The sequence below is a fragment of the Echiichthys vipera genome, assembly GCF_963691815.1.
Source record: "Echiichthys vipera genome assembly, chromosome: 3".
NCBI classification, from domain to species: Eukaryota; Metazoa; Chordata; class Actinopteri; order Perciformes; family Trachinidae; genus Echiichthys; species Echiichthys vipera.
In genome coordinates, this window is record NC_139828.1 from 6,138,562 (window position 1) to 6,210,650 (window position 72,089).

Here is a 72,089-nt window from a genome sequence, read left to right on the forward strand (position 1 = left end):
AGAAGAAGGTTACACACACACGCCGAAATACACACACACACACACACGCACAAACAGGATCTATATACATGCAATTAATGGAGAGATGTCAGAGCGAGGGGGCTGCCAATGGATCAGCGCCCCGAGCATCGAGCAGTTGGGGGTTCGGTGCCTTGCTCAACAGCACCTCGGCAGTGCCCATGAACACGAGACTATTGCTGTGTGTGAAGAGTTTGAGTGTGAAACTACCATTAGAACTGCCGATTTGAGCGGTTTTACTTCAGCAGAATGGCGACCGCGTTGATTCCTCATTACGTTGCATTAGTACGTCCAAATCGACAGCAGGTGTCAGTCACATGATGACAGGGACATCACATCTAGATTAAGGAGGGGAATCAAGAACTGGCTCCAGTTGAGAAGATGTAACTAACTGGAATCAGAACCGGACTCATATGCCTCAGAGCTGATTCATTCCTTTCATCACTGCGGGCGTGTTTCTCTGATAGTCGCACGCTTCAACACAGTGACGTTAAACTCATGTTCTACGCTGCTGGAAACCTGCATGAAGAAGGAGTCATGTTGGAGAGGTAGGAACGGTCCAAAGCGTGGCAGTGTAATAACTTTAGCACCATGTAGAGAGGCTTAGAAGATTTTCTTCTTTGGAAAAAAAACTGAAAACCAAAATAAAAAAGCAAGCCGTACATATATGAAGAGCTCTTCTCCAAAACGAAATAAAAGCCAAACTTTAAAATAATGAGTGTCATGCCACTTTGCTGTATACAGAACCTGTTCACTGCTTCATCAGTGTTTCTGCCAAATCTCTATATTTCCTTGTTTAAAATGGTCTCAAGATGCAGTTCCTTTCCAAACCGCGACCAGCGCCAAACCTATTTTTAGCCTAAATGCGATATGTCCTTTCGACCAATCAGAATACAGTGAGCGTTCTATGCGATCCAACATGGCGGCGCTCTGAAGCGGGAGAGTTTTTTGTGTCGTCCGTCCGTTCAACATGTTCAGACTGAGCCATAAAAAACATTTTGACAAGATACATTGAATATTAACCAAATGTGTGGGTCTAGGTAAAAAATGTCATTTTCCTGAAAACTATTAAAATGGATTTATAGCGTTTTGGAAAAGAGCTCCTCAAATATTCTGTCATTTCATCTGCACTGCGTTTATACTCGGGGATAAAAACAGAAGCGTTGACGCTGAAGTCCTGTGTAGGCTGAAAATGGATCAGGAATCAATAATCAGTATCAATAAAATCTTATCAGGTCTTATCCATCTAGGCTAGATGCTACACATGTCTGAAACTGGACTGCAGTTAGCGTTAGCGTTCAGATGAAGGTTGCTCTTTTTGGGAGCTGATTCACAGCAGCTGAACTCTCACGGTAAGATCGGACGAGAATCACGAGGCTCACGTGGTTCCGTGTAACAAAACCTTTCTTGAGTTAGAAGATTGAACTCCCATCGGGACAGTGCTGCTTCACGAATGTCATCGCTCGCCTGCAGGGACTCACTGGATCTAATCCACACCTGTAAAATAGAGCAGAGCAACCACAACTCTTCCTGTAAGTCAGGTGCCTTCTTGTTGTGACCACGTAATGAAGTTTCCTTTAGCAGAACAGGATGAAAGATGGTTTTCTCAGCTGCTCACTGTATTATTTTTTTGTACCACATTACCTGTAAAGTGTCATTTTAAGCTGTAACGGGAGGTTTAAGACCGCAGATGGACCACATAATCTGTGTGTTAAGTTTGGAAATGACTAAACCGTGCTAATCCAAAGATATATGGGGAATCATTTAAATCAAATAAGAAACAGGTGGAGGAACCAAGGTTTTATTAAGACAAAATGTGCTTTTAAATGACAGAAAAAGAGAAAGAAATGTTGGGGATTACATAAAATTGTATGCTTACTGTCATATTTTCTTATGGACACTTTATAAGACATTTATCACCACCTCATGTGAATTTCCTTTTTAAATTAAATTTTCTTTTGCTACCATTTTGCTGAAGAGTGACAGGAAAAGGAGAAGAGCGAGGGGAGGACGTTGGATTTGAACCCTGGCTGCTGCTGAGGACTGAGCCTATATGGGGCGTGCACTCTATGGGTGCATTAGATGCACCCCCGCTACATGTGATTCATAGCAGTTCAAAACAAGTGGCACGCCCTCTGAGCAATCTGTCTTTCTCTCTCCCCCAACAGGTAAAGACAGATTTCTTCCCATCATTAAGTCTTTAAATTAAGCTTTTTGTCACTACTGTTGCTCATGGGGCCCATGCCACCCCAGGCCACCCGCTTGAAGCACCCCTGCATTACAAGTCGCCCTTCATTTGAAGTCTTACTCAACCAAACCATGGTCGTATTATCACCAATAATCTAAAGTAATGCTAATTATGAAGAGAAATTAACTATTCTATTATTATATATTATATTATTTGCTTATTGTGGGGTGGGTTGGTGGTTAGCACTGTCCCCTCACAGCACTTAAGTAAATGTGCTTAGTTACTCTCCACCACTGGTTTGCATTAAACACAGCAGGAAACATGGAGCAGCACTTTCCTATCAGGATATTTCACAGCGGGAGCTTTCTACAGCATGTATACATTATGCCAAAACATCTAATACTGACTGCTGGTCAAAGCTATTAGAGAAAAAGAAAGATATGTTGTAAATATGTTTGGTCAAATTGTCTCTTTCAGCTTTGTTTGTATATACTTGGTCTATGTTTGCATATACTTTGTTCAGTACATAGTATATATTGGGTATTTCGTATGCATACATATATTTAATGTATATATTTTATGCTACTTTTGTGGATATCATTATATGGTGGAGGAAATTGGCATTTATTTGATATCTCTATGTCGGAAAGGTGTTTATTTTATGTGCAAGGGACATGAGATTCACGAGTGGAAAAGGTTGAGAGTGGCGTGTGTGTGTGTGCGTGTGTGTGTGTCTGTGTGTGTCTGTGTGTGTCTGTGTGTCTGTGTTTTCTTTTTTCATTGTTTCAACACCTTGATTTCATCATGTTAGGGTTTAGAGGGTGGGGACAGATGGATGGATGCCCGTTGTCATCTGTTTTCTGGAGGGACATGGAAAACTTCGTCTACAACAAAACTAAACAATCCATTACAATTGGACCCAAAGATATTATCTCGATATTTGGACATGATGACAAATCAGTTTGCTTCATAATAAACATGATCATGATCCTAACAGGAAAGATCCACATCCACAAGAAGACATTTCCCACGTCCCTTCCTAACTTTAGGATCTTCACAGAAGAGTTTAATTCATTCATTCATTCATTCATCTTCAACCCCTTGTCCCTGTCGGGGTCGCAGGGGGGCTGGAGCCGATCCCAGCTGATATCGGGCGTTAGGCGGGGTCCACCCTGGACAGGACGCCAGTCTATCACAGGACACATAGAGACGAACAGAGACAGACAACCATTCACACCTACGGGTGATTTTAGAGTCACCAATGAACCGAACACCTGCACGTCTTTGGACTGTGGGAGGAAACCGGAGAACCCGGAGATAACCCACGCAGACAAGGGGAGAACATGCAAACTCCACACAGAAACGAACCTGGAACCTTCTCGCTGTGAGGCGACAGTGCTAACCACTACACCACCGTGTAGCCCCTCAGAAGAGTTTAATGTTTACATAAAAACCTTGTCAGTGATGCTCAACAAAAAAAGTGAATTTACACTATTACACCTGACCCCAGAGTAAGAACAAGAACAATACCTGGTTGTATTTACATATATTTGTATGTACTTTATTTCTTAATGCCATGCCTCTTTATCTGTCGCTGTCTGTTCCTGATTGTTTGAACACTTTTTCAATTGGGAAATAAAGATTTCCTTTGAAAAAAACAACAATAAAAACACAAATTAGGTGGATTTGGAGGGAATAAGTAAATGTAAGGGGGGGAGAGGTGGAGCAGGTATCAGAATAAGTGATATTTCACTGTGCCCTTGTTACTCTCATGGATTTAATTAAATGTTTAACACATTTTCTGTTCTTTGTGTCTGTCTGGATGTAAATATCCCTCCTCTCCACCGTGTAGATGATGAAAACATAAGTAAAGTAGTTAAACCTCTGCAGCTCTTAAACTTCTCTGCTGCTTCAAGGAGCACCTGTCGTCCCGGCATGCTTTGCGTGTCCAATATGGAAGAACTGGTGGTGGAGGTCCGTGGCTCCAACGGGGCTTATTACAAGGTAAAAACCCGGCTTATCAACTCAGCATCTAACCCGATAGCCCCGTTATAATATCTTTAGCTGTAGTCTCACGTAACCGAAGCGACAGTTTTGCTCTGAACCCACTAACGGCTCGCTATTAGCTTGTAGTTAGCATTGCTAGCCTAGCGTTAGCTTAGCTCGACTAGCATCGCTCGCTGGTCTTTTCGTCAACTGTCACATTTTTAGCGACGTTTCTTCATTACCCGGGAGTGGTCGAAGCTTATAACTCATCTTATAGTATTGGGATATGTGTAACTGGTGGCTTTGTATTCATTTTTTTACTTGTAGCTTCCCCGAGCTAAAAGTGTTAAGCTAACGCGGTACGTCACTGTTGACGTCAGAAGAAGTACCAGTGTGATGGTTGTTCTGTCAGGGATGTGGAGCATGTCTCATGTCTCATGTGTCTGGGTTATGGGATGTTTTTGGAGGCACCATGGCTGGTTTTGTTTGTTTTGTTATGGGAGGATTATTTTTTTTAATGCACCTACTCAACTGTCTGTCTATTATTTGATACTTCATCACGCCAAAGCTATTTTTTGTGTGTGTATGTGTGAACCAGCTGTTCCTTGTCAATCCCGACCAGCTGGCATGCGAGGGACACTGATACCGTGGACTTAGCAGCTATTTCTAGACTCTGCTATCTGCAACAGCCCGGTTTCCTTTTCTCCACATCTCTTACACTGCGTGCTTCCTATTCACTTCAATTCATTTCTGTTTATAGTGCCAAATCATAACAAAAGTAGGTCCAGACACTCTACATACTGCATAGAGTAGGTCCAGACCACCCTTTATGACTTATGTATGATTTACAGAGACCCAACAAACCCTCCACTATCTATAATAATAATAATAATAATATCTATATACTGTATGTATCCAGCAATGGTATGCAAGGTGGCAACAAAAACCAACAAAGGCCATCTGTCTTGACCTGTTGAGAGGTAGGTCGGTAGAGAGGTAGAGAGAGGTAGAGAGAGAGAGAGAGAGGTAGAGAGAGAGAGAGAGACTGTAATAATATCTGTGGCAGTGTGAATATGACTAACAAGTTATGGCAGTTAATATACTACAATAATATGAATAGTAGTAGTAATGGGCGTTAAGGTGTTAGAAATATGAATCATGATAATTATGGTGGTGGTGGTGAATAATTCGTCTTTCCTTTCGTTTCACTTTTTGGCTTCACCTCCATTCCTCACATGACTCTTACGTTATTATTTGCTTTTTATGACTTTGCTTTTCTTCGTATACCCAGCCCAGCCCTGGTTTCATGACTCATCTTATCCACTTCCCTACTTGCAAGATTCCCCAGCTGGATCTTTAATTTTACATTCAAACAACCAGATACGCAGTCATTGCCATAATTATTGTTATTATTATTATTATTATTATTATTATTATTATCATTATTAGTAGTTATAGGATTTACAGCTAGTGTTGGAGTGTATTTAAGATACACAAAGGACAGTAGAAGACAATTCATACATTCAACTAAGGAAACAGCTATTTAAAAAAAAAGAAAGAATTGGTTTATTTGTAGAATATTTGTTTTTTTTGTAAAAAATGATACAAAATTAGGATCGGGCGATTATTTAATAAGATCATCTCTGTCAATAAGATCGTATCATGATTAAATCATATCTAAAGATATCTTGATACACAATTGCGTTGCCTAAATTGATATTAACAAGCCTAACTAAATCAACATTTTCAAAAAATCTGAAATATTTTGAGTTTATGTTTTGCACTGAAATTCTTAAGAAAATGAGAAAATGTATATTTTTAATTTGTTACTGATTGAATTCAGACAGGAGTATAAAAACATAGGCTTTACCATATGTTTATTTCATATAGACCATTTATTTATAGAAGTATCAGATCACATGCTATACATGATATTATTATATGAAATTTCCTATAACAGGATAGATTTTGTCCTTATCATCCAGCGCTATAAATAAATAGTATACCATGAACATTACAATTTGAGAAGCTGGTACAGGATGATATCAGACATATTTTCTTGAAAAATTACCAATATTTGCTAACAAAAATAGTAACTAGTCGTTTGTACAGTATCTATCTAGTATCGATTGCACATGCACTGGAAATACTGATAATGTCATTCTGACAAATCAACATAATGTCTTTTAAAGCTTAATTTAACAATTAAAAAAAATCCCTTTCTCCCTGTGGTGTCAAGTCCTGCAGATGCTACGGGTGCTCATATTTTAGGATATCTGCTGCTGAGACTCATGCTAAAGACCAAGAACAATAGGGATGAATTGATTTTTGGGTTTGAAAACTTGCCTGTAACTTAAATAGGTGGCACTTCATTTCAGTCAGCTGTCGTGTGTAAGCGTATGTGTTTACCCCTGTGTCTGTGTGTCTGTCCTGCAGGGCGTTGTCAAAGATATCCACGATGACTCTCTCACCATTGCCTTTGAGAACAAGTGAGTCTCTCTTTCTTTTGTATTCCAGCTGTTTTTGTGTAGTGGTTAGCACTGTCGCCTCACAGCGAGAGGGTTCCCAGTTTGAATCCCGGCTGGGGCCCTTCTGTGTGGAGTTTGCATGTTGTCCCCGTGTCTGCGTGGGTTTTCTCCGGGTTCTCCGGTTTCCTCCCACAGTCCAAAGATATGCCCGTGTTAGGTTCATTGATGACTCTAAAATCGCCCGTAGGTGTGAATGGGTGTCTGTCTCTGTTCGTCTCTATGTGCCCTGCGATGTCGACTGGGATAGGCTCCAGCCCCCCGCGACCCCGACAGGGACAAGCGGTTGAAGATGAATGAATGAATGAATGAATGAATGAATGAATGAATGATTATCAAGTTTAAAAAATTAAGACAACTGCACGATCACATTTTAACAAGGTAAGAAATAACCATGTTCTATCAGTTGGCAGCCAGAACGCCAGGTGCCCTTCAATGATGTCAGGATGCCCCCGCCCGCTGACGGCAAGAAGGACATTGGAGAGGGCGAGGAGGTGGAGGTGAGGTGGAGACACAAATAGTCCTTCTTTTTTTCTAGTCTTGTTTCCTTCCTTAACCATTCATGTTAGTGTCTCACTCTGTCTTGTTCTACATTTCCCCTCAGATCCTCTCCAGAGCCAATGACCAGGAACCTAGTGGTTGGTGGCTGGCTAAAGTCCGCATGATGAAGGGAGCTGTGAGTATTGTTCCTAATTAAGACAGAGGGCTATAGTAGATGTATAGTCACATGCAAATTAATGCTAGTGTTGAGTGAAACATTGAACTGCTATGTTATTAAGAAGAAGAAGAAGAATTACTTTATTTATCCCGCAAGGGGAAATTACATTTTTTCACTCTGTTATTATATTATTCATGTTACATACACAGGCCCGAAATACACAGATATGTACAAACAGGACCTATAAACATGCAATTAATGGAGAAATGTCAGAGCGAGGGGGCTGCCAAATGGATCGGTGCCCCGAGCAGTTGGGGGTTCGGTGCCTTGCTCAACAGCACCTCTCCAGCCACCAGTCCACATTCCATTCATGGTCCACACAGGGACTCGAACTGGCGATCCTACGGTTCCCAGGTCACCTATGGACTGAGCTACTGCCGCCCGATTATTGCCACAATTGCTATTTACAGTATATGCTACACTGAGTTAATGTTGGTGTTTGTAGGTTGTTCTTTTTACACACTGTCTGTTTTTTCAGTTCTATGTGATAGAATACGCAGCCTGCGACGCCACCTACAATGAAATAGTGACGTTTGAGCGCCTGCGTCCTGTCAACCCTAACAAGGCCATCACAAAGAACTCCTTTCACAAGTGCACTGTGCCTGTTCCTCAGGATCTACAGGAAGCGTACGTGCAGCAGCTTTACACTAACAGTATTAGGGAGAGACCGTTCTTAAATCCACTTTGCTCTCTCTTATTAATGTTAATGTTTCATATATTACAGGTGCCAGAATGAGAACGCCCATAAGGAGTTTAAGAAAGCCGTGGGAGCCTGTCGCATCTCATACTGCTCTGAAACCAGCCAACTACTGATTGTGGTAACTCACTCGCTGTAATCCTGTTGTGGCATTTGGATAATTCTACACTACTACGTGATATTGTCCGCCGCTTGTTTGTACAGTGGATGATTCACCTATTCCTGTCTGTCTAGTCGTCATCAATGAAGGTGCAGCACAACATGTGTTAATTATTTCTTTGATTTCCTGCATGTGTAGTCTACCAACGAGACGACAGTGAAGCGCGTGTCTTTGCTGAGTGACATGCACCTGCGCAGCATCAGGACCAAGCTGCTGCTAATGTCACGCAACCACGAGGCCACAAAACACCTGGAGGTGAGTTGGTAACAAGAATGCAGCGGTTCAGTCATTGTGGTGATCTGGGGGTGACAGCTTAGTACCCTTGGAGAGGGGACACTCGGTAACCATAACCATGCCATTTGAAAGTTAGATTGTTGCCATGGTGACATGAGGGGCAGTTAGTAGTTTTTATAGGAGCTGTTACCAGAATCAGAAATACTTTAATAATCCCAGGGAAGATTATTTATTTAATTATTTATTTATGGTGTAGGTCAGAGGAAAAAGTACTGTTAAAGGAGACAGTAAAGGTAGTAAAGAATATTCTGATGGTCTGAATTGACTTTGTTGTGGATAGTTTACAGAAATACTAACATAACAATAACATCTAACTTTCAATTAGTTTTTGGATATTTAATAACTTTTAAGATTTGTCAGTTTTGTCTTAAAAATGAAGTTCCGGGATGGTGAATGAATTAAAACCAAATGATTAACATTTAAAGGATGAGCTAATGAAACAAATCAAACTTTGCTCTGTCTGTCTGTGTTTGTGCAGAGCTCCAGGCAGCTGGTGTCCTCCTTCCAGGAAGAGTTTATGGTGAGAACGGATCTGATGGGCCTGGCCATCGGCAGCCATGGCAGCAACATCCAGCAAGCACGGAAGGTCCCAGGTGTCTCTGCCATTGACCTTGATGAGGAGACTGGCACTTTCAGGATCTATGGAGAGGTAGGATGTTTTGTCTTCCAACAACAAATGCTAAGAAAGACAGTTTGGACATATATTTGAACTTGTGTGTATACTGTAACAAATATGTGGAAGTGTGTACATGTTGCATTCTGACCACAGTCAGGATAAGATTTGACCACTATCTTGTTATGATTAAGTGACTATTTGGTATGTAGAACATACAGATGCTTACTTTTGCCTGTGCATGTGTGTCAGTTGGACGAATAAAGTAACCCTGTGTTTGGTATTTCAGACAGCGGAGGCAGTGAAGAAGGCCAGGAACTACCTGGAGTTTCTGGAGGACTCTGTACAGGTGCCCAGAGCCCTTGTTGGTATGTAGACGCACATTTTTACTGCTTGAGCTGGAAATCCCCCAAATTCAGAGAGCTTTTTTACTCCACTATGAAGTGCTTTCAGTTTCATTAGTTCATAATCTCTTTGACTTGCAACTGTGTTTCATCATTACTTGTCGTCCTCCCATCTTACCTCTGCTCCGTGTCCGTAGGCAAAGTGATCGGTAAGAACGGAAAAGTCATCCAGGAGATTGTGGACAAGTCGGGTGTGGTGAGGGTCAGGATAGAAGGAGACAACGACAACAAGCAGCCCCGACAGGAAGTAAGCCTGCTACTGCCACATCGTTTCTGCTACTGATAAATACTGATCAGTGTCAGCAGATTTGTTTTATCTTTATAAAATAATGGAGACAATTTCTTTCCACTTGGTTCAGTCAGTCCCATACTAACATGTGCCTTGTGTGTTTTTTGTGTTTTGTCGACACAGGGAATGGTCCCATTCACCTTTGTCGGTACTAAGGAGAGTATCGGCAATGTTCAGGTCTTGCTGGAGTACCACATCTCCTACCTAAATGTAAGGATATTCATGCATGTGCGTGTGTTTTTGAATAGGGGAGAAGTGCTGGTTTTCCCTCGAGGCCACAGCTTCAATTTACAGCCATTTCAGGCTGCCTCTTAATGCATCGCCTGGTCAACCAGTTTCATTCAGTGGGCAGCATGTAGTAGCACAATGGACACACAAGGCCTAAATGGCATTTACTTGGCCACCAGCATGTCTATAGTGCTTCATTATGCGAAAATCTCTAAACAGTAACATTGCTTTAATATTGTGCCGTGCAGGTACACAAATAAAGTGATACCTTTTTAATTGTGCACTGTCAATGCAAAAATGAACAGAGCGTCACAGTGCATGTCATTGTAAGTTCTACCTTTTATACAAAGCCAAAATAAATGTGTTGTTGGAGCTTTGGATAGACGCCATGACAATTGACAAGCGGACTCCTTGGTTGTTAAACACATTGGTGCACGAGAGATGTAGCTGTTTTTTCAAGATAATTTCTTGTTTCACACATTCATTACATATTTAACAGGATTCGCTGTAGACAGTGTGTTGACGTGATGTGATAGTCGAATGCTCGTTTGCTGTTAGGACACAGAAGATGTGTTCTAACGGCCAAACTCCACGGGCTGCGTAGGCGGTGTGACACAGCTCTCGTGGGATGCCTGCAGCATGTGTCCATTATATCCAACTGACACAGCTAAATGGGCCAACGACGCTGTGTACACCAGCACTAGTTCTCCGCTCTAGGCTCAGCTAGCTCTAGCTCGTCTATTTTCCTCCCTCTGTGCGGCTACGCAACCCTCCAACAGGTAAAAACGACATAGAACTGAGTGAAAAATGAGGAAAGTCATTTTAAAAATGATAAAGATGCATACCTGGCAGAAGCCCTTTTTTAATGGATGACTTCTTTTTGGCCGTTATTTAATCAATGCATTCAAAATCGGTCATTTTGACTCACAAGATGACAGTGATTGATTGGTCCCATTGTAGGTTTGGTGAGGAAAAAAAAAATCAGCGAAAACAACACATCCTTTTGAATTTATTCTATTATGAGGCTAACTTCTTAGTCGGTCACAGTTAGTTGGGGATGTGTGAGTTTAAAGCCACCGCACAAGCTGAGGAGTGCACGAAGCTGAAGTTTGTTTAAAGTTTGATAGTCACTAGCTAGACATTGAAATGAAGACATATAGTTTATTACCACCTTGCGTGAATACTATTATATTATTTCTACATTTTTAGTCTTCAGTGTTATTATTGAGTGCCAAAAATGTATGAAATGCTTCATAGATTGCTGTTCTGTGGTGTGGATTTCCCTGTGTATAAGCTTTGCACTTTGTATGTATGCATGTGTGTGTCCTGTGCATGTTTTGTGCTGTGTTGGTGCCTTGTGTGTGTGTGTGTGTGTGTGTGTGTTTTGCACGGTGTGTGTGTAGGGCATGATGGAGCTTCTTGCGGAAGGCCGGCAGCTAGACGAAGAGCTGAGGCAGATTGTGGATTATACACAGGGAAGCAGCCTAGCAAGATTCAGAATATACAACAAAAGGCTCACTGGATGTGATGTAGATGTGTGTATGATGATTATGCATGTGTATCCAGTGTTTACGCTTCAAAAGAACAAATACATCAGCGATTTGAAACAAAAGAAATACAGTCGCACATCACAGTTTCCTTCTTTTCCCTTTGTCTCCTTTTCTTCCTCTTTATTCTTACCATTTCACCCTATCTTATTCTCCCCTAGGAGGTTGAGCAGCTTCGTATGGAAAGGATGCAGATTGATGAGCAATTACGTCAGATCACCCAGGGTCACCGTCCAGGTGACAGAGGAGAGCGAGGGGAAAGAGGAGGGGGAGGAGGAGGCGGTGGTGGAGGCGGCCATAATACAGATGGCAGTGCCAATGCCTCTTCGTCTGCTGTACATGGCAGTCGCTCCTACAATGGTCGAGGGCGTGGGCGCAGAGGCCACGGCTACAGCACTGGATATGGTAGGCACTGTACAAATCAAACAAAGATCCTGTTGTGCCACTGTATTTTAACGTCCGTCCTAACCTTTCTGTGTGGCCGTCTCTCCTGCTTTTGCTTTTTATTTCCAGGCACCAACTCCGAACAGTCCAACGCCTCTGAGACAGATTCAGAGCGCAGGGATGAGCTGAGTGACTGGTCCCTTGCTGGAGAGGACCAGGACAGGTGAGTTTCTTTTTTTTTTATTTGTGGGGGCCTTGTTATTGCTACAGACATGCACATACTCATTTTAAATTGTTTTTGACTGAAATTGCTTTAAGGATAACAATGACCTGGACAAATGAGAACATTCACAGGCATTTTAAATTGATCTTCCCCAGGAGGGATTAATGAAGTACACTACTGTACAAAGGTTTTAGATTACTGAGGTGAGGTTGTGTAAGACAGGTTCACGTCACAGGTCATACACCATGGCAAGACTGAGCATAGCAACAAGACACAAGGTAGTTATACTGCATCAGCAAGGTCTCTCCAAACACCGATGTTAAAGCAGACTGGGGTTTCAAGATGTGCTGTTTAAGCTCTTTTGAAGAACAGCAAAGAAACCGGCAACATTGTGGGTCATAGACGCACTGATCGGCCAAGGAAACTTAGTGAAGCAGATGAAAGACACATCAAGCTTATTTCCCTTCAGAATGGGAAAATGTCCAGCAGTGCCATCAGCTCAGAACTGGCAGAAACCAATGGGACCCAGGTCCACCCATCTACTGTCCTGATGAGTCTGGACAGAAGTGGTCTTCATGGAAGTGTTGTGGCCAAAAAGCCAAACCTCTGACATGGAAACAAGGCCAAGCGACTCAACTATGCACAAAAACATAGGAACTGGGGTACAGAAAAATAGCAGCAGGGTCTCTGGACTGATGAGTCGAAATTTGAAATATTTGGCTGTAGCAGAAGGCTACAGGTTTTTTGCCGAAGGGCTGGAGAGCGGTATAATAATGAGGGTCTGCAGGCAACAGTGAAGCATGGTGGAGGTTCATGCAAGTTTGGGGCTGCAGTTTTGTAAATGGAGTCGGAGATTTGGTCAGGATTAATGGTGTCCTCAATGCTGAGAAACACAGGCAGATACTTATCCATCATGCAGTACCATCAGGGAGGCGTATGATTGGCCCCAAATTTATTTTGCAGCAGGACGACGACCCCAAACATACAGCCAATGTCATTCAGAACTATCTTCAGTGTAAAGAAGAACAATAAGTCCTGGAGGGGATGGTATAGCCCCCCACAGAGCCCTACTCTCAACATCATCCAGTCTGTCTGGGATTACATTACAAGCCTACATCCACACAAGATCTGTGGTTAGTTCTCCAAGATGTTTGAACAACCTTCCAGCCGAGTTCCTTCAAAAACTGTTTGCAAGTGTACCGAGAAGAATCGATGCTGTTTTGAAGGCAGAGGGGTGGTCACACCAAATACTGATTTGATTTTGATTTCTCTTCAGTCATTGCATGTTGATAATTGATGAAAATAAACTATTAACACTTCCATTTTTGAAAGCATTCATAGTTTACAGCATTTTTTCACGCCTGCCTTAAACTTTTGCACAGAAGTTTATATATTATTACACAGATTGAGTGATTTATCGACCGGCTGACTGACTTGCAGGGAGAGGGAGAGAGGCTCACGACCACAAAGAGATGGCCGCAGGAGGCCCGGACCCGGCAGAGGCCGAGGAGGGCCCGGCGGACGGGGTAGAGGAGGAAGAGGAGGATACAGCAACAGTTCTGGTAAAATGAATTCCCAGAGGATATAAAGAGGGGGACACCAAGAAAACCTTTCTCTTGTAAAAGTCTTGTCATGGATTCACCCTATTTTCTGTTAATCTCACCTTGCAGCAGGACCCCGCGACCACGAGGATAAAGATGCCTACGGAGCCGCGGAAACAAACACAGAGACAGACCAGACGGCTGATACAGACGCCAGCGAGTCGAACATGCTCGCGAACCGCCGCAGAAGATCTCGACGGCGCAGGACAGACGAGGAAACCACGGTGATAGATGGCATGAGCGAGTCGGACAACGCCTCAATGAGCGAAAATGGAATAGGTAGGGAAGTCATATCATTTACTTGTTTGACGACATCTTCATGCACACACAACCCTCAGACAGTACATACATGTTAAACATTGTGGTCAGAGGACATTAGTCACAAGACACTTCAGCAGAATATCTTAGTAAGAACGTCTGTCATACATTTCTTAGAGCTGAGTGCTGTTTTTAGCTGTCGGAGATGCGAAAGAATGTACAGCAGTGCATCATTTCCCAGATTTAGTCTTAAAGGACCCTGTGCAGGTCAAAGACAGGCCTCTGGTTAAAAGGCAATTTAAGCCCCAAATCCCTCTCTCTGTGATGGCCTCACACCCTTAGATGACTCCGAAGTTAAACCTCAGCGTCGTAACCGTAGTCGCCGCCGCCGCATCCGCCTGCCTGAGGAGAGGCAGCCAGGTAACCATGGCAACTGCCAGTGTTTCCTACCCTGAACAGTGCTCCTAATGGATTGGCTAAACGGTTGCACCCGAGGCCTGTTTTGGTTTTTTTTTGCGTGTGAAACCAACAACATACTAAACCACAGAGTTGTTGAGACCATTTAGATCGCTTTCATTACATGGTAACTGAGTGTTGCATGCTTTTGGTAACTGATTGGATGTGGTTGGTTAACTGACTGGCCTACACTGACCACACTGGTTTGCTGTGCAAATTGAAACTATGCATCTTTATGAGTGCAGTACTCGTTTACTAACAACTAGGATACAGCTTGTTTGTTTTCACGTTGTCAGGCTCTCATTGGCAGTCCTGCTGTGTTTGTGTTGTGTCTTCATAAGCCTGACCTCTAATTTACTTCTCCGTGATGTTGGGATGATATTATGTATATGTTGCCTCATGTTAGGCTAGTGTATTCTTCAAAAATAAGTTTAGAGAGTCTAAAAGTGCTGAAAAGCTTGTTTCAGACTGCTAAAACATGCTGGCTTTCTGCAGCAGTTGACCGACAACGTGGCAAATTCCTCATTTGCAATTTCCGCTGCGGTCAATGTTTACTACTAAAACCACAAGGTTGTGAAGTGTGAAATCATTATTGTGATTTATTTCTGAATGTGTGGGGCTGATATGCTCCGTTTCACAGCCCTGAGAGACGATGTTGGCTATTCAATAGGAGACGGTGTCATGACCAGTGGTTGTCTTATCTGTGCAGTGACAGTGGCTGACTACATATCCCGGGCTGACTCTCAGAGCAGACAGATGCCGACCACCAAGGACACCAAGAAAAACAAGGATGTGGTTAGTACCTAAACCGTTACCTTTCATAAAGCCTCTTTAACCTGGATTCTGAATGTAGATGCTGCTGCATGAAATGTGTTTTTTCTCTGGCTAATTGGTAGTGAATTTGTTTTAATACATTTGAAGTGCATTATTTGTCCTTCCCACATTTATGCCCAGGGTCAGGTGGACCCCATCGCTGAGGACAGCCCACCGTCTGCCCCAGCAACCACCAATGGCTCAAACAAGGAGGCTGCTGACAGCGAGGGCAGCAAGACCAGCCCAGCTCCCACCGAAGTCTCCTACCAGGGGGACGCCAACGTGCAACCTGTTGTTAACGGACTCTCCTAGTCAGACCTGAGCAAAGGAAACGGTTTCAAATATTTGAAATTCTTCGGCTGTACCAGATTTAATCCCCCCGTCTCTAGAGCAGCCTTTAAAGTGAAACATTTAAACACAAGCACTTGTTTTTTTTTTTACTTAACAAGTATTTGAAACCCGTTCCACTGTGCAAGTTTTACCCACGTGTTCTGTCCAACTATTCATTTTACTACAGTTTAGTTTTTTTTACAATAGTTCTTCCTGTATGAGCTTGCCAAAGATAGTCAAACACACAAACTCACAGACATCTACTCAACTGTACTTTCCAGTCCACTCTTCGTTGAGAGGTCAGACTGAATGCAGTATTTCTAAAATGCAGACAGGGATTTTTTTAAATCAGTAAAACATAATATCAAAGCGGGATTTCGGAACCGACAACAAGTCTGCCCTTTACCAGGGGGACTCAGAACGATGCATCCACAACCTTTTTTCAGGATGTTTTGTGCATCTGACGTAGTTTGTAAATTAAATATTCTGCATGAGCACTACCACGGTGCAGATAGGTTCGCTGGAAACCCAAGTATGTTCGACATACACGTGATCATCTGTTGTGCCTTGAGAGTAGATTCAACATTTTGTTGCCTGGCTCTGCACACCGTCTGAAATCGTTTCACCTATTTCCGTGTAATTCTTTCACCCTCGCCTGCCACAGTGGAACCAGATGAGCTGCCTCCTGGTGCTACATGTATCCCTTACGGCACTGTGGGCAGGTGGAGGCAAACACTGAGAGACCCTGGGAGGATTTCAGAGGCATATCTCTTTTAAAATCAGGTGTGTCTATATGTATCTGTTAAGGAGTTTGACATTAGCTGCTTTCTGTTTTTTCAATATGCAACCACTTTGGTCATACGAGAACTGTCATTACAGCGCGTCTGGAAAAAGAAGCAAACCGTAGGAGAGTTGTTTTCTTTGCACTGAAACAAAACCCTTTTCTTTCAAAAAGTTGATTGTAGTTGAGTCTGGAAACTGGCCTGTTATTGTTAAGTGCTGGAGACAGATGTAGCCGTCAGCGCTGGGTTTCCCGGAAGCATCTCATTGATAACCACCGGGCACTTTTATCAAATATACGACGAGAGGGACGAGTAACGTTTCCTCCCAGAAACGGACCTGAAACATGTTTTACCACATCCTGGAGGTAAAAACCCCCTCTCTCACATGCCCGCTATTGCAAAGGTCCTGTTTTGAGATGTTTCTGGAAAGCCAAGGCCGAGGTGACGATGATGTCATTTTCATGGTTCTTCCACAGACCGGCCGACTGGTAACTCGTCACGACTGTTCCATTAAGGATGGAGATTCATTTGGTTTATTTATTTAAAAATGTACAGTATTTAAAAAAAAAAAAAAAAAAGCAGCAAAAACAAGAGAATCTCTTCTTTTTCTCGACACTAAAATACGCGTTACCTTTCGTTTTCTTTCGAGACAAATGACAATTTGGACTACTGAGAGTTGTGACATCCCGAGTGTTTTTATTGGGTCGACTACAGTACGTTTTGTTTTTTTTAAAAGGATCATTCTGGTTGGTTGATGTGCAATATGTTTTGTATGCAGTTAGTTCTTAAATAAACTTGATCTTCCATGTAGATCTAAAACTCAACCGTGTCGGCCCTCTTGTGAAGACAAATTGTACAAATACAATGCAAAATGTGCTGTTTTTTTTAACCGTAACAGGTAATGTTGTTAGTTTGTTACATTAGTATACAGAAGCATTTTAAGTTTAACCTCTTTTTAGTCATTTTACAGTTAACCCATATACGTATTACATTCAAAAAGCTAAAAATGAAGAAAGGAAATTATTGGCACCAGCGACTGATAATTGGTCTTTCTGTCCATTACTTTAGCAGTCCGAGATAATCAGATGTAGCAGGTATGTAGTACATATGAATAAGCCCTGTCTCCTCACAACAAGAGGGTTCCTGGTTCGAATCCCGGCTGGGGCCCTTCTGTGTGGAGTTTGCATGTTCTCCCCGTGTCTGCGTGGGTTTCCTTCCACAGACAAAAGACATGCATGTGTTAAGTTCATTGATGACTCTAAAATTGCCAGTAGGTGTGAATGGTTGTCTGTCTCTGTGTCCTGAGATAAACTGGCGTCCTGTCCAGGGTGGACCCCGCCTCACGCCCGATGTCAGCTGGGATCGGCTCCAGCCCCCCCCATGACCCCGACAGGGACAAGCGGCTGAAGATGAATGAATGAATGTATGTGGAACATTCCCTGAAAAGCGCACAGTAAGGAAGTAAATCTCAAATACAGCGTAAATATGAGGGAGACTTCCATTGATAATTTGTACAGCGTGATTTTATTTGTGAATCAGTTAGAAAAGTCTGGTAATCGCTCAAGTCAGTCAGTGCAGCAGCGTGGGTAAGGGCAGCGTGCTTGACCTGCACGTCATCGCCGGCGTCTTTTATTTCTTTGTCTGGCCGTCCATGAGATCCTTCGCTTCGTTTATCTTTGCTGCGAGGTAGGGAGATCCACCTATGACACGCACGCACGCACGCACACACACCGGGTCCATGGTTACATTTCCGGAAAGTAAACTATGAATGTTCCATTTTTGTCATCATGCTGCATGAATGACTCCTCTAATGCTTCGTAAAACCCGTTCAAGAGTCTTGTTTACAGCATCTCTGATATCTATAGTATGTAGAAGTGTTTCTAAAACTGCCTTAAATTCTTATCTCATTCATTATCTTGGTCTTATACGTGCTGATTTACATAAAACCATATGTAAAAGTGTGTGTGGAAATACTTGTTTTCATGAATGACGTTCCGTGTGACAAAAACGTTTGAGATCCACTGATCCATAGGAACTGATGAACCTTTAAAGCTTCACTTACCTCTGTCTGGGTGGTTCAGGATCATCAGTTTTCTATGTGCCTCCCTGATCTTATTCCTGTTGGCTGTGGGACTGAAAGACAGAACAGTTATTATCGGAATAATCAGTTTGAATAGCGGTGGTTAGCAAATGATCTGCTTTAATGGACAGAATAGGCAGCAAGACAGGTGAACATGCAGCATCCCTGAACCTATGTGATGTACAGTAACATGTAAGTGGTGGACTTCACTGAGGCCCAGTGCTGGTGGAGGGGTAGGGGGGTGGAAAGAGCGTCCACATACCTGACACCTAGAACCAGGCTCGCTTCTCTCTTGGTCATCTTTGGATCAAATCCACCTTTGTAGTACCCTCCTCCAAAAGCCTGCACAACAGTTCTCTGCTCAACACGACGGCTCTGTAGCGTGCATACTTCCATTTTGAGATGTACTTAGTGTGTGCGTGTTTTCCTTCTTACCGTCTTAGGGAAACTCTGCAGGGCCTGTTTCATCTGAGGCTCCATCTGCCTTATCGCCTGCATGGCATAGCGACCTGGGAGACGAAGATATAGAGGATTAATCATGTGGCAAATGTTTGCAAAATCTATTGCAACCTGATCCACCTGACCTTGGGTATATAACGTACAAAAACCCTGGCTGCCTGCATTCACATATTTCAAGACTGACATTGGTACACTAGTTTCAAAGCAGAAATGCTCGGCTGTGGCATTTCCTGATCATTTCACTCATTATAGCATAGTATAAAAAAACACCATATACACCATATAGACATGAGAACAAGGTTTTTTGGTTGTTGTTTTTTTAACTTGATTTTCATATGAACATTGACTTGTTTCAGGGCTTCTCTGTGAAACATTGCTTCACTGTAAAAGTCTTATTTAGACTTCAGTAAGTGTCTGTCAACACCACACTCAGCTGTGAACCGGTGACTGTGTCAAGGTGACTGGTCACATCACGTCCTCTGTCAAGGTGGGTGACACACTCATCATCATGTCACACACATCAGCCTTGTGCGGGAGTCACTCACCTGCAAATCCAGCTGCTGCCAGAGCCAGTCCCACTGCCACCATGGAACTGGCCTGAAGACATCAGAAACACAGCATGAGGAGGACACACAGGTACTCACCACCAGCATCTACCAACAAGGTAGTGTAACGTAAACAAACGCTTCATGACACGTTTATTATGACGCCGACGCCATCAACGGTAGCTACGTTTATTTCAAACCACTGTTAACGATCTGTCGCCATGGTCACGTCGGTTAGATGGCGAATCAAAGCCGTATTTCAAACGGTATCTACGTTTGGTCACGTCCTGTTGGGTAACTTCATGAAGCTAACGTTAGCTTAGCCGTTTAGAATTCACGTAAACATACGTTAGGGGCAGACGTTTGGTCGTGTAACCGTTTCGCAGACTTGTCGCTGTCAGTTAGTCGATAGTAACTCCGACCTACCATGTCTGTGTGCTACGTTCCGTTTCTGCTACAGATCAGGATCATAACTTTTGACCTCTCATGTTTTCCTCTCCTCGGGGGTGCATGTGTTTCTGTGCCGGAAGTGGGGGAGAGCTGTCGTAAAGCGTCTCCCGCCCATGTCAAAGTCCAACTGTCTAATTGGCTGGCTTGAACGCTAAGCCCCGCCCACAGCTCTATTTAAACCCCTTCACCTGCACTCAGCGCTTGATGCCAGTCGTCTCCATGGTTACAAGAGGACGTCCGGAGTATAAATGATAATGTTGTGACCCGTCATAAAGCTAAAAGAAGAAGAAAGTTTAATCTTGGGGGGTAATTCAAATCTTTATTTTAATGTTGTTGCCTTGTAATTAAATATATATATATAAAAATCAGTGAATGGTTCCCAGAGTGAAGGGGTAAGCAGCCTTTAGTGCATTAGCAACAAATAGCCTAGCTTAAATAAACTTCCTGAAGAGTTCAGACCTGCCCCGACTATGAACACTTTAAGACCAAACTAAAAACATTCATGTTATATTTGGCTTTCTGCTGAAAGGTAAATAAATATTTCACTTTTAACTTTGCACTTTTTAACAAACAAACTTATTTTAAAGGTTGAATATGTAAAAGCGCTAGGTGTTTTTTTTAAATGATACACCCACTGGGCGTTTTGAGTGGTACAGAATGAAAGTATTGCTTTTCCATATAAAAATATATTTATTCATATATTTTTTTAAATCTACGGGTTTGACAATGACTTCCTGTCCGAGTTGCCAGGGTTGTCTGTTGTTCGGCGGTGAAGCTACTGTAGGCTGGCGCTGGGTGAAATCGTTTTTTGTCCCATCAGCTGGACGAGCACAAACGAGAGTCAATATAGGCCAAGCATTCACTCGATGGACTGAGATAAAGGAGCTCAAGGACATTAAAACATACGCCGAAATGGCTATGTTTCTCCTTGATTGGCAAGCTAACCTTCATATTTACTTAGCTGTAATGGCGGTAACTGTCAAACTCTTCTGTAATACTTGTTTTCATGCCTCAATTTGCCAGAGCGATGGGTTCAAACAGTCCCAAACAGACTCCAGTCTCCTGTGGGCTACTGGACCAAGTCTGACCAACCTGGCAACCCGAGTGGTGGAATTATTTTCTGTTATTGCGACTACGATCTTGCTCATTCAACATATTCAACCTTTAAGACTTGCCCCGACTACGACCACTTTTAAGAGGACACTAAAAATGTTTATGTTCGTTTTGGTTTTCTGCTGAATTGTAACTATTGCACTTTTAACTTTGCGCTTTTTAATCTTTATAAAAAGATTATTCTTTAATTACTTTCATAATATTATGTTATTTCTTTGTCTGACATGTTTTTATATGAATCAAGTTGCCTTGCCTTGAAAGATACCTAGCTAAACTAACTTAATTGTGGGTTTCTATGTGGTCAACTAAATGCTACTGTTGGCTAACTTTGTAAGCATCCACATTTTAGCATGCTAATGTACATTCATGTACATACAATACATTAGGTTATTACTGTCAATTTGATATTGGTGAGAAAGGATTGCTTTAATAGACATCATACAGGATCCATCTGGGATTGCTGAACACTGGTTGCACTGAAAAAACTTGAGTGTTGAAGAAAGAGTTTGCACCTGCAATTGCCGATCGTGGCTATATTATTAACCAAACGTGTGCTACTTCTTGATTACAACACCAACAGTACAGTCTGGTAAGCTGGTCATGCAATAGGAATGACATACAGGCAGTGTTCACAGGTCAAACAGCGTGAAGATTACTGTGGAGTGAATCACATACCAGCAGACCTTTGGATGAGGTCCTTTTTATTCCACAGTGACATCCACTCTCTGGTAGCTCTCCCACGGCTAAGCCAGAGTCTGCTGCTACTGTGTCGTGTATGCAGGCTCCCTGGCTCGGGGTGATGGCTAGTTATAGGACAGAAGATGATGTGAACATCTGCAGGCTGTCTGTGAGGAGCAATTTAAACCCGTATGTGCCCTGCTGCGTCACTCCTACCATTGGACTGAAACACGCCAGAAGCTAACACAATGGGACAGTGAAGGGACTAATTATTGCCCCTATCATTTGCATAATTACACTGTTTTTCTAAGGCAGGGGCAGTATAGAAATTGTAAATTGTAGTGGACTCGCTGTCTCTTCTTAGTGAAAGTCGTGTTTGAATGGAGAGAGCCTGTCTCTGCTAGCCAGGCAGCCAGGCACAGGCAAGAGGTCCCAATCAGCCAGCCTCACAGACTTCTCATTCAAAGGGATTTAAAAAGCCAACTGTGTGGAGAAATGAGAGTTTTGCCCCCCAAATCATATGGAATTACAGTGCTGGTTGCATATGGGGGGGAGCCAGTGGCAAGCACAAAAGCCCACAGGAAGCAGCTATTTCTGTGTGTTTTATTAACCCAACCAAGCAATTTAATTCTTTTGTTCGGGGGAGTTCTACTTCATTGATTAACAAAAGCGGGGATATAATTTTTTCAGCCCCTTTTGAAAAGCCTGAAATGTCAAGCCTTTTAAAGGAGATTATTCTGCCTGTGTGCGATGAATAGAGCCCAGAGTAACCTTTTGTCTACAATTAAATATTCCAGCATAAATATAAAAGAAAATCAGAGATGGGGAAGATTGAGTCAGGAGAGATTGGAGAGGTAGATCCTCTGCCCGATAGTGGCAACAGCCTGACTCTAATTAGATATGCCAAGCGGGCTGCGAGCAGTCACTCTCCACAGCACGCCGAGAGAGGAGGCAGCCTGAGAGAGGAGGACAGAGGAAAAACCTATCTGCTCATCTGTCTGTCCAGCGCCTTCCTCTGGGCATCCACAAGGTATTTCTGGAGACTTTGTTTTGTTTTGTTTCCCGGCGTTATTTGTTTTTCCTGACATCTTTGCCGCCGGAGAGGGAGAGTCTAAAAGGCAATGCCTTCTGGGAACTGCATAAACAGAGAGGGCTGAATGAGGAAAAAAAAAAAAGTTGTGAGATTGTTTATGATTCTGAGGAGTGATGAGGAATGACAATGGGATACTTTAGGGACAGAGAGGGGGTTTTCTTCCCCACTCCGGAGGTAAACTGCCTGGAGGAGATGCAGATATGAAGTTTGGATCCATGCAGGGCTGCATTTGATTGTTTTGTGACCTGCAGTAGGACTCTGCATTGTGCACTGAGGAGGCTGAGCTGTACTGTACGTGGACCGAGGTGACCCGCATGCTTTTGTGACAGTGAGCTCTGCACTGTTGTCTTCCTTATCCCTCATGGGAACATTCATTTGCTAAAAGTTTTGTCAGTTGATCAGAAGTTTTTAAGATGGTCGCAGGGTGCAGTCTGGTGAAGCTGTCATCCTCTGCCATGCTGTTACGCCTTCTCTTTAATTACCCATAAGGACAAGTAAAGGTGAAAGAGTTATGAGTCCCTTGACTTTGTCCTGCTGGTTTAGTTTGAACTGCTCACAAGGGAGTGATGGGTGGTGCCGTGACCTCTTGTCAGTGGATTTTGTCCAATCATTTTCATGAGAACAGCTCATTTCATTAGACACGGTACCTCCTGTTGGCTTTTTGAAACATGCTCATGCTTTATTTACCACCTTTTAAACATGTTTACGAGAGTTGGTTTATTCTGGAGCCTGTCCTTAATCCTTATCAGTCTGGTTATGTACGTTTGAGTCTCGTGCTGAGCAAACAAATTACTTGGCTTGGGTTTCTATTCATTTAATAAAGAGGACGTTTCATCAAGCACTGTTTTTCTTTCTGATCAGTAAGGAAAATAAAATCTCACCCTTTTATATTAACATTTATTAGAAGCCTTACGTGACTGGTGGCTTGACTCTGATACTTTGTAAGAAGTTACAAACATGGACCCAACTTGTCTGGTCAGAGACTGAAGGTGAATGATGAAGCACAATGTTTTGATGTATTGTTGTTGAGGAAGGATTAAGATAGTCTTTTACTCTACTTCTCTACATAGAATAGGCAATAAGAAAGGACTCTATTCAATATTATTTTGGAACCACTTTAAGGGCTGTTCGTCAATCTTTTCCCCCTTAAAACAAAAGGAAAACTTGTTAAATTAACTTGTTTTTAAATGAGTGTATTGCCTCCAACATTCCCTCAAACCATGTGTAAATGTGCAAAATCTGATGGTAACCAGCAGACCATAAATGCAACAGGCCCTCCAAACAAGCTGAATTACTTCACTTGCTACTACAGACGCCTGTCTCTATTCTGGATCGATGATCAAGAGTCCTAATTAAACTGCAACAAAGCATAACTGGAGTGGAGGTATGTCAGATATTTGGGGGAAAGAGAGAAATGTAGTGATATCATGACATGAAAGGAGGAATTTGTTTCCTTTGACCGCAGGAGATAAGAATTCGAATCATAGCATGTTATTTCTGCATCTGTCAGTCAAACAAGTGGTCGTCTTGGTTACCGTATATAAAGAGCTGGGACAAAGCCTGATATCCAGCACGTCTCTCATGCGCTGGATGTCAGTTCCCTCCGTTTTCTGTAGGCTATCCCCGCTGTCTATTTTGCTGCATCCGGTGCTTAGACGATTGTTGTGATTGGTTTAAATAAATACGAACAAGCCACGATTGTTAACTTTTGTGTTGCCTTTACCATACTCCAGCGCTGACAGGTTGGTCAATGCGAGGCCAGAGACTGGATTTGTTCAGTCATTTCCTGTATCTGTGTGACGTGTGCTTCGTCACGGACCCGCCTTTTTAGGAGACTGGCGGCAGATCCTGAGTGTATTGATTCCAATGGGAAAAGTGAACGTTAACACAGAATATGACCTTTCCCTTAGCCCCGTTATCACAGGAGTGCACATTGGAGCTATTTTTCACAAGACGCATATCTCCAGAACATTGGGATACTTAATTGACCTGTTTCTGACACATCTAAGCTAACGTCAGATAATGTTCACGAATGCCTCAGATAGAAAAGTTTTGTAATGCTAAATGTTAGCCTTGGAAAATATCCAATGTTAGCGAAAGAAATTGAATTATACACATAACTTTCCATCCATCCACATGAGCTTCACCACACTTACAAATGAGACTGTGCCCATATAGGAGACAGAAAGTGCGTGCCATGTCATTCCTTTGGCACTGCCTGAGGTGCAGTATCTTTGTATAGAGAATCTTATGCAAAGCTACACAAGTTGTTGCTAGTATTAGCTTTTGTCCTTCCAAACTCTACCGCTTCTGTTTTTCCTCTGAGTCTCAAAACAACATTTTGTCTCTTTCCTTGGGGCTCAGTTTGATGTTGAAGTGCTCTCACCACTGAAGGACCAACACACTGACTCTCAAAGTCTTGTGAGTGCCACTATACATTCACTCCAAATTTTATTTTGAAACATACTGTAGAATTACCCACATGAGTCCAGGTTAGACTGGGATTTCCACAGCAATGAAGTTTTCCTTTTGTACGTCTTAAGTAGAAGATTGAACCAGGGGTGGCTATTCAGATTTGTTAGGAAGTAGAGCAACGAAACAGCACTGTCAAAAAAAATACTCTAGTGCAAGTACAGGTGCTGCATTGTCAGTATTCATTTAAAAGAATGTATTATCAGATAAATGTATCAAGTTGGTACTCAGTTTAATGACATTGGTTGAGTGAGATAATTGAAGCTTTTTTATTCACTGTTACAGGGAATCCAATTTCATTTTTACGTTTTGTAAAATCTTCATCTGCCATTTAACACACGTCTTAGCTTTCTGGTATTTTTACACCTTTTTACCTTCACCATTTTAATTTTAAAATGCTCCTAATCAGCGTATGCGCACTAAAAGGTAAAAGAAGTCCTCATATATATTCTGATAAAAGTCTCACCAATCATTTTATGCGGTCCGAATAAAATGATTTGCCGATCTTCCTGCCGGTCTTCCGTCGCTCTGTTTCACTTGTGCTGCTCGCTTCCTCACCGCGCACGTCGGGGGAGTAGGGAGCGTCAGAGGTCAGGCAGAGGGAAGAGGGTGGAACTTAGGAGGGAGGCGGAGTTGTTCATGTTCGTGCTGTGCAACACGCCAGCAAGGTAAGAATTGCTTTAACTGGAAATTAAAGCTGTAAAATAACCAATGGAGTAAGGAGTACAATATTCCCCTATGAAATGTAAAAAGCAGCATGAAATAAAAAGTACACAAGTAACTCAAAGTCGTACATATGTATAATACTAAGTAAGTCAAATCCACCACTCTTGTCTTGTACTGTATGTCGGGCTTGTTCTTTAATCAAGCCCTCTGTAGTAATTCTCTCTGTTGATTTTATTTGATTTATTCTTTAAAGTATTACTCAGTAATTGAATAAATAAATACAGAAGTCAGTGCCTGCAGCATTTTTTAGATCAAGGGGTGTTTGATCTCACACCTCTGTGCTGACAGAGAAGATGGGGTCTGGGCTCAGAGACGTAACAACGACATTGAACACTCATCTCCCTAAGTTACGTTATGTGTGAATGATACGCACCAGAAATTACTGAGAAAAAGAAGCTGGACAGAAATGGGGTGATGTGACGCTGTTCTCAGTGCTTTACATTAACATAAACATACAAAACAAATCAGACAATTCATAAAAGAGAAACACTGTAGATTTAAAGCATGTAAGAGGAGCAGAAGCATAAGAATGTAACATCTTTAAATGTCCGCTGGAGAAGCAGTGGCAAACTAAAGTTTTAAGCCTGGAATTTAAAGTCCAAAAGGAGTGGGCATCTCAAGTCTTCTAGGGTTTATTTCATATCTGTGGTGCATAAAAGCTGCAAGTTGCTGTTGGTTCTGACTCTGATGACTGTGAGCAACCCTTTCCCAAATGATCATGGAGCTCTTGATGGCTACGCAAGATCAGACATGTGCTACAGCCTTCAAAAATGTGATATTTTAGGTTTTTTTAAATATCAAAACTCACTCAGAAATAGAGAAACATCTTCTGCTTATTTTCTTGCACATTACTAACCTGTCAATCCTGATGCAGAAGTCCATATTAAACCATGTGATACGTTAATTGGGACTTTAAAGGGGTATATCAGCTTTTCTGAAGTTTGCTTCTTTAGGTACTAATCAGTGGGCAGTGTATTATTTACAATGACGGTGAGCACACACACAGACACAGACACAGAAGCTAAGCTAAGTATTGCTGTGGACAGAGGCAGCAGCTTAACATATTTTAGCCACCGAAGAAGACAAAACTATTACAGTTTAAATGTTCACTCTATTTAGAATATTTTGCTTCTTTACTTTGCTGTCAGACACATTTCCACAGAATTGTCCCTTCGATCTCTTTCTGCAAAAGTTCTGCTTCTCTTTACTCATAAAAGGATTCCCTTGGCTCCAAAATGACACTTCGTCATTGCTGTTGTCATAATTTTTATGTCATTTATTCCATAAAAGTCTGACTGACAGCTGATGTGTGTACGTATGAGTAGGAATACTTTGACAAACGTAATGCCAAAGGAAGGTTCTGTCTGACGGCAAGGTGAAGTAGTGAAAATATTCATATAGTGGGAAAATATTTTCAATAAAGCGTACACTTTAACTGATCTGGAGTGTTCTTTGGTTGGGCCTTTTTAAAGGGGACTAAAGTAAGTTTGGCTGCAGCTGCTGCCCTCGTCGTGCTCCTCCTGTCTGCTTCTCCAAACTGTCGTCTACTGTAGGCAACACACTGACTATGGATACGTACCTCATTCAGCCCCGCTTCTGCTGAACTAACTCTTTAAATTAGTTTGCTTGAAATTCTGGAAGTTACTGCATCATCCCATGTCCAACCCTCTGACGCTCCCCAAGACACGATGTAGTCAGTCTCTGGATATTTGTTTCATATCATCCCATCTGCACCCTCCCCCTGGTTTTCTGACACCTCTCAGCTGATGTTGATGTGTTCAAAATCAAACTTCAGGTCATTCGATGTGCTGAACCTGAGGGCGGGAGCAGGAATTCAGTCAAGAAAGACAGTAATTCAGTCGGCTTCTGCATAAACTAGTCCCTACGTGCTCAATATATCATATAACAAAATAAAGATAATTGAAACTCAATGAAGCTGCATTTATTTAGGTTCTATGATCCCTCTGTGAGGTGTACCAGGGTTGTAAATCTCTCTTACCATAGCGCTTTCTTTCTTCCCCTAAGGTAGTTCTCCTGCCACAGTGCGCCCCTTTCCGACCCCTGCCCCATCTCCGATCAGGAAGCCTGTTCAATTAAAGGCAAAAAAAAAAAATGCAAAAGTAGCTTATTTAATTCCCTAACCCATTCATGTTTGGACTTCAGATCCATTCAAATGCAATCTAATTTCAGGGACATTTTGAGCCTGCGGAGAGTCTTTATGTTACATTAAATCCATTAAAATATAAAGATGAGTATTGCTTTAACCCCAAATTGTCAATCCCAATTCCTCTCACTACCGTGTGTCAACTACTGTGGTAACCATTTAACCTAAACCCAAGTTCACATCAAACATGTGCTCATTTTTAACCCCATTCCTCACCTGTACCTCATCGTAATTCTAATCTTAACCCCAAAACCACAGTGCTAATCCTAAATACTAACACACACACACACACACACACACACACACACACACACACACACACACACACACACACACACACACACACACACACACACACACACACACACACACACACACACACACACACACACACACACACACACACACACACACACACACACACACATAAATCTAATGTCACCTCTATCCCAGCAGCCTGTTTTCCCCCCAGAGGGCTTTATCAGAGCTGTGGAGGGCTGATTGGAGGAGGCAGCAGTAATGACTGCAGGTCGTGAGGTCACCACCCTGTTATGATAACTAAACTCTGAGGTCGAACGCCCTAAACGGCGGCGTGCCCAGCCTGCTGATGATGCCGATACCAGCAGATGAACATTGCTTTGTTATTTTTGACAGTTTAAATCAAAATTCATCTGTTAATGGAATTCAATTTTCTCTCAGTTTGCCATGTTTTCCATTTTCAACAATGACTGACTAAAATATGTATTTCTTTAGGATTGCTTTGCCTTTATCTGTTTATTTTTGGTTTAAAATGTGCTTTTTCTAAAAATTGTAACAGTAAATACATGAAATGTTTATTGAAAGTCTTGTTAAAAACAATCAATAGTCAGAAATTGTCTGATTTTATGTAAATGCTTTTGTAATTTTACCCTGAACATACACCAAAAAAAACCCCAAACAAGATATCTCACCTTCTATTTAATTTAATTTCTATTTAACTCTTACTCTGACTTATTTTTGCAGCTTTGTGTTGTTGGTTTTTTCAACATCATCTTCAAGGTAATGACTGTCAAAGTCATGAGAGATGTAGTTTTTAAGTATCACGGTTAATTAACATAAAAAAACTGTTAAATCAACCCCCACATGTAAGAGACTGTTTACATATTTTTACTATAAAGTTTGATGACTGGAGAATGACATCTTGGTGAAGTGAGCCAACGTTGTAGTTCTTACAGAGAGACTCTGGGCTGGATGATATGGCCAAAACCATCCATCCCAATATAAAGGTAATTTCATATTACAGTAACAATATATATCACAACATAGGATGTTCTCTTGTGTGATGGCATAATTGTGTATCACAATATCTAAATATATGACTTAATCACAAAACGATTGCATTGAATTGTCACCCGGCCCTCGTGAGACTACAGTTTATTGCTGAATAACTTCCTGTGTTTCACATCAGTTTTATACAAGTTTCCTTTTGGTTCTGGTTTCAAAGCTTCCCTTGGGAAAGAATGACTTTGGAGCCTGCCAGGTCCGGAGGTATTTTTTACTGTGCACACAAGATAAAAGAAGTAAGAGAAAGGATGAATGATAGTTGGGCTCTCAGGTACATGTTTCTTGAACCTACCTGGTGAGATGCTAGGAGAATGAAGACCATCTGCCTTTTTCAATTCAATTCAATTCAAATTCAAATTTTAGACAGACAGACAAACATCCAAACAGACAGGCAGCCATGCCGAAAGACAGTCAAACATACAGAGATGCAGTAAAACATACAGACAGTCATACATGCAGAGATGCAGTAAAACATACAGACGGACAGTTAATCATGCGGACAGACAGGCAGCCGTGCAGTGAGACAGTAAAACATACAGACAAACATGCAGTGGGACAGTCAAACATACAGACAGACAGTCAAACATCCAGACAGACAGGCAGCCGTGCAGTGAGACAGTAAAACATACAGACAGACATGCAGTCGGACAGTCAAACATACAGACAGTCAAACATACAGACAGTCAAACATGCAGACAGACAGTTAAACATACAGAGATACAGTCAAACATACAGACAGACAGTCAAACATACAGACAGACATGCAGTCGGACAGTCAAACATGCAGACAGACAGTCAAACATGCAGACAGACAGTCAAACATACAGACATTCAAACATGCAGACAGACAGTCAAACATACAGACAGTCAAACATGCAGACAGACAGGCAGACAGACAGACAGACAGTCAAACATACAGACAGTCAAACATACAGACAGTCAAACATGCAGACAGACAGTCAAACATGCAGACAGACAGTCAAACATGCAGACAGACAGTCAAACATGCAGACAGACAGTCAAACATGCAGACAGACATGCAGACAGACAGACAGTCAAACATGCAGACAGACAGTCAAACATGCAGACAGACAGTCAAACATGCAGACAGACATGCAGACAGACAGACAGTCAAACAGCAGCCATGCAGCAGAGCCAGACTGACTTATACAGACGGCCGGAGCACATGTATAAATCTGGCATAATGCTGATTTCTTGCTTTTCCCAAAGAGGACTGCTGGCCTGGCAGAAAGGAAACAAGAATTATTCAATCAAACAGCCTCCTTCCATATCCAGATTTGACTCCAGCCGCATAAAGCTGGGCGCATAATCCTTTTATCAAACCCTCCGATGGAAACCTCTTATTGGAAATACCCAGAGAGAGAAATAATATTAAGGTCATTTCTATCTCTAGTTTATTTTCTCCTTTAAAAAAAAAAAAAAATCCCCCCTGCTTTCCCTTTTTTTTATCTTGAGACAATAATTACTTTAGGTTTGCGGATGGAGACCTAACTGCTGATTATGAATGTTCTCTGACCACTGAGGGAATCTCTGCCCTCATCAGTAATAGCTGACTCAAACTGTCCTCATTTAAAAAAAACAGCATCCCTGGGAAAGTGTGTCCCTCCTGTGCCGCGGCGAGCCTCCGTCAGGCAGGTTGGAGGGAAAACGTAATGTGGGTCGGCCGGCGATAGTGCTAATATCTCAAGATACGGATGCTGTGAGAGCTGCCGTTCTGTCCTGTCAGCGTTTTACAGCTTTATATCTCTGCTGTGTGTGTGTGTGTGTGTGTGTGTGTGTGTGTGTGTGTGTGTGTGTGTGTGTGTGTGTGTGTGTGTGTGTGTGTGTGTGTGTGTGTGTGTGTGTGTGTGTGTGTGTGTGTGTGTGTGTGTGTGTGTGTGTGTGTGTGTGTGTGTGCGTGTGCGTGTGCGTGTGTGTGGTCATGATATTTAACATTTCATTTAGCACCATCATAGGGTCAAATTTCAATGTGTCCAATACTTTGGTTTATGAACAAATAACTGCAAATTCAGAACATTCCCTTCAGCCTCATATGCACTGTGCTAATTAGCATGTTAGCATGCTAAAGTGCTAAACTAACGGTCTGTCTGCTAAACATTATACCTCATAAACATCAGCATATTTGCAAGCTGGCGCACTCATTGAGCTCAGCCTGCTACAGCCTCACAGATTAACTCTGCATGGCTGTAGACTTCTCGGTACTGTAAGCTCATATAAACTGGACTCATCCCCGATGGTAGACAGAGGTGACCATGGGAAGATCCCATTCTCTCACTCCTGTTGCTACAGTCTCAGCTGCCCAGCGCGTGAATCAGATCTTTTTTTATCATAGAAGAAAAGCAACAAGAAGGCTGCAGTAGAGTTTAAGAATTGACAACGGTTGAATTTCTGTCTTTGAAAGACGAAGTTTTGGCCGCTTGACCTCGGCGATGGTAACCGTTTCATCGCACTGATGGAATGACACAGCCTGTGACCCCGACTCTGTGGCCTGTTGCTGATCCAGGAATTAAGTGACTCCTGTCTATTCGTCTCTCTGACCCGGAGCGGCCCCGCCAGGTTTCAGACCCTCAGACCATCACTTCATCCTACATCTGGAGTGTGTGATGATCTGGTAATGGGATAACAAGACAAAGTTCACTCTGCACTGGCTACCCCTCTGCTGCGAATGTGTGTGTGTGCTAGCGAGAAAGAAAAAGGTCTCTAACACTGTGTGTGTGTGTGTGTGTGTGTGTGACTACATACCTATAATTATCCTCCTGAGGAAAACAAGTGCAGAGTGAGTGGTCCATTGTGGAAACAGGATTATAGCCTGCAAGAGAACAGAACGCTCTGAGCTTCGCGTTGGCCAATGTCTTTGAGTTGAACTGGCTCGCGTGTGTGTCTGTGTGTGTGTGTCACTGTATACCGTATATATGTGTGTATTTTCAAATCTATTGGTCATTTTATTAATGTCTTTCCTGTCCAATCTGCTGAATACGTGACTTTGTAGTGTGGAATGTGGCCTACTGTCGAGCCAGTGCAGGTGGTTATTAATGTGACAAAACACACACATGCAGGCAAACGCACTTTTTCTCTCCCAGTCAAACACCTCATTTAGCTTGTTTTGATGAAGGTGTACGACCCAGAGATAGAGCGTGATGTGCAGAGACAAGGCGAGCGGAAGAAAGAGAAAGAGACGGCGGGCTTTTCTTTTCTCAGAGTTCCCCGTGTCAGTCGTGTAAGAAAGCCGCCAAACCAATAATTTTGTCAAGTTCTTTTTTTAGCGAAGCGGCTGAAGCGCCTTTGGATTGCCACATGTATAAAGGCAGCCCGTATAAAGCCATTCACGGCGCTGAATGAACACGCCATCTGTGGGGCTTTCTTATTTCCTCTTCTCTTTTCTTCCCCTCCTTTCTCAAGCCTTGTAATCAAATTTGAGCAAAATCAAATGGCGGGAGGATAGAGGGAGAGCAGTGGGTGGGTGGGGGTGTGTGTGTGTGTGGGGGGGTTCAATGAAAGTACCTTTTGTTGGTCTGAAACGAGCAAGTAATTTACAAAATGCCCTCCCTTTGTGCAGGGGGCTAAGGGAAGAAAGAAATCAGTAGCTTTTAGAAGCTAGGCCTTGCGCTGCGACGGGCAAGATAATGAAAGCCGTCTTGTGTTTGTGGGCTAGAGAGCATCTCAAAGGCAGACCGGGCCCCGGCTCAGGGTTAGCTCGGCTGCTGAAAAAAAAAAAAAACAACACTCTCCTCTGTATGTGTGTGTGTTTGTGTGTGTTTGGCAAAGAGCGGTAAAACAGGACGGCTGTGCCCGGCTACTCTTGGCAGAGACACTCTGAGGAACAGACAGTTGTCGTTGCCGAGGAGAGACGAGGGATGAAAGAACGGTTTCAGCAGGCGCCGAGGGCTGCTGATCTCCTCTTACCTGTCGTCCTGTTGCAGGTGCGTCTGGACCAGCCCTACATCCAGAGGTGCAACACCTCCGCGGAGGAGTGTGGAGGAGATGAAACACCCTGCGGGGATCATTGTGCAGAAGGATTACGAGTCGCAGGAAGCTGTTTTCCTCCTCTGTTCCCCTGGGAGGACGTCTCGGAGTAGAGCACCTGACTGCTGAAGGACACTTTACCTGTATGGATCGGCTGGATTATTACCTGAGTGACACCTGGGCACGCTGCTGTCGTGGATAATTACAGGTTCGACCACTTGGAATAAGTACATTTCTATTTTTTGCAAACCGAACTTAAAGTCAACTTGTTGACTCAGAAAGAGATTATTGAAATATGATAAAGAGAAGCTGCAGGCAGGTCATTTACCCAGCTCACCTGAGCTGCAGTCAGGGAAAATTGGTTATATGCTCGACAACCTAAACTGACAGTTACCTTATGTTCTAATGTTGTAAATTAGTGGCACTCTTTGAAGATTAAATGATTCATAATTCACGTCATTAAAGTGCATTAAGATGTCCCCTGTCTCTGGCCTACAGACGAGTGCCTGGCTCACAGTGAATGGGCTGTTACCTGATGTCTCTTCCTGCGACTGGTGAGTTATGACACTTTCTATGTCTGATAATCATCATTTCTCTCTTATTTCTTTCCTGCCTCTCTTCCCCACTGTCCGTCCATCTCACCCTTTATGCATTTGTTTCTCGGCGTCTCTTTCAGACAGCCGTTGCCTCTCTCCCCTTTATTTATTGTAAACAGCATGTGCCAAAAGAAGTGCTTGAATGAAATCCGGGCTGTTCCCTGTGGTCGTGTCTCTACAGCTAAAATGATCATTTACATTCATATTACGTTTGTTGCCTCATATACAAACAAGTCTACGTGAGTGTTAGTACTTTTGATGCCTCTCTCGCCTTAAATCTCCTCATACCTGCTTGTTCTTTTTTCAAAAATTCAGAAATGTTAGTGCAAGAGGACAACTTCCGTCTTGTCTTCTGAGTTTGTCTTGTTCAGAGTTACTGCTGGAGGCGGGAATCATTATCTCAGGTCAACAGCCAAAGGCAATTCATTGAATTCAAACTTGGCAAATGAAGCCACTTGTCCTGATGTGTCATGTAAGTTGTGATTGGATTGTTTTCCAAGGTACTTTCTGGTCTAGTGTGGTGCAATAGATGCAAACAAACGTCCCGTTGCTTGCTTATGTGCCCGTGATGAAACAGAATGCAAACACAATTAACTTTGCGCTTTGCTTTGTATTTTACAATTTGTCTGTTTTATGAAAAGTGTCTTAAAAGTTGTAAAGCCTCGTTGGTTGCATGGAGTTACTGGGCGAGTTAATGAAAACGAAACATTGCGATACAGCAGAAGTGGAAACTGTCTCGTATGTTTTACCTTCTCACTCCTCAAAGGTGACTTCGGATTGAGTCCAGATTTCAAACTACCATAAAAGTCTGAAACAATGAAACATTGCACAGTAACTGAGGAGGTTGTTTTGTTTTCTGGGCCCATTTTTATGATTTATTATTATGGATTATGATAAGACTTTATTGATTAGTGGGGTATAAATTCACAAACTGCCTAGCAGTAAATTAAGTAATAAAAAGTTAGCCCCACTGTTACCAGCTGCAACATTAAGGTGATATGCACCTTAATGCATAAATACTACAATACAGTGTAGTTTCACCTTTGGCTTTCAGGAGACGTTACTGTTTACATGTATAAACTATGCACCTTTTCAAAGATGTAAACATAAACATTCAACGTTCCAAAACAGTCCCAGTGTATTTCCTCTTGCAGTGTATGTGAATGACATCAGCTGACAGGAAGTTACCAAGGACCAAAGCTTTAAGTGTGGCTTGTGCAGAAGCCAGTTGAATCACTTTCTAATGGAGTTTCAGTCAGTGCAGTTTACAATACAGCATCTAGGAAGCTCATGGGCTCATAATGGACAAGAGTCAATATTAGCAATAACTCATCAACATTAGTTGACTGTTTATATTACTATGAATTATTGTTATACAGCAAGGAAGTATTTACACAGATTTGACATTAATGACAAAATCATACTCTGAGTAAGTCATTGTATTGGCCTTATTGTCCCTACTACTTTATGGTCATTCTTTGAACAGCATGACAGTGAAAACTGTGTTATATTTTATTCTCTGTGGTATTAAAAAAGTCTTTAACTGTCTTTAAACCTTGTTAAAGTAGAGCTTGCTTTACCAGAGGCTACATCCACACTACGACATTTTCATTTGAAAAGGCACATCTTTTGCTCGAGTCCACACTACTCCGGTGCTTCTGAGCCCCTTAAACAGACTGTACATGCTGCTGACCCTGTTTCAGTTTGAAAACTCTGATCTGGACCTTTTTGTAAAGGATGACGCAAACACCCACGTCAGCCCCTTCCATCAGGTAGGCTGATATAGCTTTTGTGATTTCATCCTTCTTGTGTGTGGATGCTCCTTTCCCTTTGCCATGGCTTCTTCCAGTTATGGATAACGCTCCCTGTACCGCTCTGATATATCACCGTATTTGCTCTGCAATGACTCCCAATCTGTATTTTTACGCTGACGTTACGTGTTACTTTCAGTAACGGTTCCACTTCGTTGTCAGTCCAAGCAAATAAATAATGGATTGGATTTATATAGCACCTTTCTCAGTACTCAAGGTGGTTTCATTCATTCACACAGACCTACATGGTGTTGGTAGATTACGATAGTAGTCACAGCTGCCTTAGGGCCCTCCGACCACCTCCTCCAACATACAGCATTTATACACATTCACGCAAGGTGGGTGAAGTGTCTTGCCCAAGCTCACAATGACTATGACACAAGTAGCGCAGGGCCGGGATCGACATTGGCCCACTGCTCTACCAACTGCCACAGCCACAGCCACCCCTCAAATGAATACATTAGACAATCTGCTTCCTGTTTACACCGGCATCCTCACGTGACACGCTCACGTGACCTTTCCTCCAGCCCCTGTTTGTTCTTCAGGGAACAATAAACAAGCAAGCCACATTCAAATGAGCCGATTTCTCTGTTGGCATATTGAAATGTCAGAATTTGCACTGGAACAAATACGCTGGTTAAAATTCAATTGGAACAGAATGGGTAATGAGCTATCTTGGTGTTGCCACACGCTAACAGGCAGAGTCCCAGTCTGTCTGGGGGGTTACAGTCACTTAGTCACACAGCATGCATCGCTGCTTTGATTGTCACCAACAAACCGCTCCACCCCTCGCTCTCCAGCCCAGGTGTGCGCGTGCGTGTGTGTGTGCGTATGTGCCTGTGTGCGTGTAAAAGATAGGAATACACTAGCTTTTCACTTTCTTGTTTCTTTAAATCGCATACAGTCACAGTAGTATTTTGACCCTCACAGTATTTATAACTATTTAACCAAAAAAATCTTCTTGTGTCTTTAGTCGAGCACTAAAACTTTTGTAAATTAAAGGATCATGAAATCCTCAAAGAACAACTGTCAATGTCCTTTGCGTTTAATAAACCTTCAAAAGGAGAATCTCAAGTCTTACATCTCTTTATCTTATGTGTTCCTATGCTCTGTTATATACTGGAACTATGCTTATACTAAGTATGAATAAAATATAAACTATATCTTAATATTGACAGTGAACTACTTTGCATGTTCACTATTAGATAAAAAAGGAGATATGAGAATCGAGAAGCAGTGCGTGTAATTTGAATCGTATGCGTCTGAGCTTGAATCAACACCTTTTTATCAATGCCGACGTGTTTTTCTGCACATTGGAAAACAATTACGTCAAACTCATGCGTCTACACCGCGGGGGGAAAAAAGCTGTACGTATTCTCTCATTTCATTTCATTTTGTCTGCATTGTGAAAATAAAACAGTTGCGTTTACGCTGAAAACCTGTGCAGGCCGACTTATTTGTCTACAGAAAATTGATCAGGGAATCGATGACGAATTAGCATGTGGCATATTCTATACTGGCATCGGTTTCAATAAAACCTTATGAATTCCCATCCCCACTCGCACTGCTCCTGCCTTCAAGTCATTTACTGAATCGGTGCATCAAACTGCTGTTTAGGTACCTGCAGACCTGTTTCCAGAGAGAGGTCTTTGAGAGGAATGTTAGTTTGATCTACTGTTCGATAGCTAGTTATTTGTCAGCCTCATTATCCGCATAAAAGTTCCAAGCCCATCTGGACTCATTCGACATCTTATACTTAACAACAACAGACAATTTTTCCTTTATACATCAGAAATGATTTATGATAAATATCCCTAATACAAGAGCAGTATGTATGTTTTTTTCTTTTTTATTTAAAACAGTATTAAGAGAGAAAACATATCAAAAAGACATTCATGCATCTATGGGACCAGTTAACATCAAACGGGGAGTATCATAAATAGATTTAATCTTCGCTGCTTCACCCTTTGTCCCGTGACCGTAGCGGCATCTCTACTATTAAATCTCACGGCTTATTAATCTCTGCTAGGTTAGTGATGTGTTGTGACCCGTACAACCCCCTGTGGACCCTCTAATAACCGCTAATGGGCTGTTAAAGTAGTGAGCGGGGCCTCCGCCTCTCAGGACTGGATGGTCGGGTCTCACCACCAATTACAGCTCATCGACGAGGAGAGGCCGAGGGCTGATTTCATCTAAGTGTGTGTGAGACTGCACCTGCGTGTGTGCATCTGTCAGTCAGACTCCTCTTCCACCCAGCTAGCTGTGCATAGGCAGTCATTAGCAGCAGCAGCAGCAGCAGCCAGTCATTAAGCCTGTCATTTCCTCTGTCTGCCAGCTGACCTACTGATGTGGACAGCTTCTGTACTTAACCTATGAACTCCGATTCCCCTGCTTACTACACGAGGAGCGTGTTTGTGGAAGCAGCGGGGGGCTGTGTGTGAGGTTTACAACGTACAAAGGAAAATAGGTTTATAAAAAGATGGAAGATGTGCAGTGTTTGCACGCTGGTGGGTGCACGTGTGTGCTTTTACTAATGCAGATGCATCTCAAAGTGATGTTGAATCAATGACTGTTAAACTCTGCACACCGTCTTCAGGATGTTGTCTAAAATCTGAAGTACCCTTTTTTCCCTGCGTTTGGTTTGATAACACTCTCTTTCCTTTTTAAAAAAAATTCAGTTTAGATCGTAACGCCAGGATAGATCCTTGTTTTTCACACTTGCATGCGTCTCACAGCATAAACAATAATGTTCGTCAATTAGAGCTACGGCCTGACCAATATGGGGTTTTTGAGGTTGATACTGATTTTACAAGGAGAAATTCACAGATGACGAATATGGTGGTGAATTATAGTTCAGTTTTGCACTGACTGGCACAGATACGACTCTTTTTGAAAAACGATTTAACATTATACATGTAAGATTAAAATGGTTTAAAGCAAGAAACGATTTGTGAGCCTGAAAAGTTGTCCAGGACGAAATATGTACAAAGTATTGAATTAAGTATTATATGAATTTAAATTTGAAATGAGCCAGTTGAGGTGGTTCAGGATCATCTAGTAAGGATGAACCCTGGGCGCCTCCCTAGGGAGGTGTTCCAGGCACGTCCACCTGGGAGGAGGCCTCGGGGAAGACCCAGGACCAGGTGGAGAGATTAGATCTCCACACTGGCCTGGGAACGCCTCAGGATCCCCCAGTTAGAGCTGGTTAATGTGGCCCGGGAAAGGGAAGTTTGGGGTCCCCCGCTAAGGCTGCTGCCCCGCGACCCGACCCCGGATAAGAGGCTGAAGATGAGATGAGATGAAATGAGATGAGATTAAATAGTTTATTCCTGAAATCAGGCCCGGGGCTTGGATACTTTAAGCTCTGTACTTTTTCAACCAAGTCTAGAAATAGATTTTGCGAAAATAAAGAATTAATTAAACAAATGGGTAAATAAACTTCATTCATTATCAGTCAATATTATACAAAATACATAATAATGAAATACAAAGCTTTTCAACACCATTTCTAAATCACCCAGGCATCGTTTTCTGCATTACTTTCATATCGGAAAACATTTACGTGGACACCTTTAGATACTGGTATTTCACAGATCGCTTTCTAAAACTTGTGTTAAGGCTCACTTATACTTTTCCAACGTTTGAATGCTTGGTCTTGATTTCAGGGGTGAAAATGTTGCCTTTGTTTGGATCAAACGCTAAAAAAAATGTACTTGACCTGAATGTAAGATTATGTATTGATGGGAAACAATCAAGAGGTTTTATGAAGCATTTAGTCAAATATACAGAGATTTAATTATATAATTTAACAGTTTTTATTAGTTCTCTCTCTTGTTTTTAGTCCTGATTTGGATGAGTAGTAATAGACCACGTATTGGGCATTTTTGCCCCTTCAATTTATGTGATAGTTGGAAAAACTATATAGTTACAACACAAATTAAAAAACAGATACATTTGATAATAGGTATGCATTACATGCTGCCCTTTCATTGTAACAACCAAAGGGCTCGTTTCTGTTGAAGGTTTTTCACAAAGCTATATTCCTCCACCATCATCCTTCAACAACCATATCCTCATTTCATTCATCACACACTGTCCTTCACAGTTACTCTGCTACTTTGCAATTGAATGTGTTGCATATTAGTCCTTCTGTGGAAATGGTGTCTCCACACTCACACGGAAGGTTTAAACAGGTGTGTACTGGTCCCTTCATTTAAATATCTACTAATACCTTCTGACTTCTCCACAGCTGGGATTAACCTCGCGCTACTTTGTCTTAGCTGCCGCTCACTGTGGCTCTCAGGAAGCCTCCCGAAGCCCTGCTAGAAGCGATAGAAGCTGAAATTAGGCAGCTTTCTGCCCCAAAGCTGCTGCATTAAGACAGCCCTCACCTTGGCCTGCGGGAGCTGCGTTAGCCGCACAGCTAATCCAAAAGCTAGCAAAGTCAATCAGTCAGACCTTAAGCTAACTAAAGCTACCTATGCTCTTCCTTGTCCACCCAAGATAAGATAATGAGGATGCAGAGGGGTGAAGGTGAAGTTTGGTGGTGGTGTATTTGAGTGTCAGGTGCTACGTGTAATGGATGACCAGTGCATATCTGGGTAAATATGCAGACTCGCAGGTAGAAGGGTAGGAATTAGAGGGGTATTGTCTTAAGATGATAAGGCAATGAGAGGCTTACAGACTTGTATCAGCAGACGAGGATGGGGAGACCTGTACAGTAATACCTTCTATCTAGATGTGACACCGCAGCTTGGCCCCCGAGCAGGCTAGGCGGTGTTAATATTCCCCTTTTGTCTTGTCCCGATAAGCTAATGAGGGTTATAGCGAAGGGTGATGAGAGTGTTAAGAGCTGCATTAGTGGACGGAGAGGAACACGGGACATCGGAGCTGTTAAACCTCCCGGTCGGACACCAGAGGGAAGCTCCGAGCTCCAGGTGTTTATCACAAATCAGGAGTTGTCTCAGGCTGTTAAGGAGGACAGGTGAGAGGAACGGACAGGGTTAAAGTGAGGGGTCCTGAAGGGAAGATTTATTTCCTAAGCACTGCTGGAGATTTGTAGTAAGTCATTTTGATCCCATGCAAATCTGCCCGGTGCTTTAATTGTAAAACAGCATCTGTCATATATCAGTCTGGACAGGGCTCTCGTTGATCGTACCATTGAGGAATTAAACTGTCAGCCACCAACATGCACTTTGTTTTTATACAGTAGAGGTTTTTTTATTGTTTTAGATTAAAGACCACTCCGACTTTAAGCATATATTAAGTTATTTTCTTTATTGTCTTGTTTTCACAACTGACTTGGAAAATTAAATCCCACTTCTATCCGGATATTGGTCACTTTGTATCCCTATTTTTGGGTAATTCAATAAATAAATAGTCTTTATAAAATGAACACTGGATGTAGCCTATTTTTGTACACTCCTGTGTGAATTCAACACGTAACGAAGTACAAATACGAGAGTATTTTCTTATTTTATGAACTCATATTTCCGAAAAATTGACTTAGCATGTGGTTGTTATTCGTAATAACATCGTGATTGAATACCTCAATATCTCAATCTATGATTTCATTACAAAACAATTTGATAATTATCCTATCAATTTAATTATTGCCAAGCCATACCTGGCAAAGTAAACCCCAAATACTTATTTCCCAAATATGATTTCTATTGATATAAGTCATTTTCATCACGCTGTTATTTGTTCAAGTGTTCGTTTTATTCATTTGATGTTATATAAACAGATAAATGTCATGATTGACAGCTGTGATCGACTCACGCTTGGTTGGGCCACTGCCCGCTCACAACTGTTGTCTCATCTCTGGTAACTTTTTATTTCCGTTTAAACTGTGGATCATATCGCCAAACTTGAACCGCTCTACTTCTAGAGTGGAATTGCATCCCTCAAAGTCTTACCCTAACCCTCACAATCACAACTCAATGTCTAACCCAAGCCTTTACACTGACCGAACCCAGAACCTACTCCAACTGAACCCTAAAACCCATTCTGAACGCTCAAGGTGAAAACCGCCCAGCATGTCCTCACTGTCTGAAACTCAAATTGGTTCTAATAAGCACACTCACACACACACACAATGGCATTGTGTCTCTTATGTACTCTCTCTTTCATATTTTTACTGTTGCATGTTATTGAAACCACACTGAAGCTGAGTGCTGTAGCAATCGCCGCTCAAACGACAATGTGGATAGTGGATTACCTTTAATGGGCACACATTTAATCTGAGAGAGCGGTGAAGTGGGTGGAAAATAGAGGAAAGGCAAGGAGCCATACCTTTTGCAGTTTAAATAGATTTTACTTTCCATGTTTTTCTATCTTTTCTGTTGTAATATGTTTACCTTTTTATGTTGTTTATCTTTTTATGTTGTTTACCTTTTTATGTTGTTTGCCTTTTTATGTTGTTTACCTTTTTATGTTGTTTACCTTTTTATATTTCTAATTTTACACTTGTTTTTGCTCTTTCTTCTTCATGAAACAGAACCAGTTTAGCCCTGTACAAATAAAATATGACTTTGATTTTAAGGAGCAGAAGTAAATAGAGACCATAGTCTGTATACAAAGATGGACGACATAGCTCCACTTCCTTCCACTGTGCAAAAGTGAAGCCAAGATATCCAGGGTGCGGGCCCCGCCATGTTGTAATTTTGCAACCAGAGTCTGCGCAGTAGTGAACGGACGTTAGAGTCACGTCATCAAAGTGGCGTCCATACACCCGCCAATCTCGAGTCGATCACAGCTGTCAGTCATGTACAAGAGAAACGAACACTTGAACAAACATCAGCATGACAAACACTACCTACATAAGGGGCAGGACCTACGACCTACACTGCAGCCAGCCACCAGGGGGCGAGAGATGATTTTGCTTCACTCTTGGGGAGCCGTCAATCGTCCAGCGTCATATACCGTCTACGATAATGTTATATACAAGTGTTTACTAGAATTATTAATCCCAAGGCGCTTAGTTAAAGAGCAGGAAAGGAGCATCACTGAAGAAAACACACAAAGTTAAAGAAAGAGAAGTCAAACGATTACATCACTGAGTCTCTTTTTGTGTGTGTGTTGTCTTCAAGTTTGGGTAAGCAGCAGAAAAGCTGTGTGTGTGTTCATGTGTGTATGTGTGTTGATGTGTGTTTGTGTGTGTGTGGATCTATAACTAATGGTGCAGATGATGAGCTAGAGTACGAGGCTTTGTGTAATTTTCTGCCATCCATCAAACAGCAAGCTGACAGCATCACAATACACAGCTCTGGGAAGGGAAGGACAAATAACAGGGAGTGAACATGCACACACATGTAAGTACACGGACACACAGGCATGCGTATATAAAATCATATATAAACACATTTAAATGTCACAAAGAATTTGTGACATTTAAGATTTTTCACTCATGAAGGGCTGACTTGGTGTGAAACATTGTTATTGATACGACATGAATACAAAACAGTCCTCTACTGATCAAACCCGAGTTTTGCATCCATCCATCTGAGAGCTCTTTTTTTATTTTTAATAATTTCTACTAAAACTAGTATTTGCAATGACATGCCAGCTGCAGCTGTTGAACAGACAAACACCTAATATTGATTGGTTTGTGTATGGGTGTGTGTATGTGTGTGTGTGTGTGTGTGAGAGAGAGAGAGAGTGAGTGTGAGTGTGAGTGTGAGTGTGAGTGTGTGTGTGTGTGTGTGTGTGTGTGTGTGTGTGAGTGAGAGACTGAGCTTACAAGTGCCTGCATGTGTGTATAAGCCATCAGTTGTCAATGATGGCTGTGTGTACAAGCCTCTTGAGTCCTCAAGGCCTCTCGGCTATCCTATACACACACACACACACACACACACACACACGAAAAACACACACAACCACACACACATCGACTGGCACCCTGCTCTGCTTTTAGAGCCATTACTGTCAAACAGCTGTTAGCACGTCAAGAGAAGTGGTGTTGATGGGATAGAGCGAAGGAGGGAGAGAGGCTGAGGGGTAAATGGTCAGGGCCAATAGATAGATGGATAGATGGACGGATAATTGGGTGTAGGGGAAAGAGGGAGGGGTTCGAGGGATGAAGTGGTGGATGGATGAATGGCAGGGTGGAGGGAGTGGAGGAGGGGGGACCGGGCTAGGCCTTCCCTAAGTGAAGACAGATTGATGTGGGTGTCAGAGAGGACTCCAGAGAGGAACAGCCCTTTATTTGACAGTCAATTATCAGATAGACCCAGTGGCCTCACAGTCCACGGCCGTCACCCTCACAAGGTACGTGAGTGGGTTTCAAACACCGGCTCGGCACCCAGAGGTGGACAACTGGAAGATTAAATGAGGCCCTAAGAGAAAAATGGTGCTTTCAATTGTTGGAGATGATGAAGTTTTTGTCAGTGCGCTCTGTATCATGCTGTAACCTCAGTGGCCTCTTTATGTCTTTCTGTTAAAAGACGGACAGGTAAATGGTGCAACTGTATAGAAAGTGAAGTGTTCCACTGCACGGACACATACTGTTTGTTGTTTTACTGCTATAAATCAGCTCAAGCGGTGGATAGAAGAAGATGCACTCTCAGTTGAGTTACCATTACAACACATTTCTATCTCTGAGAGCTCCTTAAAGCAGATAACACTGTCATCTAGAACGTTCTGCTCAGGGTCATATTAACGTTCAAGACTTTAGTTTATGGACGAGAGTATTTCAAATTGGCTGTTATGTTTTGAAACTTGTTTTGTATGCTTCTGTTTTAGAATAGACTTTTGGTGAATACAGACGTTTCATCGGCGTAGAACGACTCGTACTACAAATTGTTGCAGCTCTTATTAAATTTAGTATCTCAAATTTGTCTCAGTGGGATTGTTTGACATTCACTCTTAGAAGTTTTACCATTTTACAGTTTCCAAGTCGGAAGTTTGCTATACGGTGGTGTAGTGGTTAGCACTGTCGCCTCACAGCGAGAAGGTTCCTGGTTCAAAATCCCGGCCCTGGGCCCTGAGTTTGCATGTTCTCCCTGTGTCTGCGTGGGTTTTCTCCGGGTTCTCCGGTTTCCTCCCACAGTCCAAAGACGTGCAGGTGTTTGGTTCATTGATGTCTCTAAAATTGCCCGTAGGTGTGAATGGTTGTCTGTCTCTGTTCGTCTCTATGTGTCCTGTGATAGACTGGCGTCCTGTCCAGGGCGTACCCCGCCTCACGCCCGATGTCAGCTGGGATCGGCTCCAGCCCCCCGCGACCCCAAGAGATCCCAAGATCTCTCCACAGAGCTGTGTCAGAGCTGGAGTACAGTCTGCCTACGCCGTTTATCATTCTGGGCTAAGGGAGAAGAGCGCTCTGGCTTGTTTCATTGGTTTAAAGAAAGGCAGTCATATTGGGCGATGCTAAATTGCGCGTGCAGCGACAGCCCAAAATAGACAGTGGAGATGGCGGTAGGGGAGGATAAGCCCTGTTCCATTAGATCATGGGTGTCAAAGTGATCCAGTAAAGGGCCGTGTGGCTGCAGGTTTTCATTCCAACCAAGCAAGAACACACCTGACTCGACTTACTCCATCACCTGAACTGTCTTCACACAGTTGATTTGTTGGACCAGGTGTGTTTTTGATTGGATGGAATGAAAACCTGCAGCCACACGGCCCTTTACTGGATCAGTTTGACACCAATGCATTAGATTAACCATCCTTTTAATGTACTTAAGTTGTCACCTGTGTATGTTGCATGAATACCCAGCTGAAGTATTTGATGTGCACTGTGGGGATGAACAGTAACGGCTCTTGTAGTAGTTTCATAGGAGAGGAGTGTGTTAATTTCACATTTCAGTTTGGTCGTTCTGCAAAAAATAAAAAAAAGACTAAAATCAGTATTTCTTTCACCTCATTTGGTAACTCCACACTCGCACACGAAGCAATATTTCCTTCTTTCTTTTTTTAAATTTCCCAAAATGAAGCTGACGGTGCAGCAGGTCGCTCATAGTGCAGCAGATTATAAGGCACACTTGATGGGGAAGTTTTCAAAGGGGCCTCGGAGTGCAGCGGTCTCGCAGACAAGGTCGGCGGAGTTGTGTTGCTATTGGCTTGCTGCGGTGCTTGACGAGGAAGCCTCATGTGTGCTATTCAGTGTTTAGCCTTGAGCTGGGATTTCACAGGCAGCGCCGTGGAAAAAAAAACCCATGTACACACAGGCGTCCATCTGAACAGATACATGAACAGATATACTCTACAACCTTAATTTCTCTATCGGTGACAGTGGTGGTTGTAGCTCTAGCCAGTTGAAGAAGCCTGTAGTGGATAAAACAAACCACTTAACTTTCAATTTTAAACCACAGGACGACATTTAGACAACAGATTCACATTTACGTGGAAAATAAATCCTGTTTCGCGCAAACGAGCCACCAGAACAGATTGTGGAAATTGGATATGAAATAAAACTTTACTGGGTGGGATGAAAGACACTTCTTCCTCTGCTGGTGTTTCGATGATGGTGGTGAAGGACGCTGTCTCACACACCAGACCAAAATCCATCCCAGGTGTGCAGCTGCTTTGAGATCCGGTGTCTGTGAAAGCCATAAGATAAGATATTCTTTCATAAGTCCCACAAAGGGAACATTTCTCGAGTGTATAGTATATGATTCACATCATTTTAATACTCGTCAAAACATCCACTGACCCCTTATGCCCTGTGTGGAAGCATCTGTTTATCCACTCATGTATTACTGTAATTTGTCCCCTGTACCTACACCTCCTGTCTGTCTTCTTATACAGAGATGTAATCAGCATTTCAAGGCTTATTAGCTACTCTGATATTTCTTAGGAGAAGTATGGGTATTTGTGGAACCATGCAGTGTTAATTCTTGGATGACTTTTTAAATGTGCACTTAAAAATGCACAACAGGACCCACATGCTTACTTTAGCTTGTCACAACACCAGGATTTAAAAAACGGTACAATACTAGTATAAAAAGATGTATTTGATACGTCTCTAGAGTACCACAGAGAAAAGGAAAAAAGTACATGGCACACAAAATATAGATTTTCTTTTTTATGGTAACTTGCACACAGTGAAGAAGAAGAACAAGTCACTGAACACACAACAAGACACGGTTGATTTTCCTCCCCTGCTGTTGCTGTTTCATCGACGTAGCCTTGGGTTCAAAATCTGATTGTAGATCTGTTTTTTTTAAAGGTTCAATAATATGGAATGTGGATATCGTACTGTTTCAAACACTCGGTATCGAAAACATTTCAAAATATCAACACTTTTGTCAACGTTAATCTGTGCATCTGTGATTTGACTAAAGCACGTTTGGGAAAGATCCCCAGAGCCCTGTGTGTCTCTGTCCGTGGTGCTGAACACACAGCAGACGCATTCACACAAGCAAGGACGGAAACCACTGTAAATGAATTCAACACATGCACAAAACTCAACAAATTCATTTCCTCAGGAGGATGTTTGCCTCCTCTTCTCTTTCTACTCCACAAGGACAAGGAGAAAAACATTCCTCTGTCTTTCATTAAGGCAAAGTTGTCAATTTCGACATTTCTCAGATTGTTGATGTACTTTTCTGATGCTAAGTTGATGGTTTTTTGGTGTAAGACTGTGAAGATGACCTCCCTTTAAGTAGGTCCACATCAGATTGGTTAACTCTAATTATTTTCTCTTTAAAAGCTGCCAGCTTGACTGATTTCCCCGTTGATGCACATGATCATGGCATGATCCTACAGCAGAGGAACACCATACGCTATATTGTCTTTGACCAAACTGACCAAGTATAAGGATTCAAAGGGACACTCATTTCACAGTTCAGTACAGTTTATTTTCAGACATTTCACGACAAACACACAAAAAAATAAGGTCTGAAAAAAAGGAACAGGCAGAAGCTAAAGCTTACAACGCCGACCCTTTAAAATACACAAACGTAGGTAGCTGCTGCACACAGGTCAAAAAGTCTGATAAAATGAATGAATGAATTTATTGCTGCTTTTACTGCTTATTCCCTTTTTTCAGACCGTATACATTTATTTTTTGTGTTTGTCATGAAATGTCTTTGTCTGAAATGTCTGAAAATAAACTGAACTGAACTAAACTGAAGTGAATTGCTGCTGTCAGCATACACAATCAACGTATGTTTGAATAATGTTCCTCTTGAGAACAGTTTTAAAGTAAATTAATGTTCTGCAGTCTTTTAAATCTACGGCCAAATCGTCCAAACATTCAGTCCAACAACAGAAAAATGCCATTTTGCATTTGAGGAGCTCTTTTTCCAAAACGCTATAAATCCATTTGAATAGTTTTCAGGAAAATTACATTTTTTACCCAGACCCACACATTTGGTTAATATTCAATGCATCCTGTCAAAATGTTTTTTATGGCTCAGTCTGAACGTGTTGAACGGACGGACGACACAAAAAACTCTCCCGCTTCAGAGCGCCGCCATGTTGGATCGCAGAGAACGCTCACTGAATTCTGATTGGTCGAGAGGACGTGTCGCATTTAGGCTAAAAATAGGTTTGGCGCTGGTCGCGGTTTGGAAAGGAACTGCATCTTGAGACCATTTTAAACAAGGAAATATAGAGATTTGGCAGAAACATTGATGAAGCAGTGAACAGGTTCTGTAAACCGCAAAGTGGCTCAAACTCATTATTTTAAAGTTTGGCTTTTATCTCGTTTTGGAAAAGAGCTCTTCATTTGTTTTATCGACGGCCTTTTTTAGCACGTCTTGCCCTCTCAGCAGATCGGTACAGTCCGTGCATCAGCGTGACTCCATACCTAAACTAGAAGTCAGCAGATGGGTACTTTCCCTTTTCTGACACAGGTGCTGAATCCGAACGGGGAATTGATTCTTCTTTATTTTAAACACAAATTGTGCCGTTTTTGAGTCAATGCAATACGTAGAATACACTATAAAGTAACTATTATGTAACATAAAAACCCCGCAATTTTATATTTTCATAATAAAGACTTCACTACTTTGAAAAAGTCGAAGCTATCACTGCATTTTTAGGGCTCCATGAAGAATATTAAAAAAAAAATGTATTTATATATGTATGCACAATGATAAAAAACAAGAATCATATTTTATAAAACAAGGTAAATATTTTTGCAGGAGAGAGAAAGAAGCCCAGGGCTGATATATAAAATATAAAACCCTCCCCCTCAATACAAAAATCACTAAAACAGATGAACTCATAGAAAAAGAAAAGAAAAAAGGGTACGAAACAAAGAAAAGACACAATAACGATATAAACAGAGAGTGAAAAACATCCATAAAATTGAAAATTCATTTCAGTTCCACTAGACATGAGCCTTATTTTGCCTGGATAGAAGAAACCTCACCAGACACGTCCTGGACATTTTGTAGGATGATCGAGGTTTAAGGAAGTCCGGGCCTTTGCTCCCGTGTGAATCTTCTTGACTCAACATGAGTGTGATTGGAAATAAGTGTCTGTGTTTGTGCTTTAAAACAACAACATTTACTTCTAATACAGAGCCTCGCTTGTGAATTATCACATGGACTTTATTCAGGAATCCCTCGAACAAAGAACCTCGGTAAAACACAGGAAAGAGAAGTGTCTCCCGGTGATGATCGTCACGGTGATGATCGTCACGGTGAAAACATTTATAAGCAGCTCATTTTGAGAAGGAGATCCAATCAACGGCATTTAGAGACGAGACCGAATGAGATCAGAAACGCCGCCTGTGTCTGTCCTTGCAGCTTCGCGGGGTTAATGTTGGTTGATGTAAAGACAAATCAGCCGCTTCTATACATCAAACCTTAATTGATCATCTTCTCCCTCTCCTCTTTCTTGTCCTTGTAGGAAACATGTTGCTCTTCTTCTTGTTTTTAAAATGTTTTTTTCACAGCTTGAACGTCTGAGATCTCCAAACCTGGCAAAGTGTCGACTTCTCATTATTTCTGATGCTCAAGTCAAAATAAAACATTGTAGATTGTCGTGCAGCAGTGTGGAGGAAACGTGCACATGGAAACCAAACATATTATTATTATTATTATATATATTATTATTTCAGTTTTCCCACATCTGCATGATATTTCTCCGGTGTGCTCTTCAGCGCATCTAGCATTTGCAGCTTGTTTGGGTCCGTGTGTGCGTGTGCTTGTGCGTGTGTGTGTGTGTGTGTGTGTGTGTGCGTGTGCGTGCGTGCGTGCGTGTGCGTATGTGCATGCGTTCTTTGGGCCTGTATGTGTGTGTGTTATTTGGGTCTGTGTGTGTGTGCGTGTGCGTGTGTGTGTGTGTGCGTTCTTTGGGTCTGTATGTGTGTGTTTGTGTTATTTGGGTCTGTATGTGTGCGTGCGTTCTTTGGGTCTGTGTGTATGTGTGTGTGTGTGTGTGTGTGTGCGTGCATGTGTGAATGCATGTGTGTGTGTGCGTGCGCGTGTATCACTAATGTGCTATCAGTGCCCCCTGCAGTAAGACCAAAGGGAATAAAGAGGAGAGAGAGCGTGAGCGAGCGAGAGAGAAAGAGAAAGAGATCGTTTTCATTATCTCCCGCACACAGAGGAACTTAATCACACTCGTACAACGGAGAGGTCTTATAGCCAGAGACTGGATCCTGTGTGCCGAGGTATCTGGAATATACAAAACCGTGCTGCACTCTGGAAATTCACACCAGTCCGTTTTGAGACTGATTTATTTTTTACTGTGCATGTGCAGCATGTGCATGTGCTGTATGTGGAGTCAAACACACACCAGTGCAAACTATCATACTGTTACATTGATTAAGTCCTGGATTTGTGGATTGTTGAAAATGGATGGTTTGTAATTTTTAAGGTTGAACTGGTCAGTGACGACACATAATAATCCTTTTTAATAACTAATTAATGCCAGTTTAAAGTCTGTATTTGATTCATTTATTAAACTGCTCAATGACACATTTGTGAATTATCTATTTATGTACAGGCCTAATGTGATCCAGTCTTTCTCTCATCACCTTATCTTATTTTGTTGAGTGTCTCATTAGGGTCTGTTTCAAAGCCTTTCGCCACATTTTTCACTCAATTTTTAAATTATTATCCCAAGATGCTGCTTGCGTAATTGACATTAAATCCATTTCATTATCTTGTTGCGACGAATTTGACAAGAAGACCACAAGCTGAGCACACGATCAGTTCAACCAAAGCTGTTTTGACACGAAATACCACGTAGCGACCCGAGTGCAAAGTGCTGAGAGCGATGACCTCATTATGGTGTGTATGCATTTTTTTTGTTGGCCCAGGTTTAAGCCTCACCTGGAGGAGACGAGGACATCGGGCATGTCTGGCAGACGAGGTGTAAAAGTGCAATGACCGAGGGGCTAAAATTAAAAAACCTGTAAAACAATTTCACCTTCTCGTCGCTGAGAGAAGAACTCGCACTCAAAGACCCACAGTCAGCTGCTGTCAGTGCCTCGTTTTTTTAGTTTTCTTTAATTCCAGTAGATCAAATATTTATTATTTTTCATCTGTAATGGAGAATCCTGCAGCGTCTCATGAACACACTTCACACAAGAAAATATTTGCTTCCATTGGAATAATAAAAATCAAAATCACAATAATATGTTTCAATTTAAACACATCCAGTATCAAAGGTATTTGTGATTGACTTGGATCTTTAAACCCACTGTGACAGTAGCAATATTTATTCCACCACGTGCATTCATTTCCTAAAAACGTTACATTTGCCTTTTTATTTTTTTGGGCCACATTTTTACAAATATGCCATCGGTTGAATTTACTCACCGTGTATTCACACAGCTTCAAACGGCTCTTTTAAACATTCATAATTCTTTGTTTTGAACAGAACGAGGCTTTGGAGCTGCTTTTTTCTGCCTCTCGTGTCTCTCTCTCTCTGTGTCTCCGTCCTGTTCTCACAGGCAGCCGCGGCTCCAATAGATGGCATCACAGCACCAGACTTCAGCCGCCCTCTCTGCTCCTCTCTGGTGAGAGGCTGCTCATGAGCTGTGAGCCGAGCTCGGGTGCTCTGATGCTCGGATGCTTTTAATAAACTAAAACAATCACTTTTTAAATTTTAAACCTGAGAAATGTTTCTTATTTTACCTCCTTAAATGATGAAACCAAAAAAACAGATTTTTAGTTTTCAAAAATGACGCGGTGATTGGATATTATTTTATTTAAGATACAGAATAAAGCTGCACCGGTTGTGACTCAGATTTGTTGTAGATGGAGGTGGAAAGATAGAAACCAGCGCTCTGTTTCTCCAGACGGCTGATGTTTGGGTGCAAAAACAATTTTAATAAATAAATCTGTTCATACTGAATACTTTCTCCTTGTATTTTAAAACCCTTTGTGCATTATTACTTCTGAATTTAAAAAAAAGTGTAACTTGAGGTCTTACAAAAGCTAATTTTTGATGAATAATAGTGGTGAATTAATCTGTTATGACACAAAAACTGAACATCACGTCTAATTTCCTTGCTAATGTGAGTATTGTTTTATTATGGAGGGGCCTGTGTGAAGCCAGTCACTCCTGTAACTCAGCGTGATCCACTGCACTGTTGACAGTTATGACTCAGGCTTATAACCTGTGTGTGTGTGTGTGTGTGTGTGTGTGTGTGTGTGTGTGTGTGTGTGTGTGTGTGTGTGTGTGTGTGTGTGTGTGTGTGTGTGTGTGTGTGTGTGTGTGTGTGTGTGTGTGTGTGTGTGTGTGTGTGTGTGTGTGTGTGTGTGTGTGTGTGTGTGTGTGTGTGTGTGTGTGTGTGTGTGTGTGTGTGTGTGTGTGTGACACCGTGTCTCTGTAATGTGATTAATCACACTCCATTATCCCGCCCTCATTTGTCTCACAATGCACAGTTTTATAGTGAATTAACACAGGTTTTTATTGGCCCCGTGCAATAAATCAACACGAGCACCTTCGCCACTCACGTAAAAAATAATATTATTTGGCTGACGTGACGTGATAATAGCGTTTCTGTCACTTTGGCTTCAGAGCAGCCATCCTTAAATCTGTCGCTCTCTCTTTCGACGGGGGACGTGTGTGTGTGTGTGTCGGTCGACTGTAATGTGTTTTTGTGTGCATGAATCCCCTGCTGGTCTGTTTCGTGCAGACACTCCAGACAGGAGAAAAGATAGCCGGCTCGGATAATGGAGCGTTTCGGTACAGCACACGTATGAAAAAGACTCCTGAAATGACAAATGATTGTGGCCTAAAACAGGCAGAGACAGACAGAAAGAGAGAGAGAGAGAGAGAGAGAGAGAAAAAAAATGTATTCATTAGAAATTACATGTGGATGGCGAGGAGTTGGAGCCGTGTTGCCTTTCACTGCGGCTCAATGTCGTGGTGCTGGGTGAGTTTGTGTTGGGTGCGTAAATAGATAGGATGCAAGAGAGAGAAGAGAAAAAAAAAGCGTTGATGTGGGTATTTCTTTTCTCTCTTACGCTCAAACACAGAAACACGGTATTCAGTTATCTCCAAAGGCCACGTCTGATATCTGAGACACAGGAATACTCGTTTTCTCGTAAGTATAAAAGAAAATCCCGTTTAAATATTTTTACATGTGAGGGGGGAAAGGAAAATATATGACAAAAATTATGAATCTTCAGTTGTAATTCTCCTATTTTGATCTATTTTTACAACATCACACTGATGCTGCGGTGAGACTAAAATAACCCTCTCTGAGAATGACCACAGCCGGCCTTTGTGTGGCGGTAATTTCCCTCTGTGATGTTGGTATCACATAGCAACACTGTACTGTTGAAAAGGTGAAAATCTCCTCACTGGATTTTGTCTTTTTTCTCTCTCAGATAGAGGTGTCATATCAAAACGACAGCGGCTCCATTGAATGTCCTTTAATGCCATTTAAATCTCTAACTGTTGTGCGCAGACTGATCATCTTCCTCTCTGTGATCCGCGGACTAATGACACCTCTCCTCTCTGCTTCTCTCCGTCCTAATTTCTTAACGCTGAAACACAAAGGCTTGGCTGCAGTGCGGCCTCGGCGGAGAGCCGCGCTGACCATGATTTGATTGAATAAAGGAGCAAAAAAAAAAAGGGAAAAATCAGGGGAGGTTGGGAGTGGGGGAAAAAGAGGCCGAGAGAGAAAACGCGGCGGTGCCCGGCGTTTTTTTTTAAGGCGGTATTGACGAAAGGCTATTATTTTAGCCAATTAAAGTGATGCAGGGAGGGAGGGAGGCTTGATTTTACAACGAGAGGAAGATCTTTGCATGCATGTAGGAAGAAAAAAAACATCTTTGCACAGCACACCTCCACAGCAATGTCCCTGATTAGCGTAGAGAGGAAACTAATGTGTAACACCAGAGGAGAGGAGGGAGACCTTTAGAGGAGAGTGTGGGGAACAGTGTCGTCTGCTATCCTACCATCGCTGCTCAGCGTAAAGGTTAAGGCATGGCCTCTGCTGCCAGGCATGAATACAGAAATTAATACACATGTGGTCGTACGCTCACTGTGGAGATAAAGAACATCCTTCAGAATCACATTTCTTTCCCCTCGGCGCTGCAAAATATTCAAATATTCAAATTCTTGTTACTATTTTTGACTTTCCGACTATTTTCCAAATTAGCTTATGTAGCCAAGAGTCAATCAAAAGTACATTTAATACACAGTACGTGTCTTAGAGGACGTATACAGGTCTTTTCATTGTCAGCAAGTCCGAAATGTCCTCCAACCGGTTCTGAACACTGTCACGGCCACTGTTACGAGCTAGTGTGTAATTCTGAGAATGTATGAATTGGATATATGTTGTTACAGAATGTACAGTTTAATAACACTACATACAAGGTTTTATCAGTTTTATCCTTGTACATGGTGACAATGCCAAGCACATTGTATCCATACCAGCAGAAGTCTCATACACTACAATCAATGTTTAAAGCCTGGTGATGTATCTCTATTTATGGGACTTTATACGATTTTTGGGGTTTTTTCAAGAGAAAATAGAGAGTGACAATACAAAGTGAATGAGACACAATGAGAAGCACTGAAAAGAGAGATCCCGTGTTATTGTCTTAATCACCAGGCGTTAGATAATAAGTGCTCTCACCTGCGTTTATCATACCGTGTCGTACTTCATCCATCCTGTTTTATTTCCATTTCTGCATTCCTCTCATTGTTTCTTTTTCCGTTAGTCCGTCCATCCTGAGAGGCCTGAGATTTCTCACGTTCTTCTCTTTCTCTCCCGGCATAACTGCCTGGCTGATGTCGTTGGCACAGGCCGTCTCAAGGTTGACTTTTACATCACAATTTCCTCTAAAAATGTGCACTTTCACTTATTTTAACTCTCAAGTAGTCCGTTATTTATATAGTCTGTATACTTTTGGGGCGGCAGTAGCTCAGTCCATAGGTGACTTGGCTGGGAACCGGAGGGTCACTGGTTCAAGTCCCTGTGTGGACCATGAATGGAGCATGGACTGGTGACTGGAGAGGAGCCAGTTCATCTCCTGGGCACTGCTAAGGTGCTGTTGAGCAAGGCACTGAACCCCCAACTGCTCGGGGTGCCGGTCACTGGCAGCCCCCTAGCTCCAACATCTCTCCATTAGTTGCATGTATATAGGTCCTGTTTGTGCATGTGTGTGTATTTCGGACCTGTGTGTGTGTAACATGAAAAAATAGAGTGAAAATGGAATGTCCCCATTGCGGGACAAATAAAGGAATTCTTCTGTTTTGTTACATTTTAAACGGTAATATTATATATTTCCTATCCTACTCAGAAGTATTCTGTGTTTTCTCTGAGACTGATCATCATCACATTCCTCCGTTCAAACAATTATTCACAATACACCAATGAGCCAAACAGGAACATTTGTCCTATAGTTTAATTTTGTAAATTATCAGCGAGCCATTTAAGAATACACCATAGAGCAGGGGTGTCAAACTGATCCAGTAAAGGGCCGTGTGGCTGCAGGTTTTCATTCCAACCAATCAAAAACACACCTGGTCCAACAAGTCAACTGTGTGAAGACAGTTCAGGTGATTGAGTAAGTCGAGTCAGGTGTGTTCTTGCTTGCTCAGTTTGACACCCCTGCCGTAGAGAATCAATAGTCCCACACAAATGCACTGTTTCCTTGTGTTTGCGTAGTTAAAACTAAAGCTTTTTAAAAAATAATCTATATTATTATGGCACATTTTAAAGACTTACATCCTCAGTAGGTACCAATGAGCTTGAAGCAGAGTGCTGCAGGGAACATGTGTTTGGTTTTGATCTTTTAATGTTAAGAAAAATACAGAATAACACTCAGCCGTTAAAAGCAGTGACAGGGTTTATTGTTTCTGGCAACAGGCGAGTCATTTTAGAACAATGTTATATCAGTGTTAGGTAATTGGATTACCCTCAACTACATTTAGGTGAAGTGTATTAAATGATTTCTGATTTCCATCTGCTCGGTGATTTACTTATGTAAGAAAACACAGCCTCAAACCAGGCCTGTAAACGCACGCACGCACGCACGCACGCACGCACGCACGCACGCAAGCACGCACGCACTCTTCTCTCACACATTCTCCGCGAGTGTGTGCTTATGCACATTTAATGTATTACCAGCAGATCAAATACAGGCTTTGCACCTATTTCCCTCCCCAGAGAGACTGACTGAGTGTGTGCGTTATTAACCCCAACACCGCTGCTGCTTGTCTGCCGGCATTAACCCCATTATCCTCTCCTCTTTTTCTCCCCCCGCTCTCTTCTCCTCTTTTCTCCTGCCCCTCTCTCCCACAGCAGTAATGAAGTTCAATTTTTCCTCTCCTCTCATGCGCTTATTCTTTCCTCGTTTTCTCCCTCCCTCCATCTCTCTGCAGTTGGCAATGGCAGAGGTTAGACAAGCACACACTCTCTCTCTCTCTCTCTCCATCCGCCCCTCCCTTCCTCCCTCACCAGGTCCCAGAGGTGCTTTCTGCTTAACGAGGCTGGATATCTGTTTCCTAAAATCAATCGTCTGTCTTAAACGAACATCCCCGACCATCTGCTTCGGGGGTTCATACACACACACACACACACACACACACACACACACACACACACACACACACACACACACACACACACACACACACACACACACACACACACACACACACACACACACACTGCTCTGTCTTTGCCTCGCTGGAGCTCCAATCCCAATATTTGTCGAGTGTGTGATCCAGCAGGCTCCTTGAGGGCCTCAGAGAGCTGATGTCGGGGTCCTCCTGGGGCCCCTCAAACTGCCTGGCCGGGGGCCTCGCACTTGGCCCCGATCCCTCCCTCCTTTCTTCTCCTTCTCTCCCTCTGTCACTTTTCTATTTGATTAATCTCTAAATCTGTGTGGCACATGGATGAAGCTCTGAGACTCTGCAAGGAAACTGTGTGTGTGTGTGTGTGTGTGTGTGTGTGTGTGTGTGTGTGTGTGTGTGTGTGTGTGTGTGTGTGTGTGTGTGTGTGTGTGTGTGTGTGTGTGTGTGTGTGTGTGTGTGTGTGTGTGTGTGTGTGTGTGTGTGTGTGTGTGTGTGTGTGTGTGTGCGTGTGGAAGCGTGTGTGTGTGTGTTTGAAAAAAGTGAAATGCACAGCTAATCCCTTTAGCAAGCTGTTAGCTGTTGCATTGTGTCCGGGTGGTAACAGTGGCACTAGAAGACCTGACAGTGATAATCTCACGTCTTGATAAGACACACTCACCCGTGCTGACCTGGTGACCTTCCAGCTCTGCGACGCTCAAACTTCAAAGGAATGTTTCCAACAAATCAACACTCACATTCCCAACATACGCAAACCTTTCTTGAATCTCACCTGGGTTTTTTTTTTAGGATAGTCGGCAAAGCATTGTATTTGTAGCTATTGTATTGTGTTGTATTGTATTGTGTTGTATTGTAGCTATTTCCAAATCTCTGACGCTTGAGTTTTGGACAGATAGCCATGTTATTGTTTTTGTGTGTATTTGCTAAACAGTCAGTAAAAATGACCTTCCAAACAGGGCGCAACACTGACTTTTAAACGTGGTTGCCAGGCTGTAACCAGGTATCAAATACGGTGGCCATTTTTAGTCTGTGTATATATGGAGTATTTAAGAAACTATGCAGTTATATATATATATATATATATATATATATATATATGTATATATTAGGTTAATAGTGAAGATGTGACATAAAAGAATAAAAAGCTTTGTAACATCAACTGAACAAAATTCTTTGTAGTTTGTGTTTTATCTGATACTTTGTATCTTAAGTGTTCTTATGTTAAAAAGACGTTTCTAATGACGGCGCCTAAAGAATAACAATCGGTTGCCAATTTCTCAAAATGGTTGCCAATGTCAACCTGGCAATTTATGGATTATTATGCATATCAGTTTAATTTAAAGCTTTTCATGATCCAATTTAGGGCCTGATCCAGCCTTTACCAAGCACTGGGCTACTTTCCTGTTACACGTAATAACTTATGATATTTCAAATTAGATTAGGTCATTTTTATAACCAACTATAATAACATATTAATAACTCGTCAAGACTAGTTCAGCCATTCTTCAAACTCATGGTGTGAATGCTACCGGAATGAAACTGGAGCAGGAGATGTAGGAGACGCTTCAACTTTTTAAAAAAATGGGCAAAATTAAGTGTAAAACAAACAACTCAAGCACTATTTAGGTCCTTCCTTTAATATAGAGTAGCTACATGTCTAAATTTGCCTTATTCTGTGATATGTTGTGATGGTAGCACTTGTGTGATATAAGCAGAAACCTACGGATCTGAAAAGTGAAGCCAGTGTGGAAGTGCTTCTTTGTCCAGAAGGGGGCGACTAAAATAAGTTTGATTGTATATAAGTCAATGAGAAAATGACCCTAATACTTCAGTAAACATTTTCTTAATTAGTTACTTTTCCTTCTTCAAATCAACATAGTGCTCATTTTGTACATTTTGGTCCCATTCAGGGTAATATGGACTATTAGGAAGGGTATGCTTTAGCGAGCTGCCAAAATGCCAAACTCAAGGATTCAAAACAGTAGATCACAAACCAATAGGTGACATCACAGTGTCTACGCTCACTTCTTTTATAGTCTATTGCCGGGGTGGGCAATTCTGGTCCTGGAGGGCCACTGTCCTGCATGTTTTAGGTTTCTCCCTACCCTAACACACCTGAGTGCCCTCCAGGACCGGAACTGCCCACCCCTGGTCTATTGTGTGATAATATAGGCCCTAATGGAGTACAACGCATACATATTATACAAACAACACCACAAAACGGTAAACCCACTACATATTGAATTATGAAGTTAACCATGAATAATTTTAAACACATGCAGCTTTGGTGCCTGGCAGCTTCTTCCAGGTAGATTAGGTACGTGATATATTTAATTATACAGAGGAAGATAAAAGGTAAAGTAAATGCTGCTAAAAAGGATAATTTGGACACTTTTGCATTTCAGTTAGTTCATCCACAGATGAGTGTATAGTGTGCACTATATTTATTGACAGTAAGACTTGTTTATGTTACATATTACATATGTTTCCTTTATATTAGTGACTACACTCTACTGATATTAGGCCTTCTGTTGTTGAACCAAGATTGGACAGATAATCACACATCAGTCAGTCAACACCCTTATTTTCACTGAAGTTGGGTTCATCCTACAAAAGGAAAAGAGAGGTTGAATTTTAAAGGAAACATAAACGTAACTCTTCTGTCTCTCATCTTTTCCATAATTTTATGCAGAAATGTTTAAATTCCAAGATACTAAATATGAGCTCGCACCAGTTTTAACCCCAAACAGTTGGCATCACCCTTTAAATCTCATATCAGTTAAACCCCAGATTCCTCCCCCTCCTCCCTTAAGTCTCTATTGTATTCCCGTATTCCCCCAACCCCCCCACCCCCACCCCCTTCTCAGTAATTACACCCAAAGTCAAAAGACGGCCCTGTCAATCAAACCCTCAACTGTCACTTTCTCTGCTTTGTCTCTCACATCTCTGTCTGTCCGTCTCTGTCTCTGCTGATTTCAGGCTGGGCTGTCAGGGCGGTGCACGGCTCCTCTGCATGCATTCAGCAGTGCTTTGTGTTTGTGTGTGTGTGTGTGTGTGTGTGTGTGTGTGTGTGTGCACTTATTGGCAACCAGTCTTGTTAGTTTGTCTTTCTCTATCGCTGGTTTAGCCAAAAGAAGCTTTGCACATAACCAACTCTCTTTTGCTTTCAAACAGGTAGCCATGCTATGGGCTGCAAGTGTGTTGTGTGTGTGTGTCAAACGATCAGTAGAAATTACCTCGACAGATATTGAGTTGGTGAAACCTTTTACGCCGACAAAGCCCCCCACAATCTTCTCCTCTCCTCTCTCATTGTGGTGGGGATGAATTAACCAGAGAAAGTCAGGATTTCAAGTAGGCTCTACAAAGGATGATTGACAGCTCTTCCCTTCATTCAGATATCAACATGAACTTTGCCGCATCGGGCTGGACAGTAACACCACCCGCCGACCTGTCATCCATCATCTATCAAATCTAGCTTTCCCATATTAAATCTTATCTTTCAAACCTGAAGGCTTGAAAGGCGGCTCTCAAAGGTTTGCAGTAGAAGATGTCATCTCATGTCGATGTTGACCCAGATTTAAATTGTGCAGAAATGTTCATAGAAATGTCTTCGCCATTGACCCATGTCCGATAATTTCCAAAAACATCTGAAATCCCTCTGGCCGACTAGCTCTGTGTTGTGCTATCGCCTCCTCATGGCTCCAAAGCTCTGCTGGATGAGGCTTACTTATCCATTTATTGACTAACTGATAAATGTTGGAACATATGCTGAACACACAACAGTGGATGCGAGAGCTTTCATGCCTCCGTGCTGGTGACAGCTGTGGCCGAGGCGTTGTGAATATGATATCCAGGGTCTGACAGTGGCAGTGGTGTGTAAAACCCTCAGGCCACCCGCCACTTTGGCGATCAGGGAGAATGCACGACAGAAAGACATGTTTAGATAGCTAAGCATATGATATTTACACATTTTAAAGTAGCTCGCAACTGCTATTTAAAGACAATGCTGTTGGCCTTAGAACCTTATTGGTTTTGATTGGCAGTGACTCTCCACCCCCGCCTACTTGTGCGCGGTAGCATTCAGCTAAAGACGCAGCGTTAAAATTGCAGTTACATTTGTCCAAGGAGAGGACTCTTACATGCTCATGCACGGGTCTCAAGTCTGGCTGTTTCCATAAACGAAACAAACTCAATTTAGAGCGAAGAGACCATCACACGGTGCAGTTCTTGCAGCTTGTTTGTTGCAAGTTTGGTAGGAATGACAAAAGCTGCTGTTCTCCATGAAGGATCAAGGTTTCATTTAGTTTCTGCAAAGCTTAGTTTGAACATTTCTTAATGATCATCATCACAACATCCGCCGTTTTTTCCAAAACAGCCTTTCAATTCTTATGTCAGGACTAGTGTCTTGAAGCAAAAATGGATTGTGGAGTCTGGCTGCATGATGTTGCTTCTATATGTTAGGCAAATACAAACACACACACACACACAAACACACACACACACACACACTCACACACTTTCAGTGAGTGCGGGGCTAATAGGGTTAATTGTCATGTAAAACCATCACTGCAGTCAACTTCACGGCCAATCACTCAAAATCTCTTTTTCCAACACACACACATGCACACATATTAACACACCCTCCCTTGGGATCTAGCCTTGCCCAGATGGCTTTTTTCCCGGTGGCTGTGTGCTCCGGGAGTGTGTGTGTGTGTGTGTGTGTAGGAGACCCTGGCAGGCCACAAGGGGCTTTGCGGTGAACAAGGCGCATCTTCTCCGTCTAATTAATTTACTATTATATAGCACCTGTTTCAGGCTAGATAGAGCTGAGGACCTACACGCACACACACACACACACACACACACACACACACACACACACAAACACACACACACACACACACACACAAGCTGATGAAATGGAGAGGTAGTGAGGGAGGTAAGGAGGAGAGGAAGGGATGGATAGATGAGGAGAGAATAAAAGAAACAGAGAGAGGTGAGGAAAGGATGGAGGGTGAATGAAAAGGCACGAGGGGGCGGGGGGTGAGAAGGGAGCGGTGGTGGGCGGGGAGGAGGAGGAGGAGGGATAGAGGGAGACAGTAATAAATGGGTTTTGAACTGATTATATTAAGCCGATCCTTTGATCATATTTAAGGCCTTAAAATGGAAATATGTTTTCTCTGATGGAGGGAATGAGGGGGGAGGAAGCTCATTACATGTCTACACTATAAAAAAAAAAAATCACGCAACACACATCATATCCTCATCTCTCACACGACTGTTAGACATTGCACCCTTTAAATCTCGGTCTTAATGACATTAAAGCTTTGGTAAATCTGCGTAACTTCCTTTGTCTCGCTCCTCTCTGCTCTCCTCTCTTCTGTAAAGATGCCTAGTTACTTCATATGTGCTATTACTCACATCTGAGTAACAACACGCACCTCTCTTAAGGTCCACACACAGGTGAACTGATCATGTTAAATGACAACAGTGTGAGTTTAAAAGCGACATAAACTCATGTTTCATATTGTTTCGTATTGTTCACTTCCTGTGATCTGCCAGTTGGCGTTAGTTGAACATTTTGTTGCTAGTAGCAACAACTGCTGGCAGAGTTCCAGAGCAGTGTAACCGACGTTGTTTCATCCACTGTTTGTCAGATCTGCGACCAAACGAGCACTGACGGGCATTTTTGTTTCTACTTGACAAATGCCCTTGTTGGAGGACTGTGTGCTCTTTTCGTGAAGCTGTTCTGTGATTTGTCACTCATCTTCCTCTGTGATCGGTTTAGCCATTTCACTAGCTGCCTGGGACAAATGTGTTGCTAATCAAACATGGTCAGTTCTTGGCCATATCTGGTCACATCCGGTCTGACTCAGTTTCCTGTCTTTTCGCGGCAATTTTCCTGGGTGATTGCCACCGAAGTGTAAGTGCGACTAATTTACACACTTCTAAGAATCTATGAGTGAACTTTCCAATGTGTGCATGTGCATTTATACATCTAATTAGTAAACGACAGTGACTTTGACAAGAGAAAGCAGTAAGAACTAATGGGGGACGCTCGTGTGGATGCATTCACGCATAATGGAAATTAAGGAGCTTTTACTGCATATTTTGGAGATGTCGATGCATGTCATTTATTGTGAAGGAGCATCTAGTATTTACAGCTATGATAGTGGGGTGTCCGAGTAGGGCCAAGGATAGCGCACTGGTAATTCACTGGTGTAAGCATCATTTTACCAACTCCTGTTAAGACAAAGCTAAAGTTGTTCAAATGATATTTGGGTAGAAAAGTAAGAAGTTCAACCATTTAATTGACTCAAAACATTACACAATTGTTTATAATTTTAGATTAAACAGACATTTTAATATAAGTTTAGCCAAAACTGTCAGTAAAGCCTAAACAGTGAAAGTGTTATTAAAGTGTAATACCGGCGCAAAATCATCCCCTGGTCTTCTTCGGCAATTATATACATCAAATAAGCCGTCGAGACAGTTTCTGTGTAACAACTATTAACGAAGAAATCCGGGAGATCCGCTAAAAGCCAGATGCGGCTAACACTGATTAGCTTGGGGCAGTACGGTGAAGGCATTAAAACGTCTTTTTAACCACTAACACTGCTCAAAATTACACCAAACCTCTGTGGTAGCATGAGAAGAGTCCCTACACACAAAACAAAGCACCAACAGCGTAGTTAGTGAAGCCAGAGTTTATTAAAAGAGTGTTTTGAAAGACTTACCAACTGGCCCCTGTACCAGCTCCTCTCATAGTAAAGTCCATTCAAGTCAATTACCAAATGCAACCTAATAGGAAGGAGCCCATTGATGAACAAGCAATGCTAAATATTTTGGTCCTTGTGGCTAACAGCTAGCATACAACCGTTGACAGACTGATAGTTTCAAGCTCACCACCAGCTCTGTATGTAGAACAGAAAACCCCTGTCGACGACGTCTACCCCAAACTCTTCATCCGGGCTCGTTTAGTCTTCTGCTCTTCTTTTGTCACTGCAAACTGTTATTTACGCAACAGTAAGTTGATACCTCTCGTCAGTCTCCCACTACCACGATAACCTTCATATCTTGTAGGGTGTAATGCACTATTTCAAGAGAAGAAGAAGAAAATCTGTGAATTTTCTCTGCAAGTTTGCGATGCGTGTGCTTTTTTACAGCCTTCTAAGAGAGTGTATGTCTGAAGTGTGGTTGTATTTTTATTATGGAAGTTGTCGCCCTGTCTGCAGGACACGCAGACAGAAAGCCACTGTTATTATTTTATGTAAACAAAAAAGTGCAAAATGCTGCTAATTTTATTTGTAATTTTCAATAACAATTTGGTGTCCATCAGTTCTTTTTGAACATCAGCCTGTTTTAACAATAATACTGCTAACCTTGATAATTCTGGTCACTTTTATCGTGATATGAAATGTTTGCACTGTTTAATTTCTAGCTGTATATATAAATATTACATATATATTACATATGTATACAGATCTTTGAATCTTTGATCATGTATATACTTCACTACTGTAAATATTAATTTCTGTAAATTCAAGTTTGAGTCTTTTCTAATATATGTTTAGTCTCTATAATATTTGTTGTAAAATACACAGTATTTATTACTTTTATCATATTTCTTCTTTCTAAGAACAATATTAATTTAAAGTTAAAGCTAAATAACCTCATTGACCTCCTGGCAGTCATAAATCTCGCTCAAACCCTCCGACCAATATTACTTTTCTCATGACACCCAAGCATAGTCGTGTGAATACACACCAAAGATACCAAATATCTTAGAATTCATATGAATGAATGCACAGAAAATATTGTTTAATTTCGATTGAGCAGCCAAAACAGAACAAGTCAAGATCTCCCAGATGGTAATTTTGTCTACCGAGCGTGATTTAGTTTCAGTGGTGTTTTGTGATACAATAATCGGAAATTTAAGGACATTCTGGGTTTATTAGGTTTCATGTTTATTAACCCTGTGCAGGATAACTGCATCAGCTCTCTGGCATTATTTCTTTCATCAACCCCACGTGATCTGTCAGTCAGCCAAGCGATCACTCAGAGTAACACATCATCTCAGAGCTGAATGCACTTTAATTAAGCACAATGCCAGTTCTTTCCATCTGTGGGAACAAGTAAAATAAAGCATCAATGATACAAGAACACCTCCGCTTCCAATACGGTGATACGCTGCCACCTCGTCTCTCTCCCTCTTTCTCTTTCTGAGTTCATTAGTTTCCAGAACGATGCTCCTCCCGGATTACCATAACCTGTCAGCCGTGAAACACCACAAAACAATTTTCTGCTTGTAAAAAAGAAAAAAAAGGCAGCCCACCTCGCTCTGCTGCCTCCCACAGCCACAGAGAAGAGGGAGGGCGGGAGGTTACGCTACCTGTATGTTTTTCTAATGAACACCACATTGAACTAATAAAAACATGTCAGGCGGGAAGAGATGCTTGGAGTAGAGGGGTGGACGTAAATATACCAGAAAGTGAAATTTATGTAAACAGATAACTGTGTTTTAAACAGTTGATGACTAGTTAAATGTGACTTACGGGATTTCTCGCCCTGAGCAGCTTCACGGGCTGAATAATGAAACGTAATGAAATCAATCTAACACTGAAAGTGAGAATGCTAAAAGGACGATTCTGCTCTATATCAACATGGATCTTATTTGTGGAGTTTAGCCCTTCGTTTGTGTTGCTTATGATGACATTTTACGCACCAAAGTATTTCTTGAGACATGTGCCAACATCAGGGGAGAACTGTCAGTTTAGCCTTTCCTTGCACAGCAGCCAAATTCTCACTGTGTCACGCGAAAATCCATCTTGTCAGGCTCCAAGCAATGCGTTTGTACTTTAGCCAGAAGTCCACCGTCCAATCAGCATCCTGGTAGGAGCTACTGGCAGGGGAGGGGGGATTGGGGGGTGACGACAACATGAGAGGCGACCGCTCGTTCAAAACAACAATAGGCTAATAACGAGGTTAGCTTAGATGCTGTAATAGCTGAGTTTGATCAGAACTGGAGAGTTTTGCTTCATAGAGAGAAGAAAACTACACTGAAGGCCTTTCTCTAAATCTTAGACGGACAGTTCATCCGATCACCTGCCAGGCTTGTTTTGAAAGTGCCCGCCCTTTTCCAATCACCTTCTAATGAGGCCTTCTCAGGTGAGTCAGGTGAAGTTTAACCAGGACCCAGGGAAAATCCTACTGTCTGTTAGCTACACACTGACCAATCTCCGAACCCATCGGCTATTAGTCTGACGACAATTTAGCCTCACAGGGTAAAAGACAATATTTCAGGCTTTCTGGTGTAACGAGTGGATATCTGAGCCAAGATTTCCTCTTTCAAGCGGTGGTCATTGTTAACCGTCCAATTAATAGCTTGAGATGAGAGAATGGAGTTGGAATTGAGAAATAACGTCTCTATGAACAGATATCTGCACACGAATGCAGAGAAATGATAACAAAAAGCTGATCAAAAGCTAAAATCGTTGTCATGATAGCTGATGGGTTCTAAGTTTGCTTGGACTGTTTACCCGCATGCAACCAAAGCATGCTGAAACGTGATTGGTAAATACTGCTGGGGCTATAAACAGAAACCAGACCACTGCCACTACCCAAATCTTGTCCCATAGCCAACAGATACTACATTCATATGCAATTATGATGCAAACGGAGGAAGTCAGAAGTCAGATCATCTGAGTCTACAGTTTGTGTCCCTTTCTGGCGGATTCAGTGGTGGCTCCAACCCACTTTCAGTTACTCCAAAATCATTCATTTAATCATTTTAGCTGTTGGTTGATGGTAGATGGTATTGGGCTCCATATCCTCTATATCTTCCCCTTGTTCAAAACTCTTCCTCTAAACTTCGTCTTCTCTGTTGTCCCATGATGCTTTGTGCTGTTGATATTTGATTTCCTGACAACCGGTTGGCGTCCAGTAAAGGTGGACTCTCACCTTTAACGCCTCACTGTTTCAACACCATCCATTTACCTTAGCTTACCTCTCTGTATTTGTTCTGATAAAGCAGCTCTCCCTGCAAATTAAAAATCTGAATCCTCGGTGTGGAAGGCTGAGACCGCTGAAGGTGTGTTCCTGTTAATATTGACACATTGGTTTTGGTCGGGTGGCTCTTTTCTTATGAGACATGCGAGGTATTTTTAAAACTGGACATGTTTGCTCTCCTATGGACAAACATCAGCGGGAACACACGCTTTCTAGGGTCAAACCTGTGGAGAAATGGAAAATTAGCTATAATCATAAATAGATTATACAAAATGTTTTATAAGTGCATGTCATTTATTTCTGTTTCATGGTGCCTTTATTTCTTTCTTGTCAATTGTAATTAAAAACCAACATTAGCTTTATTTGGTCTACTTTTAGGAGCTTTATACTATATTTTAGTTCAGCTTCAGGTAGCATTAAAAATGTAAATTGCTTTCCTTAGTGACTACAACGCCAGTAGCTCTGTATTTGTGTGTTTGTGTGTTTGTGTGTGTGTGTGTGTGTGTGTGTGTGTGTGTGTGTGTGTGTGTGTGTGTGTGTGTGTGTGTGCGTGCGTTTGAAATGTGCTGTATATCTTGTGGAGGTTGTGTGTGCGCCTGTTTATCCTGTCTGATCCCTCTCTTTGTCAGGCTATAAGGGATCTGTCACATGAACACAGACTCTGTTGGTCTGTCACTGCCTGTTTTCAGCTCAGGTTCTCCAGCAGGAGTGTTCACATCCAGACGTTCATACTGGGACAGGAACTCCATCTTTTACTGGTGGACACTTAATAGAGTTTACTGCTCCAACACTTTTAGCTTCACTCACACAGAATATTTAAATCAAACCATATTAAAAAAACATGTATGTAGGGGTCTTCCAATGTTCCATTATTTTCTCGAGGCCTTCACTAGAGCCTAACTTATATTGTTATTTTGAGGGCAATGCCAATATCTATTTTTGAGTTAAAAACAAATCTGATATGACTTTCAATTGTCATGTTGTATAAAATATGGTGCTTTTCCACTGCATGGTACGGCTCGAAATGACTGGCTGGATTTTGTTTTTTTGCACTTGCAAAGTTTGTGGATAGAACCTGGTACCTGGTAGTTTTTTAGTAAATGAGTTTAGAGTGTTGTGCAGGTGACGAGTGTTTTAAAGTGTTTTAAAAATGTTTTAAAAATGAAAGTCAAATAACTGCTGATTAAAACTCAACATTTCCTGATTTAGCTGCTCTGTAATAATAGCTTTATAATAACAAAGCAACTAGGGACTTTTATGGTGAAAATGTCATAGGAAATGTGTTGCTTACCTTCGAAATAGCAACGGCAGACGTTGCAATATAAGAACAGTAGTAATATCCTGTATATTCATGAATGTAGCCTACATTTATGAATTTAAAAATAAGGTTGTTTAGCACCCTTACCTTTTGATAGACAACAATGAAGCACAAATCTCCAGACAGATGGAGATAAAAGCAGGAACCCATGAAATAAAACAAGACACAAGATTCCCTCTTAGTGGTTTGTGTATCATGAGAAATACTGGTACGATGTTTAGAAAAACTAAAATGGCGTGCCACTGCAGTGGAAAAGCACGTCCCTGCCGTGCTGGGCTGGCGCGTAGGGTAGAGCCAATACCATGTGGTGGAAAAATCGCCTAAACACGACTAGGGTGGGCGTAACAAGTCTGTGATTTCAAGAATATTGAAACTTTACAAGGACACAGATTAATTTAAGTCCCTCAAAAAGGCCGGTCGTCCACGTAAAACAAGTGCACGAGAGGACAGGATTATGCGAAGACTCTCAATGGGAAATCAGTTCAACACTGCAGTTGGAGTTGCTCGCCAGTTCAGTGCTGAACAGGGCAAGGCTGGACTTGCCTTTTGCGGAGGAGCGTGTTGTGTGGACAGAGGCGAACTGGTCCAGAGTGACTTCAGTGATGTGAGTAAGTTCAATGTATCTGTGTCTGATGGGAAACATTATGTTTGGCATAGGACTGGGGAAAGACTGAACCCAAAGTGTGTAAAGAAGTCAGTTAAATTTGGAGGAGGAAGTGTCATGGTTTGGGGGATGTGTTCTGCAGCAGGAGTTGGGCCTCTTGTACAGCTACATGGCAGGGTGAATGCAAATGTTTATGTGAACCTCCTTCAGCAACATGCAATACCTCCACTGCAACTGTCTCCCAATCATCCCGCATTTATTCTATCAAATTCTGATAGAAATAAAAAAAAACAACAGTGTTTCAGAATAAATCAAGTATGCGTGTGTGTGTATATGTGTGTGCTTGTGTGTGTGTAGGTGTGTACATGTGCGTGTGTGTGTGTGTGTGTGTGTGTGCGCGCAGGTGATTACAGTCTGAAGGCTCCCCTACTTACCTTGGTCGAAACAATAGAGAGCTGTGAATAGGAGCCGCTCACGTGGCTTACTATAATGGCCTCGCTGGGCCAGACACTCGCTGTGTGTACGTGTGCGACTGTGTGTGTGTGTGTTTGAGACATATAGAAACAATGCATGTGCTGCTGGCTGTATAATTACAGTCGTAATCTTACTATGCAGATGGTTTCATTCACCAGAGCGGGGGAGTGGGGGAGAGATGTAATGACAAAGAGTAAAGGTTTCAATATATTAAGAATAATATAGGCTTACTCTGGGTTGTGCCCTTGTAATGGCCCCCTGTGACACATGGCATGGACTGAGAAAGGTGAAATTACAGTGTACCATGAAGAGTGTGGAAATGATGAAGAATAATGGTAGTTCTACAGGCACATGTGACACCAACAGCGTAAAGAGGGAAATACCTCTGAATCACAGTTATTCAGCGCCCTGCTCCCCTGTATACAGCCATACAGCTGCTGTATCATACACACACACCCCTGCACTCAAATCAGCCGACGCTACAGCTAGAGTGCACACATATACTTACATTCTACGGCATCGGCTGATCTGAGCTCAGACTCTGGCTGGTCCAACAGCAGTCCATCAGACAGATGGCTAATTACTGTTACTATCTTGCTAATTCCTGCATGCCTTCATGCGACAGTGGTAACAGAAACACGCTCATCTGCATACAGCAATGTGCTTCCCTACACTGTGACAAGAGTGTGTGGATCAAGCGTTACGTCAGATGTACTCATTTGGCGACTGGCTGTCTACGTAGCTAGCTTGCTATAGGGTGCGGTTCTCACTCCAACTACAGCACAGAGTGAGAGACGGTCTTTGAATTTAAGTTTTACGGTATGTGATTAATTTATTAGTATGTATGTTGGTATGTATGGTATGTAGATCTTTTACATTTAAACGTTTTTTCAGAATAATATTCAAACAACATTTCACATCTGGCAATTTTGAGAGCCCTCAACCAAGAATTTCCCTATTTAAAACAGCTGTGACATGTTCATGTAATCCAAGTGTGCTTCAGCGAGGAATGTTGGCCTCCAGCGTGTTTGCTTATAACGCTTGGTCCATGGTCAAACGTATGATCGAAATTGTTGATGCATGTTTTACAAGAAGTCTTACTTTGTGAAGCCTTTGCTAAATTCTTTTCTTTAGTTATCTTTGCCCCATATTTTTTGGGAATACACTGTTGTGCATAATGTGCATGATGCCCTGTGGTTGCTGGATTTGCAGGGAACTAAATGACTTGGCCCAGTATGGTTGAATATGTTGCCTCCATCATATAATCTATTTGTCCAAATATTTTGATTTCATTGCATCTTAGAGGATATATTTTATATCTGACTGGTTTCGTGGTAATAAGTAACCAACAACAAATCAGATTAGTGACATTTAATACACTTCTATAGCAAAAATACAGGTCTGAAATAGGTCAATGTGACACATGTTAAAAAATAACACAGTAATTACGCTTGATCGTGATCAGATTTAACAGAAAAAGATATAATTTCCACCCTGCATAAGTTCTTATGGAGATAAATAAACATTTTCTCTGCAGAGCTGAAGCAATCGGTAGACTAAACGATTATCCTATTTACAGAAAATGAAACTACAACAATTGAATCTACTCATTTGCTGATGAACTGTGTTAAGCCGGAGTTCCCAAAATTCACTGGTTCGTACATCTCAATATTTGTGATCTTCTAGGATAGTGAACTGAATAGTAAACTGTGTTTGGGCCGAATACGAGTCTGCTCTCTACTCTGATGGTTATTTGTATGAAAAGTGAACCGTCTTTACTTATGGACTCATTTTATTGTCACTGTATTTGCTTTCCAGTAACAAACTCTCCTCTCATGTGGGTTAAGATCAGTGTCTAGCCCACAGTGTTAGATGGAGATAAACCCAACACTCCTAACGGACCTTCTATTGTAGATCTCTGTGGCGCTCTCTCTCCTGCTCGCTGTATGTCTCCTCCCTCTCTCGCTCATTGTCTAGAAAAGATTACAGAGGGGGAGATACTTTGAGAGATGGAGGAGGGGGCAAGTTGGAATCCTCGAGTATTTAGCAGCCAGTTAATGTACTGAGGGATAATACGACGTGTCCACAGGCAGCGTCTTTATGTCCGATGTGTTTTTACCAGCTTCTCAGCAGCTTGGCAGTGTTTACACACTCTAATAACAAGTGGCGTCTTTCAGGGACCCTTCGCTTCATTCACCATTCAACCGCCAGTCCAGCTTTAGCCTAATCCCCTCCCCCCCTCGGCACACCACTCCCATACAAAACACAAGATTTCAATTTTTCACTGTAATTGCCTGGTTTTTAATTCCACGCACCCCATCAAGCCAAGATTGGAGCTCTAGCCAGATTTCAGGGAGGGGAGGTCATCCGGGGACCGTTGGGCAGCGAAGATTTTGGGGCGGGAGAGGCCCAGATTTGGGCGGCTTGGAAGTGGAACTAGGCGAAAAGGGAAGTAGTTTGAAAGTGGTCTGCGTGGCTACGATAAAAAGTAAGAAATTAAAACGTCTTAGTTTTTGAACGGCAGCTGTTGTTGTCCGCTGCGCGAATAAGCTGCTCTGTGCTGTGAGAGGGGCCCGCGGGGGCTCGGATGGAGGGAAAAGCGGCAGAAGATGATAAAAAAGGAGGAGTTTGTGGGCGACATTAAATGTAAACTTTCATCTTTGGTATAGGGCTGCTGTGTGGTCATTGAGCAGCTAAAACGCACTCAGAATGAAATACTTCACTGCGTTGTGGAGCTGTG

At 42.1% G+C, this 72,089-nt stretch overlaps 2 protein-coding genes across 3 annotated transcripts; one reads left to right on the top strand and one right to left on the bottom strand.

The window, feature by feature from the left end:
* Positions 1–4,102: 4,102 nt before the first annotated feature.
* Positions 4,103–17,338, top strand: fxr1 (FMR1 autosomal homolog 1). 2 transcript variants are annotated; one of them, XM_083911407.1, is made up of 18 exons: positions 4,103–4,210; positions 6,629–6,681; positions 7,124–7,217; positions 7,322–7,393; positions 7,914–8,062; positions 8,160–8,253; positions 8,431–8,547; positions 9,065–9,235; positions 9,489–9,567; positions 9,741–9,850; positions 10,007–10,102; positions 11,829–12,072; positions 12,181–12,274; positions 13,715–13,836; positions 13,945–14,154; positions 14,476–14,553; positions 15,299–15,384; positions 15,544–17,338. In XM_083911407.1, exons 1-18 carry the CDS (start codon positions 4,142–4,144, stop codon positions 15,712–15,714), a joined length of 2,109 nt encoding a protein of 702 aa, XP_083767533.1. In that variant the 5' UTR covers positions 4,103–4,141; the 3' UTR covers positions 15,715–17,338. The 2 variants fall into 2 exon arrangements, with proteins under 2 accessions (XP_083767533.1, XP_083767534.1); XM_083911408.1 differs by lacking the exon at positions 14,476–14,553.
* Positions 17,339–18,023: 685 nt separating this feature from the next.
* Positions 18,024–20,129, bottom strand: dnajc19 (DnaJ (Hsp40) homolog, subfamily C, member 19). Its single transcript, XM_083911031.1, has 6 exons — positions 20,025–20,129; positions 19,599–19,650; positions 19,030–19,103; positions 18,857–18,936; positions 18,577–18,647; positions 18,024–18,214 (listed from the first exon to the last, which is right to left on the bottom strand). The coding sequence occupies exons 1-6, from the start codon at positions 20,025–20,027 to the stop codon at positions 18,144–18,146; spliced, it is 351 nt and encodes a 116-aa protein (XP_083767157.1). The 5' UTR covers positions 20,028–20,129; the 3' UTR covers positions 18,024–18,143.
* Positions 20,130–72,089: the final 51,960 nt, after the last annotated feature.

Bases quoted from the DNA above. Each gene is read 5' to 3' on its own strand.
- fxr1 (XM_083911407.1), top strand. From the start codon at position 4,142: ATGCTTTGCGTGTCCAATATGGAAGAACTGGTGGTGGAGGTCCGTGGC. The intron at 4,211-6,628 runs GTAAAAACCCGG...TCTGTCCTGCAG, and splicing joins CCAACGGGGCTTATTACAAG to GGCGTTGTCAAAGATATCCA. The intron at 13,837-13,944 runs GTAAAATGAATT...CTCACCTTGCAG, and splicing joins AGGATACAGCAACAGTTCTG to CAGGACCCCGCGACCACGAG.
- dnajc19 (XM_083911031.1), bottom strand. The intron at 18,937-19,029 runs GTAAGAAGGAAA...ACTGTTGTGCAG, and splicing joins TGCAGAGTTTCCCTAAGACG to GCTTTTGGAGGAGGGTACTA. The intron at 18,648-18,856 runs GTATGTGGACGC...TCTGTCTTTCAG, and splicing joins AGCCTGGTTCTAGGTGTCAG to TCCCACAGCCAACAGGAATA.